Raw genomic sequence first — 72,089 nt, forward strand, 5'->3', positions numbered from 1 at the left:
CAGCATGTTATCATCACCTGATAGAGGGAGAGACAGCATGTTATCATCACCTGATAGAGGGAGAGACAGCATGTTATCATCACCTGATAGAGGGAGAGACAGCATGTTGTTATCACCTGATAGAGGGAGAGACAGCATGTTGTTGTCATCACCTGATAGAGGGAGAGACAGCATGTTGTTATCATCACCTGATAGAGGGAGAGACAGCATGTTATCATCACCTGATAGAGGGAGAGACAGCATGTTATCATCACCTGATAGAGGGAGAGACAGCATGTTGTTATCATCACCTGATAGAGGGAGAGACAGCATGTTGTCATCACCTGATAGAGGGAGAGACAGCATGTTGTTATCATCACCTGATAGAGGAGAGACAGCATGTTGTCATCACCTGATAGAGGAGAGACAGCATGTTGTTATCACCACCTGATAGAGGAGAGACAGCATGTTGTCATCACCTGATAGAGGGAGAGACAGCATGTTGTTATCATCACCTGATAGAGGGAGAGACAGCATGTTATCATCACCTGATAGAGGGAGAGACAGCATGTTATCATCACCTGATAGAGGGAGTGACAGCATGTTATCATCACCTGATAGAGGGAGAGACAGCATGTTGTTATCACCACCTGATAGAGGAGAGACAGCATGTTATCATCACCTGATAGAGGGAGAGACAGCATGTTATCATCACCTGATAGAGGGAGAGACAGCATGTTATCATCACCTGATAGAGGAGAGACAGCATGTTGTTATCACCTGATAGAGGGAGAGACAGCATGTTGTTGTCATCACCTGATAGAGGGAGAGACAGCATGTTGTTATCATCACCTGATAGAGGAGAGACAGCATGTTATCATCACCTGATAGAGGAGAGACAGCATGTTATCATCACCTGATAGAGGGAGAGACAGCATGTTATCATCACCTGATAGAGGAGAGACAGCATGTTGTTATCATCACCTGATAGAGGGAGAGACAGCATGTTATCATCACCTGATAGAGGGAGAGACAGCATGTTATCATCACCTGATAGAGGAGAGACAGCATGTTGTTATCATCACCTGATAGAGGAGAGACAGCATGTTGTCATCACCTGATAGAGGAGAGACAGCATGTTATCATCACCTGATAGAGGAGAGACAGCATGTTGTTATCACCTGATAGAGGAGAGACAGCATGTTGTTATCATCACCTGATAGAGGGAGAGACAGCATGTTATCATCACCTGATAGAGGAGAGACAGCATGTTGTTATCACCTGATAGAGGAGAGACAGCATGTTGTTATCATCACCTGATAGAGGGAGAGACAGCATGTTGTTATCACCTGATAGAGGAGAGACAGCATGTTGTTATCATCACCTGATAGAGGGAGAGACAGCATGTTGTTATCATCACCTGATAGAGGAGAGACAGCATGTTGTTATCATCACCTGATAGAGGAGAGACAGCATGTTGTTATCATCACCTGATAGAGGAGAGACAGCATGTTGTTATCATCACCTGATAGAGGGAGAGACAGCATGTTGTTATCACCTGATAGAGGGAGAGACAGCATGTTGTTATCATCACCTGATAGAGGGAGAGACAGCATGTTATTATCATCACCTGATAGAGGAGAGACAGCATGTTATCATCACCTGATAGAGGAGAGACAGCATGTTGTCATCACCTGATAGAGGAGAGACAGCATGTTGTTATCACCTGATAGAGGAGAGACAGCATGTTGTCATCACCTGATAGAGGGAGAGACAGCATGTTATCATCACCTGATAGAGGAGAGACAGCATGTTATCATCACCTGATAGAGGGAGAGACAGCATGTTATCATCACCTGATAGAGGAGAGACAGCATGTTGTTATCATCACCTGATAGAGGGAGAGACAGCATGTTGTTATCATCACCTGATAGAGGGAGAGACAGCATGTTATCATCACCTGATAGAGGAGAGACAGCATGTTATCATCACCTGATAGAGAGAGAGACAGCATGTTGTCATCACCTGATAGAGAGAGAGACAGCATGTTATCATCACCTGATAGAGAGACAGCATGTTGTCATCACCTGATAGAGGGAGAGACAGCATGTTATCATCACCTGATAGAGGGAGAGACAGCATGTTATCATCACCTGATAGAGGGAGAGACAGCATGTTGTCATCACCTGATAGAGGAGAGACAGCATGTTGTTATCACCTGATAGAGGAGAGACAGCATGTTGTTATCATCACCTGATAGAGGAGAGACAGCATGTTGTCATCACCTGATAGAGGGAGAGACAGCATGTTGTTATCATCACCTGATAGAGACAGGGAGAGACAGCATGTTGTTATCATCACCTGATAGAGGGAGAGACAGCATGTTGTTATCATCACCTGATAGAGGGAGAGACAGCATGTTGTTTATCACCACCTGATAGAGGAGAGACAGCATGTTGTTATCACCACCTGATAGAGGAGAGACAGCATGTTGTTATCACCACCTGATAGAGAGAGACAGCATGTTGTTATCACCACCTGATAGAGGAGAGACAGCATGTTGTTATCACCACCTGATAGAGGAGAGACAGCATGTTGTTATCATCACCTGATAGAGGAGAGACAGCATGTTGTTATCACCACCTGATAGAGGAGAGACAGCATGTTGTTATCATCACCTGATAGAGGGAGAGACAGCATGTTGTCATCACCTGATAGAGGAGAGACAGCATGTTGTTATCATCACCTGATAGAGGAGAGACAGCATGTTGTTATCATCACCTGATAGAGGAGAGACAGCATGTTGTTATCATCACCTGATAGAGGAGAGACAGCATGTTGTTATCATCACCTGATAGAGGAGAGACAGCATGTTGTTATCACCACCTGATAGAGGGAGAGACAGCATGTTGTTATCATCACCTGATAGAGAGAGAGACAGCATGTTGTCATCACCTGATAGAGGAGAGACAGCATGTTGTTATCATCACCTGATAGAGGAGAGACAGCATGTTGTTATCATCACCTGATAGAGGAGAGACAGCATGTTGTTATCATCACCTGATAGAGGAGAGACAGCATGTTATCATCACCTGATAGAGGAGAGACAGCATGTTATCATCACCTGATAGAGGGAGAGACAGCATGTTGTTATCATCACCTGATAGAGGAGAGACAGCATGTTGTTATCATCACCTGATAGAGGAGAGACAGCATGTTATCATCACCTGATAGAGGGAGAGACAGCATGTTGTCATCACCTGATAGAGGAGAGACAGCATGTTGTTATCATCACCTGATAGAGAGAGAGACAGCATGTTGTTATCATCACCTGATAGAGGGAGAGACAGCATGTTATCATCACCTGATAGAGGAGAGACAGCATGTTGTTATCACCTGATAGAGGGAGAGACAGCATGTTGTTATCATCACCTGATAGAGGGAGAGACAGCATGGTATCATCACCTGATAGAGGAGAGACAGCATGTTGTTATCATCACCTGATAGAGGAGAGACAGCATGTTGTTATCATCACCTGATAGAGGGAGAGACAGCATGTTGTTATCACCACCTGATAGAGGGAGAGACAGCATGTTGTTATCATCACCTGATAGAGGAGAGACAGCATGTTGTCATCACCTGATAGAGGGAGAGACAGCATGTTGTTATCATCACCTGATAGAGGGAGAGACAGCATGTTATTATCACCTGATAGAGGAGAGACAGCATGTTATCATCATCACCTGATAGAGGGAGAGACAGCATGTTGTCATCACCTGATAGAGGAGAGACAGCATGTTGTCATCACCTGATAGAGGAGAGACAGCATGTTGTCATCACCTGATAGAGGGAGAGACAGCATGTTGTCATCACCTGATAGAGGAGAGACAGCATGTTGTTATCATCACCTGATAGAGGAGAGACAGCATGTTGTTATCATCACCTGATAGAGGAGAGACAGCATGTTATCATCACCTGATAGAGGAGTGACAGCATGTTGTTATCATCACCTGATAGAGGAGAGACAGCATGTTGTTATCATCACCTGATAGAGGGAGAGACAGCATGTTGTTATCACCACCTGATAGAGGAGAGACAGCATGTTATCATCACCTGATAGAGGGAGAGACAGCATGTTATCATCACCTGATAGAGGGAGTGACAGCATGTTGTCATCACCTGATAGAGAGAGTGACAGCATGTTATCATCACCTGATAGAGGGAGAGACAGCATGTTGTTATCACCTGATAGAGGGAGAGACAGCATGTTGTTATCATCACACCTGATAGAGGAGAGACAGCATGTTATTATCATCACCTGATAGAGGGAGAGACAGCATGTTATCATCACCTGATAGAGGGAGAGACAGCATGTTGTCATCACCTGATAGAGGGAGAGACAGCATGTTGTTATCACCTGATAGAGGAGAGACAGCATGTTGTTATCATCACCTGATAGAGGGAGAGACAGCATGTTGTCATCACCTGATAGAGGAGAGACAGCATGTTATCATCACCTGATAGAGGAGAGACAGCATGTTATCATCACCTGATAGAGGAGAGACAGCATGTTATCATCACCTGATAGAGGGAGAGACAGCATGTTGTCATCACCTGATAGAGGAGAGACAGCATGTTGTTATCACCTGATAGAGGAGAGACAGCATGTTATTATCATCACCTGATAGAGGGAGAGACAGCATGTTATCATCACCTGATAGAGGGAGAGACAGCATGTTGTCATCACCTGATAGAGGGAGAGACAGCATGTTGTTATCACCTGATAGAGGAGAGACAGCATGTTGTTATCATCACCTGATAGAGAGAGAGACAGCATGTTGTCATCACCTGATAGAGGGAGAGACAGCATGTTATCATCACCTGATAGAGGAGAGACAGCATGTTATCATCACCTGATAGAGGAGAGACAGCATGTTATCATCACCTGATAGAGGGAGAGACAGCATGTTGTTATCATCACCTGATAGAGGAGAGACAGCATGTTGTTATCACCTGATAGAGGGAGAGACAGCATGTTATCATCACCTGATAGAGGGAGAGACAGCATGTTGTCATCACCTGATAGAGGAGAGACAGCATGTTATCATCACCTGATAGAGGAGAGACAGCATGTTGTCATCACCTGATAGAGGGAGAGACAGCATGTTATCATCACCTGATAGAGAGAGAGACAGCATGTTGTTATCATCACCTGATAGAGGAGAGACAGCATGTTATCATCACCTGATAGAGGGAGAGACAGCATGTTGTTATCACCTGATAGAGGGAGAGACAGCATGTTGTTATCATCACCTGATAGAGGGAGAGACAGCATGGTATCATCACCTGATAGAGGGAGAGACAGCATGTTGTTATCATCACCTGATAGAGGAGAGACAGCATGTTGTTATCATCACCTGATAGAGGGAGAGACAGCATGTTGTTATCACCACCTGATAGAGGAGAGACAGCATGTTGTTATCATCACCTGATAGAGGAGAGACAGCATGTTGTCATCACCTGATAGAGGGAGAGACAGCATGTTGTTATCATCACCTGATAGAGGAGAGACAGCATGTTATTATCACCTGATAGAGGGAGAGACAGCATGTTATCATCATCACCTGATAGAGGGAGAGACAGCATGTTGTCATCACCTGATAGAGGGAGAGACAGCATGTTGTCATCACCTGATAGAGGGAGAGACAGCATGTTGTCATCACCTGATAGAGGAGAGACAGCATGTTGTCATCACCTGATAGAGGAGAGACAGCATGTTGTTATCATCACCTGATAGAGGAGAGACAGCATGTTGTTATCACCACCTGATAGAGGGAGAGACAGCATGTTATCATCACCTGATAGAGGGAGTGACAGCATGTTGTTATCATCACCTGATAGAGGAGAGACAGCATGTTGTTATCATCACCTGATAGAGGAGAGACAGCATGTTGTTATCACCACCTGATAGAGGAGAGACAGCATGTTATCATCACCTGATAGAGGAGAGACAGCATGTTATCATCACCTGATAGAGGGAGTGACAGCATGTTGTCATCACCTGATAGAGAGAGTGACAGCATGTTATCATCACCTGATAGAGGGAGAGACAGCATGTTGTTATCACCTGATAGAGGAGAGACAGCATGTTGTTATCATCACCTGATAGAGGGAGAGACAGCATGTTATTATCATCACCTGATAGAGGGAGAGACAGCATGTTATCATCACCTGATAGAGGAGAGACAGCATGTTGTCATCACCTGATAGAGGAGAGACAGCATGTTGTTGATAGAGGAGAGACAGCATCACCTGATAGAGGGAGAGACAGCATGTTGTTATCATCACCTGATAGAGGAGAGACAGCATGTTGTCATCACCTGATAGAGGGAGAGACAGCATGTTATCATCACCTGATAGAGGAGAGACAGCATGTTATCATCACCTGATAGAGGAGAGACAGCATGTTATCATCACCTGATAGAGGAGAGACAGCATGTTGTCATCACCTGATAGAGGGAGAGACAGCATGTTGTTATCACCTGATAGAGGAGAGACAGCATGTTATTATCATCACCTGATAGAGGAGAGACAGCATGTTATCATCACCTGATAGAGGAGAGACAGCATGTTGTCATCACCTGATAGAGGGAGAGACAGCATGTTGTTATCACCTGATAGAGGAGAGACAGCATGTTGTTATCATCACCTGATAGAGAGAGAGACAGCATGTTGTCATCACCTGATAGAGGAGAGACAGCATGTTATCATCACCTGATAGAGGGAGAGACAGCATGTTATCATCACCTGATAGAGGGAGAGACAGCATGTTATCATATGTTATCATCACCTGATAGAGGGAGAGACAGCATGTTGTTATCATCACCTGATAGAGGAGAGACAGCATGTTGTTATCACCTGATAGAGGAGAGACAGCATGTTATCATCACCTGATAGAGGGAGAGACAGCATGTTGTCATCACCTGATAGAGGAGAGACAGCATGTTATCATCACCTGATAGAGGAGAGACAGCATGTTGTCATCACCTGATAGAGGAGAGACAGCATGTTATCATCACCTGATAGAGAGAGAGACAGCATGTTATCATCACCTGATAGAGGGAGAGACAGCATGTTGTCATCACCTGATAGAGGAGAGACAGCATGTTGTTATCACCTGATAGAGGAGAGACAGCATGTTGTTATCATCACCTGATAGAGGGAGAGACAGCATGTTGTCATCACCTGATAGAGGAGAGACAGCATGTTGTTATCATCACCTGATAGAGGAGAGACAGCATGTTGTTATCACCACCTGATAGAGGAGAGACAGCATGTTGTTATCATCACCTGATAGAGGAGAGACAGCATGTTGTTATCACCACCTGATAGAGGGAGAGACAGCATGTTGTTATCACCACCTGATAGAGGAGAGACAGCATGTTGTTATCACCACCTGATAGAGAGAGAGACAGCATGTTGTTATCACCACCTGATAGAGAGAGAGACAGCATGTTGTTATCACCACCTGATAGAGGGAGAGACAGCATGTTGTTATCACCACCTGATAGAGGAGAGACAGCATGTTGTTATCACCACCTGATAGAGAGAGAGACAGCATGTTGTTATCACCACCTGATAGAGGGAGAGACAGCATGTTGTTATCACCACCTGATAGAGGGAGAGACAGCATGTTGTTATCATCACCTGATAGAGGAGAGACAGCATGTTGTTATCACCACCTGATAGAGGAGAGACAGCATGTTGTTATCATCACCTGATAGAGGAGAGACAGCATGTTGTTATCATCATCCCTGATAGAGGGAGAGACAGCATGTTGTTATCACCACCTGATAGAGGGAGAGACAGCATGTTGTTATCATCACCTGATAGAGGAGAGACAGCATGTTGTCATCACCTGATAGAGGAGAGACAGCATGTTGTTATCATCACCTGATAGAGGAGAGACAGCATGTTGTTATCATCACCTGATAGAGGGAGAGACAGCATGTTGTTATCACCACCTGATAGAGGAGAGACAGCATGTTATCATCACCTGATAGAGGAGAGACAGCATGTTATCATCACCTGATAGAGGGAGAGACAGCATGTTGTTATCATCACCTGATAGAGGGAGAGACAGCATGTTGTTATCATCACCTGATAGAGGAGAGACAGCATGTTATCATCACCTGATAGAGGGAGAGACAGCATGTTATCATCACCTGATAGAGGAGAGACAGCATGTTGTTATCACCTGATAGAGGAGAGACAGCATGTTGTCATCACCTGATAGAGGAGAGACAGCATGTTGTTATCATCACCTGATAGAGGAGAGACAGCATGTTATCATCACCTGATAGAGGGAGAGACAGCATGTTGTCATCACCTGATAGAGGAGAGACAGCATGTTGTTATCATCACCTGATAGAGGAGAGACAGCATGTTGTCATCACCTGATAGAGGAGAGACAGCATGTTGTCATCACCTGATAGAGGAGAGACAGCATGTTGTTATCATCACCTGATAGAGGGAGAGACAGCATGTTGTTATCACCACCTGATAGAGGAGAGACAGCATGTTATCATCACCTGATAGAGGAGTGACAGCATGTTGTTATCATCACCTGATAGAGGAGAGACAGCATGTTGTTATCATCACCTGATAGAGGAGAGACAGCATGTTGTTATCACCACCTGATAGAGGGAGAGACAGCATGTTATCATCACCTGATAGAGGGAGAGACAGCATGTTATCATCACCTGATAGAGGGAGTGACAGCATGTTGTCATCACCTGATAGAGAGAGTGACAGCATGTTGTCATCACCTGATAGAGGAGAGTGACAGCATGTTATCATCACCTGATAGAGGAGAGACAGCATGTTGTCATCACCTGATAGAGAGAGTGACAGCATGTTATCATCACCTGATAGAGGAGAGACAGCATGTTGTTATCACCACCTGATAGAGGAGAGACAGCATGTTATCATCACCTGATAGAGGGAGTGACAGCATGTTGTTATCATCACCTGATAGAGGAGAGACAGCATGTTGTCATCACCTGATAGAGGAGAGACAGCATGTTGTTATTATCACCTGATAGAGGAGAGACAGCATGTTATCATCACCTGATAGAGGGAGAGACAGCATGTTGTTATCATCACCTGATAGAGGAGAGACAGCATGTTGTTATCACCTGATAGAGGAGAGACAGCATGTTGTTATCATCACCTGATAGAGGGAGAGACAGCATGTTGTTATTATCACCTGATAGAGGAGAGACAGCATGTTATCATCACCTGATAGAGGAGAGACAGCATGTTGTTATCACCTGATAGAGGAGAGACAGCATGTTATCATCACCTGATAGAGGAGAGACAGCATGTTGTTATTATCACCTGATAGAGGGAGAGACAGCATGTTATCATCACCTGATAGAGAGAGAGACAGCATGTTGTTATCATCACCTGATAGAGGGAGAGACAGCATGTTGTTATCATCACCTGATAGAGGGAGAGACAGCATGTTGTCATCACCTGATAGAGGAGAGACAGCATGTTATCATCACCTGATAGAGGGAGAGACAGCATGTTGTTATCATCACCTGATAGAGGAGTGACAGCATGTTGTTATCATCACCTGATAGAGGAGAGACAGCATGTTGTTATCATCACCTGATAGAGGGAGAGACAGCATGTTGTTATCATCACCTGATAGGGAGAGACAGCATGTTGTTATCATCACCTGATAGAGGGAGAGACAGCATGTTATCATCACCTGATAGAGGGAGAGACAGCATGTTGTTATCATCACCTGATAGAGGAGAGACAGCATGTTGTTATCATCACCTGATAGAGGAGAGACAGCATGTTATCATCACCTGATAGAGGGAGAGACAGCATGTTGTCATCACCTGATAGAGGAGAGACAGCATGTTGTTATCACCACCTGATAGAGGAGAGACAGCATGTTGTTATCATCACCTGATAGAGGAGAGACAGCATGTTGTCATCACCTGATAGAGGAGAGACAGCATGTTGTTATCACCACCTGATAGAGGGAGAGACAGCATGTTGTCATCACCTGATAGAGGGAGAGACAGCATGTTGTCATCACCTGATAGAGGGAGAGACAGCATGTTGTTATCATCACCTGATAGAGAGAGAGACAGCATGTTATCATCACCTGATAGAGGGAGAGACAGCATGTTGTTATCACCTGATAGAGGGAGAGACAGCATGTTGTCATCACCTGATAGAGGGAGAGACAGCATGTTGTTATCACCTGATAGAGGGAGAGACAGCATGTTATCATCACCTGATAGAGGGAGAGACAGCATGTTGTTATCATCACCTGATAGAGGGAGAGACAGCATGTTATCATCACCTGATAGAGGGAGAGACAGCATGTTGTTATCATCACCTGATAGAGGGAGAGACAGCATGTTGTTATCATCACCTGATAGAGGGAGAGACAGCATGTTGTTATCATCACCTGATAGAGGGAGAGACAGCATGTTATCATCACCTGATAGAGGGAGAGACAGCATGTTATCATCACCTGATAGAGGGAGAGACAGCATGTTGTTATCATCACCTGATAGAGGGAGAGACAGCATGTTGTTATCATCACCTGATAGAGGGAGAGACAGCATGTTGTCATCACCTGATAGAGGGAGAGACAGCATGTTGTCATCACCTGATAGAGGGAGAGACAGCATGTTGTTATCACCTGATAGAGGGAGAGACAGCATGTTGTCATCATCACCTGATAGAGGGAGAGACAGCATGTTGTTATCATCACCTGATAGAGGAGAGACAGCATGTTATCACCACCTGATAGAGGGAGAGACAGCATGTTGTTATCATCACCTGATAGAGGGAGAGACAGCATGTTGTTATCACCTGATAGAGGAGAGACAGCATGTTGTTATCATCACCTGATAGAGGGAGAGACAGCATGTTATCATCACCTGATAGAGGAGAGACAGCATGTTATCATCACCTGATAGAGGAGAGACAGCATGTTGTTATCATCACCTGATAGAGGGAGAGACAGCATGTTATCATCACCTGATAGAGGGAGAGACAGCATGTTGTTATCATCACCTGATAGAGGGAGAGACAGCATGTTGTCATCACCTGATAGAGGGAGAGACAGCATGTTGTTATCATCACCTGATAGAGGGAGAGACAGCATGTTGTTATCATCACCTGATAGAGGGAGAGACAGCATGTTATCATCACCTGATAGAGGGAGAGACAGCATGTTATCATCACCTGATAGAGAGAGAGACAGCATGTTGTTAACAGATTAGTCCTAGTCTATTCTGGTGTTTGACACAGATCCTGTTGTTCACAGATTAGTCCTAGTCTATTCTGGTGTTTGACACAGATCCTGTTGTTAACAGATTAGTCCTAGTCTATTCTGGTGTTTGACACAGATCCTGTTGTTCACAGATTAGTCCTAGTCTATTCTGGTGTTTGACACAGATCCTGTTGTTAACAGATTAGTCCTAGTCTATTCTGGTGTTTGACACAGATCCTGTTGTTAACAGATTAGTCCTAGTCTATTCTGGTGTTTGACACAGATCCTGTTGTTAACAGATTAGTCCTAGTCTATTCTGGTGTTTGACACAGATCCTGTTGTTAACAGATTAGTCCTAGTCTATTCTGCTGTTTGACACAGATCCTGTTGTTAACAGATTAGTCCTAGTCTATTCTGGTGTTTGACACAGATCCTGTTGTTAACAGATTAGTCCTAGTCTATTCTGCTGTTTGACACAGATCCTGTTGTTAACAGATTAGTCCTAGTCTATTCTGGTGTTTGACACAGATCCTGTTGTTAACAGATTAGTCCTAGTCTATTCTGGTGTTTGACACAGATCCTGTTGTTAACAGATTAGTCCTAGTCTATTCTGCTGTTTGACACAGATCCTGTTGTTAACAGATTAGTCCTAGTCTATTCTGGTGTTTGACACAGATCCTGTTGTTAACAGATTAGTCCTAGTCTATTCTGCTGTTTGACACAGATCCTGTTGTTAACAGATTAGTCCTAGTCTATTCTGCTGTTTGACACAGATCCTGTTGTTAACAGATTAGTCCTAGTCTATTCTGGTGTTTGACACAGATCCTGTTGTTAACAGATTAGTCCTAGTCTATTCTGCTGTTTGACACAGATCCTGTTGTTAACAGATTAGTCCTAGTCTATTCTGCTGTTTGACACAGATCCTGTTGTTAACAGATTAGTCCTAGTCTATTCTGGTGTTTGACACAGATCCTGTTGTTAACAGATTAGTCCTAGTCTATTCTGGTGTTTGACACAGATCCTGTTGTTAACAGATTAGTCCTAGTCTATTCTGCTGTTTGACACAGATCCTGTTGTTAACAGATTAGTCCTAGTCTATTCTGGTGTTTGACACAGATCCTGTTGTTAACAGATTAGTCCTAGTCTATTCTGGTGTTTGACACAGATCCTGTTGTTAACAGATTAGTCCTAGTCTATTCTGCTGTTTGACACAGATCCTGTTGTTAACAGATTAGTCCTAGTCTATTCTGGTGTTTGACACAGATCCTGTTGTTAACAGATTAGTCCTAGTCTATTCTGGTGTTTGACACAGATCCTGTTGTTAACAGATTAGTCCTAGTCTATTCTGGTGTTTGACACAGATCCTGTTGTTAACAGATTAGTCCTAGTCTATTCTGGTGTTTGACACAGATCCTGTTGTTAACAGATTAGTCCTAGTCTATTCTGGTGTTTGACACAGATCCTGTTGTTAACAGATTAGTCCTAGTCTATTCTGGTGTTTGACACAGATCCTGTTGTTAACAGATTAGTCCTAGTCTATTCTGGTGTTTGACACAGATCCTGTTGTTAACAGATTAGTCCTAGTCTATTCTGGTGTTTGACACAGATCCTGTTGTTAACAGATTAGTCCTAGTCTATTCTGCTGTTTGACACAGATCCTGTTGTTAACAGATTAGTCCTAGTCTATTCTGGTGTTTGACACAGATCCTGTTGTTCACAGATTAGTCCTAGTCTATTCTGCTGTTTCTAACCTTCTATCTATATTATCCTAGAGGGCACGTGATCATCACACCATGTGACCGTCTCCATTGAAAGAAAAGGTATTGATTTAATTGTATTGCCCCCTCCTCTCCTCTCCTCTTCCGCGACATTTTGTCTCGTTCCTAAGCAGTTTCCACTTTCCAGGAATGCCGCAGTTGTCACGAAGAGGAAGAGGCTGTTATTGTTAACGGTTGGAACCGAACCGAACAGAACGGACGTGATTCAGATGAAGAACCGGGGCGATCCTCCGCAGCACAATATCCGTTCGATTGACGGAATAATAAGGAGTTAGATACAGAATGTAAAATGCGACCGTTATTACCGTGAGACAGGTACGTGACTGATGATTATTTTAACAGTTACCCGGGTAGACCTGGCAGAACGTTTCGACATCATGAGCATTTCAGACCAAGCTGATAATAATTAGGCCGAGTTCAATTAGGAAGATTCAGAATGGGTTTATAATTTTGCCTAAACGTTGTCCTTGATTACACGAATGTGTCCATCACCTAATTTTTTTATTTTATTTTTCACCTTTATTTAACCAGGTAGGCCAGTTTGAGAACAAGTTCTCATTTACAACTGCGACCTGGCCAAGATAAAGCAGTTCGACACAAACAACAACACAGAGTTACACATGGAATAAACAAACACAGTCAATAACACAGGAGAAAGAGACTATATGCAAATGAGGTAGGATAAGGGAGTTAAAGGCAAAAAAAGGCCATGGTGGCGAAGTAACTACAATATAGCAAGTAAAACACTGGAATGGTAGGAAGTGCAGAAGATGAACGTTTAAGTAATGGGATGTGTTGAATCAGTGTGCGCCCGTCTGTGCCACAGACCGAGTGAGATGGAATATCTCAATGCCATAGATGTTATTCAAATTCAACGGGCATCAATAATATAAATCTGTGAAATATATGAGCTGTAGCTTTTGTCTCCGGTCACAGAACATTCGCACAACGTTTGCGCGACACAACAAACCGGTGTCTATCTGGTTGTTTGGAAAGGCCTTGGTCGTTTTTCTTTTGTCGTGTATCGTTCTGGAAGAGTCTATGGTTTTGTCAGGTTGTGTGTTGATAGGCTATTATTCTGAAACGGAATGTCACGAGACATGTTATCCTGTCCCCCCCGCCTGCTGTGTGGAGGCTGCTGCGCGCGCTGCCAGGGAACAGCAGAACTCATGTAGGCCAGATGGTGCTGTTGGTGGTATGGAGTAGATCAGTCATGATGCTCTGTCCATCTACCTGCTGCTAATAGTGCTGTTGGTGGTATGGAGTAGATCAGTCATGATCCTCTGTCCATCTACCTGCTGTTGGTGGTATGGAGTAGATCAGTCATGATGCTCTGTCCATCTACCTGCTGTTGGTGGTATGGAGTAGATCAGTCATGATCCTCTGTCCATCTACCTGCTGTTGGTGGTATGGAGTAGATCAGTCATGATCCTCTGTCCATCTACCTGCTGCTGTTGGTGGTATGGAGTAGATCAGTCATGATGCTCTGTCCATCTACCTGCTGCTAATAGTGCTGTTGGTGGTATGGAGTAGATCAGTCATGATGCTCTGTCCATCTACCTGCTGTTGGTGGTATGGAGTAGGTCAGTCATGATCCTCTGTCCATCTACCTGCTGCTAATAGTGGTATGGAGTAGATCAGTCATGATCCTCTGTCCATCTACCTGCTGCTAATAGTGGTATGGAGTAGATCAGTCATGATCCTCTGTCCATCTACCTGCTGTTGGTGGTATGGAGTAGATCAGTCATGATCCTCTGTCCATCTACCTGCTGCTAATAGTGGTATGGAGTAGATCAGTCATGATGCTCTGTCCATCTACCTGCTGTTGGTGGTATGGAGTAGATCAGTCATGATGCTCTGCCCATCTACCTGCTGCTAATAGTGGTATGGAGTAGATCAGTCATGGTACTTTGTCCATCTACCTGCTGTTGGTGGTATGGAGTAGATCAGTCATGATCCTCTGTCCATCTACCTGCTGTTGGTGGTATGGAGTATATCAGTCATGATCCTCTGTCCATCTACCTGCTGCTAATAGTGGTATGGAGTAGATCAGTCATGATCCTCTGTCCATCTACCTGCTGCTGTTGGTGGTATGGAGTAGACATATCTTGACACTGGTCTGTCACAGTGTTGTGGTGTTGACACTGGTCTGTTGTGGTGTTGACACTGGTCTGTTGTGGTGTTGACACTGGTCTGTTGTTGTGTTGACACTGGTCTGTTGTGGTGTTGTGGTGTTGACACTGGTCTGTTGTGGTGTTGTGGTGTTGACACTGGTCTGTTGTGGTGTTGACACTGGTCTGTCATGGTGTTGTGGTGTTGTGGTGTTGACACTGCTCTGTTGTGGTGTTGTGGTGTTGACACTGGTCTGTCATGGTGTTGTGGTGTTGACACTGGTCTGTTGTGGTGTTGACACTGGTCTGTCATGGTGTTGTGGTGTTGTGGTGTTGACACTGCTCTGTTGTGGTGTTGTGGTGTTGACACTGGTCTGTCATGGTGTTGTGGTGTTGACACTGGTCTGTTGTGGTGTTGACACTGGTCTGTCGTGGTGTTGACACTGGTCTGTCGTGGTGTTGACACTGGTCTGTTGTGGTGTTGACACTGGTCTGTTGTGGTGTTGACACTGGTCTGTCATGGTGTTGTGGTGTTGACACTGGTCTGTCATGGTGTTGTGGTGTTGACACTGGTCTGTCATGGTGTTGTGGTGTTGACACTGGTCTGTTGTGGTGTTGACACTGGTCTGTCATGGTGTTGACACTGGTCTGTCGTGGTGTTGACACTGGTCTGTTGTGGTGTTGACACTGGTCTGTCATGGTGTTGTGGTGTTGACACTGGTCTGTTGTGGTGTTGACACTGGTCTGTCGTGGTGTTGACACTGGTCTGTCATGGTGTTGTGGTGTTGACACTGGTCTGTTGTGGTGTTGTGGTGTTGACACTGGTCTGTCATGGTGGTGTTGTGGTGTTGACACTGGTCTGTTGTTGTTGACACTGGTCTGTTGTGGTGTTGTGGTGTTGACACTGGTCTGTTGTGGTGTTGACACTGGTCTGTTGTTGTGTTGACACTGGTCTGTTGTGGTGTTGTGGTGTTGACACTGGTCTGTTGTGGTGTTGACACTGGTCTGTTGTTGTGTTGACACTAGTCTGTCATGGTGTTGTGGTGTTGACACTGGTCTGTTGTTGTGTTGACACTGGTCTGTTGTGGTGTTGTGGTGTTGACACTGGTCTGTCATGGTGTTGTGGTGTTGACACTGGTCTGTTGTGGTGTTGTGGTGTTGACACTGGTCTGTCGTGGTGTTGACACTGGTCTGTTGTGGTGTTGACACTGGTCTGTTGTGGTGTTGACACTGGTCTGTCATGGTGTTGTGGTGTTGACACTGGTCTATCATGGTGTTGAAACTGGTCTGTCATGGTGTTGTGGTGTTGTGGTGTTGACACTGGTCTGTTGTGGTGTTGACACTGGTCTGTCATGGTGTTGTGGTGTTGACACTGGTCTGTTGTGGTGTTGACACTGGTCTGTCATGGTGTTGTGGTGTTGACACTGGTCTGTTGTGGTGTTGACACTGGTCTGTCATGGTGTTGTGGTGTTGACACTGGTCTGTTGTGGTGTTGACACTGGTCTGTCATGGTGTTGACACTGGTCTGTCATGGTGTTGTGGTGTTGACACTGGTCTGTTGTGGTGTTGACACTGGTCTGTCATGGTGTTGTGGTGTTGACACTGGTCTGTTGTGGTGTTGACACTGGTCTGTCATGGTGTTGTGGTGTTGACACTGGTCTGTCGTGGTGTTGTGGTGTTGACACTGGTCTATCATGGTGTTGAAACTGGTCTGTCATGGTGTTGTGGTGTTGTGGTGTTGACACTGGTCTGTTGTGGTGTTGACACTGGTCTGTCATGGTGTTGTGGTGTTGACACTGGTCTGTTGTGGTGTTGACACTGGTCTGTTGTGGTGTTGACACTGGTCTGTTGTGGTGTTGACACTGGTCTGTTGTGGTGTTGTGGTGTCGACACTGGTCTGTTGTGGTGTTGACACTGGTCTGTTGTGGTGTCATGGTGTTGACACTGGTCTGTTGTGGTGTTGACACTGGTCTGTTGTGGTGTTGTGGTGTTGACACTGGTCTGTTGTGGTGTTGTGGTGTTGACACTGGTCTGTTGTGGTGTTGTGGTGTTGACACTGGTCTGTCATGGTGTTGTGGTGTTGACACTGGTCTGTTGTGGTGTTGACACTGGTCTGTTGTGGTGTTGACACTGGTCTGTTGTGGTGTTGACACTGGTCTGTTGTGGTGTTGACACTGGTCTGTTGTGGTGTTGACACTGGTCTGTTGTGGTGTTGACACTGGTCTGTTGTGGTGTTGACACTGGTCTGTTGTGGTGTTGACACTGGTCTGTTGTGGTGTTGACACTGGTCTGTTGTGGTGTTGACACTGGTCTGTTGTGGTGTTGACACTGGTCTGTTGTGGTGTTGACACTGCTCTGTTGTGGTGTTGACACTGGTCTGTTGTGGTGTTGTGGTGTTGACACTAGTCTGTCATGGTGTTGTGGTGTTGACACTGGTCTGTTGTTGTGTTGACACTGGTCTGTTGTGGTGTTGACACTGGTCTGTTGTGGTGTTGTGGTGTTGACACTGGTCTGTTGTGGTGTTGACACTAGTCTGTCATGGTGTTGTGGTGTTGACACTGGTCTATTGTGGTGTTGACACTGGTATGTTGTGGTGTTGACACTGGTCTGTTGTTGTGTTGACACTGGTCTGTTGTGGTGTTGACACTGCTCTGTTGTGGTGCTGTGTTGATACGGTGTCGTGTTGTCCTCTCTCCAGCCCAGAAACACTGTAAACTGTATATCTTTCAGCAGCAGCAGCTGGCTGGTTGAGGTTCAGGCATCTCCCTCATCAGGCTGTGTGTGTGTGGATGTCAGGGCTGACTCAGGCGATGGTTGCCAAGGGAATAGAGGGTATGAAGGAAGAGAGAGGAGAGCCACTACAGTAAACATGAGATGTGTGATAAGCACAAAGCTGCTGCTGTCCTCTGGGTCTGGGCTGGCTATAACCTACCTCAACCTCAACAATAAAACTGTCCTCTGGGTCTGGGCTGGCTATAACCTACCTCAACACATAAACCTGTCCCCTGGGTCTGGGCTGGCTATAACCTACCTCAACCTCAACACATAAACCTGTCCTCTGGGTCTGGGCTGGCTATAACCTACCTCAACACATAAACCTGTCCTCTGGGTCTGGGCTGGCTATAACCTACCTCAACCTCAACACATAAACCTGTCCCCTGGGTCTGGGCTGGCTATAACCTACCTCAACACATAAACCTGTCCCCTGGGTCTGGGCTGGCTATAACCTACCTCAACACATAAACCTGTCCCCTGGGTCTGGTCTGGCTATAACCTACCTCAACCTCAACACATAAACCTGTCCCCTGGGTCTGGGCTGGCTATAACCTACCTCAACCTCAACACATAAACCTGTCCCCTGGGTCTGGGCTGGCTATAACCTACCTAAACCTCAACACATAAACCTGTCCCCTGGGTCTGGGCTGGCTATAACCTACCTCAACCTCAACACATAAACCTGTCCTCTGGGTCTGGGCTGGCCATAACCTACCTCAACCTCAAAACATAAACCTGTCCTCTGGGTCTGGGCTGGCCATAACCTACCTCAACCTCAACACATAAACCTGTCCTCTGGGTCTGGGCTGGCTATAACCTACCTCAACCTCAACACATAAACCTGTCCCCTGGGTCTGGGCTGGCTATAACCTACCTCAACACATAAACCTGTCCCCTGGGTCTGGGCTGGCTATAACCTACCTCAACACATAAACCTGTCCCCTGGGTCTGGGCTGGCTATAACCTACCTCAACACATAAACCTGTCCTCTGGGTCTGGGCTGGCTATAACCTACCTCAACCTCAACACATAAACCTGTCCTCTGGGTCTGGGCTGGCTATAACCTACCTCAACCTCAACACATAAACCTGTCCTCTGGGTCTGGGCTGGCTGTAACCTACCTCAACCTCAACACATAAACCCGTCCTCTGGGTCTGGGCTGGCTATAACCTACCTCAACCTCAACTCATAAACCTGTCCTCTGGGTCTGGGCTGGCTATAACCTACCTCAACACATAAACCTGTCCCCTGGGTCTGGGCTGGCTATAACCTACCTCAACACATAAACCTGTCCCCTGGGTCTGGGCTGGCTATAACCTACCTCAACCTCAACACATAAACCTGTCCCCTGGGTCTGGGCTGGCTATAACCTACCTCAACCTCAACACATAAACCTGTCCCCTGGGTCTGGGCTGGCTATAACCTACCTCAACACATAAACCTGTCCTCTGGGTCTGGGCTGGCTATAACCTACCTCAACCTCAACACATAAACCTGTCCCCTGGGTCTGGGCTGGCCATAACCTACCTCAACCTCAACACATAAACCTGTCCCCTGGGTCTGGGCTGGCTATAACCTACCTCAACACATAAACCTGTCCTCTGGGTCTGGGCTGGCTATAACCTACCTCAACACATAAACCTGTCCCCTGGGTCTGGGCTGGCTATAACCTACCTCAACCTCAACACATAAACCTGTCCCCTGGGTCTGGGCTGGCTATAACCTACCTCAACACATAAACCTGTCCCCTGGGTCTGGGCTGGCTATAACCTACCTCAACCTCAACACATAAACCTGTCCTCTGGGTCTGGGCTGGCTATAACCTACCTCAACCTCAACACATAAACCTGTCCCCTGGGTCTGGGCTGGCTATAACCTACCTCAACCTCAACACATAAACCTGTCCTCTGGGTCTGGGCTGGCTATAACCTACCTCAACCTCAACACATAAACCTGTCCCCTGGGTCTGGGCTGGCTATAACCTACCTCAACCTCAACACATAAACCTGTCCCCTGGGTCTGGGCTGGCTATAACCTACCTCAACCTCAACACATAAACCTGTCCTCTGGGTCTGGGCTGGCTATAACCTACCTCAACCTCAACACATAAACCTGTCCCCTGGGTCTGGGCTGGCTATAACCTACCTCAACCTCAACACATAAACCTGTCCCCTGGGTCTGGGCTGGCTATAACCTACCTCAACACATAAACCTGTCCCCTGGGTCTGGGCTGGCTATAACCTACCTCAACCTCAACACATAAACCTGTCCCCTGGGTCTGGGCTGGCTATAACCTACCTCAACCTCAACACATAAACCTGTCCTCTGGGTCTGGGCTGGCTATAACCTACCTCAACCTCAACACATAAACCTGTCCTCTGGGTCTGGGCTGGCTATAACCTACCTCAACACATAAACCTGTCCCCTGGGTCTGGGCTGGCTATAACCTACCTCAACCTCAACACATAAACCTGTCCCCTGGGTCTGGGCTGGCTATAACCTACCTCAACCTCAACACATAAACCTGTCCCCTGGGTCTGGGCTGGCTATAACCTACCTCAACACATAAACCTGTCCTCTGGGTCTGGGCTGGCTATAACCTACCTCAACCTCAACACATAAACCTGTCCCCTGGGTCTGGGCTGGCTATAACCTACCTCAACCTCAACACATAAACCTGTCCCCTGGGTCTGGGCTGGCTATAACCTACCTCAACACATAAACCTGTCCCCTGGGTCTGGGCTGGCTATAACCTACCTCAACACATAAACCTGTCCCCTGGGTCTGGGCTGGCTATAACCTACCTCAACCTCAACACATAAACCTGTCCCCTGGGTCTGGGCTGGCTATAACCTACCTCAACACATAAACCTGTCCCCTGGGTCTGGGCTGGCTATAACCTACCTCAACCTCAACACATAAACCTGTCCTCTGGGTCTGGGCTGGCTATAACCTACCTCAACCTCAACACATAAACCTGTCCCCTGGGTCTGGGCTGGCTATAACCTACCTCAACCTCAACACATAAACCTGTCCTCTGGGTCTGGGCTGGCTATAACCTACCTCAACCTCAACACATAAACCTGTCCCCTGGGTCTGGGCTGGCTATAACCTACCTCAACCTCAACACATAAACCTGTCCCCTGGGTCTGGGCTGGCTATAACCTACCTCAACCTCAACACATAAACCTGTCCTCTGGGTCTGGGCTGGCTATAACCTACCTCAACCTCAACACATAAACCTGTCCCCTGGGTCTGGGCTGGCTATAACCTACCTCAACCTCAACACATAAACCCGTCCCCTGGGTCTGGGCTGGCTATAACCTACCTCAACACATAAACCTGTCCCCTGGGTCTGGGCTGGCTATAACCTACCTCAACCTCAACACATAAACCTGTCCCCTGGGTCTGGGCTGGCTATAACCTACCTCAACCTCAACACATAAACCTGTCCTCTGGGTCTGGGCTGGCTATAACCTACCTCAACCTCAACACATAAACCTGTCCTCTGGGTCTGGGCTGGCTATAACCTACCTCAACACATAAACCTGTCCCCTGGGTCTGGGCTGGCTATAACCTACCTCAACCTCAACACATAAACCTGTCCCCTGGGTCTGGGCTGGCTATAACCTACCTCAACACATAAACCTGTCCCCTGGGTCTGGGCTGGCTATAACCTACCTCAACACATAAACCTGTCCCCTGGGTCTGGGCTGGCTATAACCTACCTCAACCTCAACACATAAACCTGTCCCCTGGGTCTGGGCTGGCTATAACCTACCTCAACACATAAACCTGTCCCCTGGGTCTGGGCTGGCTATAACCTACCTCAACCTCAACACATAAACCTGTCCCCTGGGTCTGGGCTGGCTGGGCTGGCTATAACCTACCTCAACACATAATCCCCTCCACTAGAGTACCCCAGCCTCCACACATAATCCCCTCCCCTAGAGTACCTCAGCCTCCACACATAATCCCCTCCCCTAGAGTACCTCAGCCTCCACACATAATCCCCTCCCCTAGAGTACCTCAGCCTCCACACATAATCCCCTCCACTAGAGTACCTCAGCCTCCACACATAATCCCCTCCCCTAGAGTACCCCAGCCTCCACACATAATCCCCTCCCCTAGAGTACCTCAGCCTCTACACATAACCCCCTCCCCTAGAGTACCCCAGCCTCCACACATAATCCCCTCCCCTAGAGTACCTCAGCCTCCACACATAATCCCCTCCCCTAGAGTACCTCAGCCTCCACACATAACCCCCTCCCCTAGAGTACCTCAGCCTCCACACATAATCCCCTCCCCTAGAGTACCTCAGCCTCCACACATAATCCCCTCCCCTAGAGTACCTCAGCCTCCACACATAATCCCCTCCACTAGAGTACCTCAGCCTCCACACATAATCCCCTCCACTAGAGTACCTCAGCCTCCACACATAATCCCCTCCCCTAGAGTACCTCAGCCTCCACACATAATCACCTCCCCTAGAGTACCTCAGCCTCCACACATAATCCCCTCCACTAGAGTACCTCAGCCTCCACACATAATCCCCTCCACTAGAGTACCTCAGCCTCCACACATAATCCCCTCCCCTAGAGTACCTCAGCCTCCACACATAATCCCCTCCCTAGAGTACCTCAGCCTCCACACATAATCCCCTCCCCTAGAGTACCTCAGCCTCCACACATAATCCCCTCCACACATAATCCCCTCCCCTAGAGTACCTCAGCCTCCACACATAATCCCCTCCCCTAGAGTACCCTCCACACATAATCCCCTCCCCTAGAGTACCTCAGCCTCCACACATAATCCCCTCCCCTAGAGTACCTCAGCCTCCACACATAATCCCCTCCCCTAGAGTACCTCAGCCTCCACACATAATCCCCTCCACTAGAGTACCTCAGCCTCCACACATCATCCCCTCCCCTAGAGTACCTCAGCCTCCACAGAACCTTAATGATTATCCCTAGAGAGACTCAGGACACCACAGACTCCTGCTTATTGCCTCTGTGTAACCTGCTGTCCCCTGTGGTGGTTTGGCTCAGCTTTGTCTCTTGGAGTGACTAATGAATAGGTTTGTCTCTTCAGCAGTTACTGCTCCTCGGGGCAGGTTGTTGATATTCTACTGAGACTATATAAACCATTAACAAGAGGCTGTGGTTGTTTAAGCCACCCCCTCAACACAGTGCCTCTATCACCCATTAAGTCACCCCCTCAACACAGTGCCTCTATCACCCATTAAGCCACCCCCTCAACACAGGTCCTCTATCACCCATTAAGCCACCCCCTCAACACAGGCCCTCTATCACCCATTAAGTCACCCCCTCAACACAGGCCCTCTATCACCCATTAAGCCACCCCCTCAACACAGTGCCTCTATCACCCATTAAGCCACCCCCTCAACACAGGTCCTCTATCACCCATTAAGCCACCCCTCAACACAGGTCCTCTATCACCCATTAAGCCACCCCTCAACACAGTGTATCTATCACCCATTAAGCCACCCCCTCAACACAGTGCCTCTATCACCCATTAAGCCACCCCCTCAACTCAGGTCCTCTATCACCCATTAAGCCATCCCCTCAACACAGTGCCTCTATCACCCATTAAGCCACCCCCTCAACACAGGTCCTCTATCACCCATTAAGCCACCCCCTCAACACAGTGCCTCTATCACCCATTAAGCCACCCCCTCAACACAGTGCCTCTATCACCCATTAAGCCACCCCCTCAACACAGTGCCTCTATCACCCATTAAGCCACCCCCTCAACACAGTGCCTCTATCACCCATTAAGCCACTCCCTAACCTCAGGTTAGAATAGGACTGATCCCTCCTCAGGTTGGGATAGGACTGATCTCTCCTCAGGACTGATCTCTCCTCAGGTTAGAATAGGACTGATCTCTCCTCAGGACTGATCTCTCCTCGGGTTAGATAAGGACTGATCTCTCCTCAGGTTAGAATAGGACTGATCCCTCCTCAGGTTAGAATAGGACTGATCCCTCCTCAGGTTAGAATAGGACTGATCCCTCCTCAGGTTAGAATAGGACTGATCCCTCCTCAGGTTAGAATAGGACTGATCCCTCCTCAGGTTAGAATAGGACTGATCCCTCCTCAGGTTAGAATCGGACTGATCCCTCCTCAGGTTAGAATCGGACTGATCTCTCCTCAGGACTGATCTCTCCTCAGGTTGGGATAGGACTGATCTCTCCTCAGGTTAGAATAGGACGGATCTCTCCTCAGGACTGATCTCTCCTCAGGTTAGAATAGGACTGATCTCTCCTCAGGACTGATCTCTCCTCAGGTTAGAATAGGACTGATCTCTCCTCAGGTTAGAATAGGACTGATCTCTCCTCAGGACTGATCTCTCCTCAGGTTAGAATAGGACTGATCTCTCCTCAGGACTGATCTCTCCTCAGGTTAGAATAGGACTGATCTCTCCTCAGGACTGATCTCTCCTCAGGTTAGAATAGGACGGATCTCTCCTCAGGACTGATCTCTCCTCAGGTTAGAATAGGACTGATCTCTCCTCAGGACTGATCTCTCCTCAGGTTAGAATAGGACTGATCTCTCCCCAGGACTGATCTCTCCTCAGGTTAGAATAGGACTGATCTCTCCTCAGGTTAGAATAGGACTGATCTCTCCTCAGGACTGATCTCTCCTCAGGTTAGAATAGGACTGATCTCTCCCCAGGACTGATCTCTCCTCAGGTTAGAATAGGACTGATCTCTCCTCAGGACTGATCTCTCCTCAGGTTGGAATAGGACTGATCTCTCCTCAGGTTGGAATAGGACTGATCTCTCCTCAGGACTGATCTCTCCTCAGGTTAGAATAGGACTGATCTCTCCTCAGGACTGATCTCTCCTCAGGTTGGAATAGGACTGATCTCTCCTCAGGACTGATCTCTCCTCAGGTTGGAATAGGACTGATCTCTCCTCAGGACTGATCTCTCCTCAGGTTAGAATAGGACTGATCTCTCCTCAGGACTGATCTCTCCTCAGGTTAAAATAGGACTGATCTCTCCTCAGGACTGATCTCTCCTCAGGTTGGAATAGGACTGATCTCTCCTCAGGACTGATCTCTCCTCAGGTTGGAATAGGACTGATCTCTCCTCAGGACTGATCTCTCCTCAGGTTAGAATAGGACTGATCTCTCCTCAGGACTGATCTCTCCTCAGGTTGGAATAGGACTGATCTCTCCTCAGGACTGATCTCTCCTCAGGTTGGAATAGGACTGATCTCTCCTCAGGACTGATCTCTCCTCAGGTTAGAATAGGACTGATCTCTCCTCAGGACTGATCTCTCCTCAGGTTGGAATAGGACTGATCTCTCCTCAGGGTAGAATAGGACTGATCTCTCCTCAGGACTGATCTCTCCTCAGGTTGGAATAGGACTGATCTCTCCTCAGGACTGATCTCTCCTCAGGTTGGAATAGGACTGATCTCTCCTCAGGTTGGAATAGGACTGATCTCTCCTCAGGTTAGAATAGGACTGATCTCTCCTCAGGTTAGAATAGGACTGATCTCTCCTCAGGACTGATCTCTCCTCAGGTTGGAATATCCTCTGAGAAGATGAGTTACATAAATCATGGGGAGGCAGGTAGCCTAGTGGTTAGAGCGTTGGACTAGTAACCAGCAGGTAGCCTAGTGGTTAGAGTGTTGGACTAGTAACCAGCAGGTAGCCTAGTGGTTAGAGCGTTGGACTAGTAACCAGCAGGTAGCCTAGTGGTTAGAGTGTTGGACGAGTAACCAGCAGGTAGCCTAGTGGTTAGAGCGTTGGACTAGTAATCAGCAGGTAGCCTAGTGGTTAGAGCGTTGGACTAGTAACCAGCAGGTAGCCTAGTGGTTAGAGTGTTGGACTAGTAACCAGCAGGTAGCCTACTGGTTAGAGCGTTGGACTAGTAACCAGCAGGTAGCCTAGTGGTTAGAGCTTTGGACTAGTAACCAGCAGGTAGCCTAGTGGTTAGAGTGTTGGACTAGTAACCAGCAGGTAGCCTAATGGTTAGAGCAGGTAGCCTAGTGGTTAGAGCGTTGGACTAGTAACCAGCAGGTAGCCTAGTGGTTAGAGCGTTGGACTAGTAACCAGCAGGTAGCCTAGTGCTTAGAGCGTTGGACTAGTAACCAGCAGGTAGCCTAGTGGTTAGAGCGTTGGACTAGTAACCAGCAGGTAGCCTAGTGGTTAGAGCGTTGGACTAGTAATCAGCAGGTAGCCTAGTGGTTAGAGCGTTGGACTAGTAACCAGCAGGTAGCCTAGTGGTTAGAGCGTTGGACTAGTAACCAGCAGGTAGCCTACTGGTTAGAGCGTTGGACTAGTAACCAGCAGGTAGCCTAGTGGTTAGAGCTTTGGACTAGTAACCAGCAGGTAGCCTAGTGGTTAGAGTGTTGGACTAGTAACCAGCAGGTAGCCTAATGGTTAGAGCAGGTAGCCTAGTGGTTAGAGCGTTGGACTAGTAACCAGCAGGTAGCCTAGTGGTTAGAGCGTTGGACTAGTAACCAGCAGGTAGCCTAGTGCTTAGAGCGTTGGACTAGTAACCAGCAGGTAGCCTAGTGGTTAGAGCGTTGGACTAGTAACCAGCAGGTAGCCTAGTGGTTAGAGCGTTGGACTAGTAACCAGCAGGTAGCCTACTGGTTAGAGTGTTGGACTAGTAACCAGCAGGTAGTCTAGTGGTTAGAGCGTTGGACTAGTAACCAGCAGGTAGCCTACTGGTTAGAGCGTTGGACAAGTAACCAGCAGGTAGCCTAGTGGTTAGAGCGTTGGACTAGTAACCAGCAGGTAGCCTACTGGTTAGAGCGTTGGACTAGTAACCAGCAGGTAGCCTACTGGTTAGAGCGTTGGACAAGTAACCAGCAGGTAGCCTAGTGGCTAGAGCGTTGGACTAGTAACCAGCAGGTAGCCTACTGGTTAGAGCGTTGGACAAGTAACCAGCAGGTAGCCTAGTGGCAAGAGCGTTGGACTAGTAATCAGCAGGTAGCCTAGTGGTTAGAGCGTTGGACTAGTAACCAGCAGGTAGCCTAGTGGTAAGAGCGTTGGACTAGTAACCAGCAGGTAGCCTAGTGGTTAGATCGTTGGACTAGTAACCAGCAGGTAGCCTAGTGGTTAGAGCGTTGGACCAGTAACCAGCAGGTAGCCTAGTGGTTAGAGCGTTGGACAAGTAACCAGCAGGTAGCCTAGTGGCAAGAGCGTTGGACTAGTAATCAGCAGGTAGCCTAGTGGTTAGAGCGTTGGACTAGTAACCAGCAGGTAGCCTAGTGGTAAGAGCGTTGGACTAGTAACCAGCAGGTAGCCTAGTGGTTAGAGCGTTGGACTAGTAACCAGCAGGTAGCCTAGTGGTTAGAGCGTTGGACCAGTAACCAGCAGGTAGCCTAGTGGTTAGAGCGTTGGACAAGTAACCAGCAGGTAGCCTAGTGGTTAGATCGTTGGACTAGTAACCAGCAGGTAGCCTAGTGGTTAGAGCGTTGGACCTGTAACCAGCAGGTAGCCTAGTGGTTAGAGCGTTGGACTAGTAACCAGCAGGTACCCTAGTGGTTAGAGCGTTGGACTAGTAACCAGCAGGTAGCCTAGTGGTTAGAGCGTTGGACGAGTAACCAGCAGGCAGCCTAATGGTTAGAACAGGTAGCCTAGTGGTTAGAGCGTTGGACTAGTAACCAGCAGGTAGCCTAGTGGTTAGAGCGTTGGACCAGTAACCAGCAGGTAGCCTAGTGGTTAGAGCGTTGGACTAGTAACCAGCAGGTAGCCTAGTGGTTAGAGCGTTGGACTAGTAACCAGCAGGTAGCCTAGTGCTTAGAGCGTTGGACTAGTAACCAGCAGGTAGCCTAGTGGTTAGAGTGTTGGACTAGTAACCAGCAGGTAGCCTAATGGTTAGAGCAGGTAGCCTAGTGGTTAGAGCGTTGGACTAGTAACCAGCAGGTAGCCTAGTGGTTAGAGCGTTGGACTAGTAACCAGCAGGTAGCCTACTGGTTAGAGCGTTGGACAAGTAACCAGCAGGTAGCCTAGTGGCTAGAGCGTTGGACTAGTAACCAGCAGGTAGCCTACTGGTTAGAGCGTTGGACAAGTAACCAGCAGGTAGCCTAGTGGCTAGAGCGTTGGACTAGTAATCAGCAGGTAGCCTAGTGGTTAGAGCGTTGGACTAGTAACCAGCAGGTAGCCTAGTGGTAAGAGCGTTGGACTAGTAACCAGCAGGTAGCCTAGTGGTTAGAGCGTTGGACTAGTAACCAGCAGGTAGCCTAGTGGTTAGAGCGTTGGACCAGTAACCAGCAGGTAGCCTAGTGGTTAGAGCGTTGGACAAGTAACCAGCAGGTAGCCTAGTGGTTAGATCGTTGGACTAGTAACCAGCAGGTAGCCTAGTGGTTAGAGCGTTGGACCAGTAACCATCAGGTAGCCTAGTGGTTAGAGCATTGGACTAGTAACCAGCAGGTAGCCTAGAGGTTAGAGCGTTGGACCAGTAACCAGCAGGTAGCCTAGTGGTTAGAGCGTTGGACCAGTAACCAGCAGGTAGCCTAGTGGTTAGAGCATTGGACCAGTAACCAGCAGGTAGCCTTGTGGTTAGAGCGTTGGACTAGTAACCAGCAGGCAGCGTAGTGTTTAGAGTGTTGGACTAGTAACCAGCAGGTAGCCTAATGGTTAGAGCAGGTAGCCTAGTGGTTAGAGCGTTGGACTAGTAACCAGCAGGTAGCCTAGTGGTTAGAGCGTTGGACTAGTAACCAGCAGGTAGCCTAGTGGTTAGAGCGTTGAACCAGTAACCAGCAGGTAGCCTAGTGGTTAGAGCGTTGGACTAGTAACCAGCAGGTAGCCTAGTGGTTAGAGCGTTGGACTAGTAACCAGCAGGTAGACTAGTGGTTAGAGCGTTGGACTAGTAACCAGCAGGTAGCCTAGTGGTAAGAGTGTTGGACTAGTAACCAGCAGGCAGACTAATGGTTAGAGCAGGTAGCCTAGTGGTTAGAGCGTTGGACCAGTCACCAGCAGGTAGCCTAGTGGTTAGAGCGTTGGACTAGTAACCAGCAGGTAGCCTAGTGGTTAGAGCGTTGGACTAGTAACCAGCAGGCAGACTATTGGTTAGAGCAGGTAGCCTAGTGGTTAGAGCGTTGGACTAGTAACCAGCAGGTAGCCTACTGGTTAGAGGGTTGGACTAGTAACCAGCAGGTAGCCTAGTGGTTAGAACGTTGGACTAGTAACCAGCAGGTAGCCTAGTGGTTAGAGTGTTGGACTAGTAACCAGCAGGTAGCCTAATGGTTAGAGCAGGTAGCCTATTGGTTAGAGCGTTGGACTAGTAACCAGCAGGTAGCCTAGTGGATAGAGTGTTGGACGAGTAACCAGCAGGTAGCCTAGTGGTTAGAGCGTTGGACTAGTAATCAGCAGGTAGCCTAGTGGTTAGAGCGTTGGACTAGTAACCAGCAGGTAGCCTAGTGGTAAGAGCGTTGGACTAGTAACCAGCAGGTAGCCTAGTGGTTAGAGCGTTGGACTAGTAACCAGCAGGTAGCCTAGTGGTTAGAGCGTTGGACTAGTAATCAGCAGGTAGCCTAGTGCTTAGAGCGTTGGACTAGTAACCAGCAGGTAGCCTAGTGGTTAGAGCGTTGGACTAGTAACCAGCAGGTAGCCTAGTGGTTAGAGTGTTGGACTAGTAACCAGCAGGTAGCCTAATGGTTAGAGCAGGTAGCCTAGTGGTTAGAGCGTTGGACTAGTAACCAGCAGGTAGCCTAGTGGTTAGAGCGTTGGACTAGTAACCAGCAGGTAGCCTAGTGGTTAGAGCGTTGGACCAGTAACCAGCAGGTAGACTAGTGGTTAGAGCGTTGGACTAGTAACCAGCAGGCAACCTAGTGGTTAGAGCGTCGGGCCAGTAACCAGCAGGTAGCCTAGTGGTTAGAGCGTTGGACTTGTAACCAGCAGGTAACCTAGTGGTTAGAGCGTTGGACCAGTAACCAGCAGGTAGCCTAGTGGTTAGAGCGTTGGACCAGTAACCAGCAGGTAGCCTAGTGGTTAGAGCGTTGGACCAGTAACCAGCAGGTAGCCTAGTGGTTAGAGCGTTGGACTAGTAACCAGCAGGTAGCCTAGTGGTTAGAGCGTTGGACCAGTAACCAGCAGGTAGCCTAGTGGTTAGAGCGTTGGACCAGTAACCAGCAGGTAGACTAGTGGTTAGAGCGTTGGACTAGTAACCAGCAGGTAGCCTAGTGGTTAGAGCGTTGGACTAGTAACCAGCAGGTAGCCTAGTGGTTAGAGCGTCAGTAACCAGCAGGTAGCCTAGTGGTTAGAGCGTTGGACTAGTAACTGAAAGGTTGCTAGAGCTGACAAGGTACAAATCTGTCGTTCTGCTACCTGCAGTTAACCCACTGTGCTGTCTCCTCAGCTCTCCTGTGGTGCTGTCTCCTCAGCTCTCCTGTGGTGCTGTCTCCTCAGCTCTCCTGTGGTGCTGTCTCTGCAGCTCTCCTGTGGTGCTGTCTCCTCAGCTCTCCTGTGGTGCTGTCTCCTCAGCTCTCCTGTGGTGCTGTCTCCTCAGCTCTCCTGTGGTGCTGTATCTGGTAGCAGCATGGTCTACGCCCAATCAACAGACAGCATCAAGCCCTCCCTCCTGCCCCTCCTCTTCCCCTCCTTTACCCTCCCCATGACCTTTAACCTCTCAGACAGGGGCAACACCAGTTCAGCGACACCCTCCATCTGGAACCACGACGCCCTCTCCTCTTCCTCCTCCTCCTCCTCTTCCTCCTCCGGCCTCCAGAACACCACCCAGGTGTGGTATGAACTCACCCCAGCGGAGGTGGCTGTTCTGGGGCTGGTGTTCAGCCTCCTGTGGTTGGTGTCCATCCTGGGTAATGTTCTAGTGTGTGTAGTGATCCACCGTAGCAGAAGGAGTCAGTCCACTACCAACTACTTTGTGGTGTCCATGGCCTGTGCCGACCTGTTGCTGTCCCTGGGCTGTGCTCCCTTCATCCTCCTCCAGGTGACCTGCGGGGGCTGGCCTCTCAGCGCTGCCGCCTGTAAGACTGTTCGTTACCTGCAGCACCTGTGTCCTGGTGTCCAGGTGTATGTTCTGCTGTCCGTCTGTGTGGACCGGTTCTACACCATTGTGTACCCACTGAGCTTCAAGGTGTCCAGGGAGAAAGCGAAGAGGATGATCCTGGCCTCCTGGATGTTGGACGCCGCTTTCGTCTCTCCCTGTCTTTTCTTCTACGGCTCGGAGACGGCGGCGGCGGAGGACGGGGGAGGGCACTGTGACTTCTTCCTGCCGGCGGGAAGCTGGGAAGGTGTTCTGTACGGTTCCGTCCACCTGCTCCTGGGGTTCCTGGTCCCAGCTGTCCTCATCGTGTGGTTCTACCAGCGCGTGGTCCACTACATCTGGAGGATCGGCGCTGACGGACACACGGTCAGGAGAACCATGAACATCGTCCCCAGGACTAAAGTGAAGACCATCAAGATGTTTCTCATGCTGAACGTGGTGTTCCTCCTCACCTGGACCCCCTTCTACGTGGTCCAGGTGTGGCACCCTAGTGAGGCCCCGGGCCCCAGCAGACAGGGGGCTCTGGTGTTCTGCTGTGTGGTCTGGGTGTCCTTCAGCTCCGCCGCCTCGAAACCCTCGCTCTATTCCGTCTACAACGCTAACTTCAGACGCGGCATGAGGGAGACCTTCTGCACGTCCTCTATGAAGTGTTACCGTAGCAACGCCTACACCATCACCGCCAGCTCCCGCATGGCCAAGAGTAACTACGTGGGCGTGGTGGATATCCCCGTGGCGACCAAGACGACGCTCACCAAAGACTCCGTCTACGACACGTTTGACCGCGAGGCCAAGGAGAAGAAGTTGGCCTGGCCAATCAGAGCCAACCCTCCCAACACCTTCGTCTGACGAGAGGGGAGGGAGACAAGGTTTAACTATCAATCAGAGCCGACCCTCCCAACAACCTTCGTCTGACGGGAGGGGAGGGAGACGGGGTTTAACTATCAATCAGAGCCAACCCTCCCAACACCTTCGTCTGACGGGAGGGGAGGGAGACAAGGTTTAACTATCAATCAGAGCCAACCCTCCCAACACCTTCGTCTGACGGGAGGGGAGGGAGACAAGGTTTAACTATCAATCAGAGCCGACCCTCCCAACAACCTTCGTCTGACGAGAGGGGAGGGAGACGGGGTTTAACTATCAATCAGAGCCAACCCTCCCAACAACCTTCGTCTGACGAGAGGGGAGGGAGACAAGGTTTAACTATCAATCAGAGCCAACCCTCCCAACAACCTTCGTCTGACGAGAGGGGAGGGAGACAAGGTTTAACTATCAATCAGAGCCGACCCTCCCAACAACCTTCGTCTGACGAGAGGGGAGGGAGACAGGGTTTAACTATCGATGCTTCATTTCTGAGGATGATGTGTATTGTTGTAGAGGACAGTATCTGGGTGCAGAAACACCGTCTGTTAACATGTCTATAGTTCTGAATCCCATGTCTGTCTGTTAACATGTCTATAGTTCTGAATCCCATGTCTGTCTGTTAACATGTCTATGGTTCTGAATCCCCTGTCTGTCTGTTAACATGTCTATGGTTCTGAATCCCCTGTCTGTCTGTTAACATGTCTATGGTTCTGAATCCCCTGTCTGTCTGTTAACATGTCTATGGTTCTGAATCCCCTGTCTGTCTGTTAACATGTCTATGGTTCTGAATCCCCTGTCTGTCTGTTAACATGTCTATAGTTCTGAATCCCCTGTCTGTCTGTTAACATGTCTATGGTTCTGAATCCCCTGTCTGTCTGTTAACATGTCTATGGTTCTGAATCCCCTGTCTGTCTGTTAACATGTCTATGGTTCTGAATCCCCTGTCTGTCTGCTACAGTCTGTTAACATGTCTATAGTTCTGAACCCCCTGTCTGTCTGTTAACATGTCTATGGTTCTGAATCCCCTGTCTGTCTGTTAACATGTCTATGGTTCTGAATCCCCTGTCTGTCTGTTAACATGTCTATGGTTCTGAGTCCCCTGTCTGTCTGCTACAGTCTGTTAACATGTCTATAGTTCTGAATCCCCTGTCTGTCTGTTAACATGTCTATAGTTCTGAATCCCCTGTCTGTCTGTTAACGTGTCTATGGTTCTGAATCCCCTGTCTGTCTGTTAACATGTCTATAGTTCTGAACCCCCTGTCTGTCTGCTACAGTCTGTTAACATGTCTATGGTTCTGAATCCCCTGTCTGTCTGTTAACATGTCTATGGTTCTGAATCCCCTGTCTGTCTGTTAACATGTCTATGGTTCTGAATCCCCTGTCTGTCTGTTAACATGTCTATGGTTCTGAATCCCCTGTCTGTCTGTTAACATGTCTATAGTTCTGAATCCCCTGTCTGTCTGTTAACATGTCTATGGTTCTGAATCCCCTGTCTGTCTGTTAACATGTCTATGGTTCTGAATCCCCTGTCTGTCTGCTACAGTCTGTTAACATGTCTATGGTTCTGAATCCCCTGTCTGTCTGTTAACATGTCTATGGTTCTGAATCCCCTGTCTGTCTGTTAACATGTCTATGGTTCTGAATCCCCTGTCTGTCTGTTATCATGTCTATGGTTCTGAATCCCCTGTCTGTCTGCTACAGTCTGTTAACATGTCTATAGTTCTGAATCCCCTGTCTGTCTGTTAACATGTCTATAGTTCTGAATCCCCTGTCTGTCTGTTAACATGTCTATGGTTCTGAATCCCCTGTCTGTCTGTTAACATGTCTATAGTTCTGAACCCCCTGTCTGTCTGCTACAGTCTGTTAACATGTCTATAGTTCTGAATCCCCTGTCTGTCTGTTAACATGTCTATGGTTCTGAATCCCCTGTCTGTCTGTTAACATGTCTATGGTTCTGAATCCCCTGTCTGTCTGTTAACATGTCTATGGTTCTGAATCCCCTGTCTGTCTGTTAACATGTCTATGGTTCTGAATCCCCTGTCTGTCTGTTAACATGTCTATAGTTCTGAACCCCCTGTCTGTCTGCTACAGTCTGTTAACATGTCTATGGTTCTGAATCCCTGTCTGTCTGCTACAGTCTGTTAACATGTCTATGGTTCTGAATCCCCTGTCTGTCTGTTAACATGTCTATGGTTCTGAATCCCCTGTCTGTCTGTTAACATGTCTATGGTTCTGAATCCCCTGTCTGTCTGCTACAGTCTGTTAACATGTCTATGGTTCTGAATCCCCTGTCTGTCTGTTAACATGTCTATGGTTCTGAATCCCCTGTCTGTCTGTTAACATGTCTATGGTTCTGAATCCCCTGTCTGTCTGCTACAGTCTGTTAACATGTCTATAGTTCTGAACCCCCTGTCTGTCTGTTAACATGTCTATAGTTCTGAACCCCTGTCTGTCTGCTACAGTCTGTTAACATGTCTATGGTTCTGAATCCCTGTCTGTCTGTTAACATGTCTATGGTTCTGAATCCCCTGTCTGTCTGTTAACATGTCTATAGTTCTGAATCCCTGTCTGTCTGCTACAGTATGTTAACATGTCTATGGTTCTGAATCCCCTGTCTGTCTGTTAACATGTCTATGGTTCTGAATCCCTGTCTGTCTGTTATCATGTCTATAGTTCTGAATCCCCCCTGTCTGTCTGTTAACATGTCTATGGTTCTGAATCCCCTGTCTGTCTGTTATCATGTCTATGGTTCTGAATCCCCTGTCTGTCTGCTATAGTCTGTTAACATGTCTATAGTTCTGAATCCCCTGTCTGTCTGTTAACATGTCTATGGTTCTGAATCCCCTGTCTGTCTGTTAACATGTCTATAGTTCTGAATCCCTGTCTGTCTGCTACAGTCTGTTAACATGTCTATGGTTCTGAATCCCCTGTCTGTCTGTTATCATGTCTATAGTTCTGAATCCCCTGTCTGTCTGTTAACATGTCTATGGTTCTGAATCCCCTGTCAGTCTGTTATCATGTCTATAGTTCTGAATCCCCTGTCTGTCTGTTAACATGTCTATGGTTCTGAATCCCTGTCTGTCTGTCTGTTAACATGTCTATGGTTCTGAATCCCTGTCTGTCTGTTAACATGTCTATGGTTCTGAATCCCTGTCTGTCTGTTAACATGTCTATGGTTCTGAATCCCCTGTCTGTCTGTTAACATGTCTATGGTTCTGAATCCCCTGTCTGTCTGTTAACATGTCTATGGTTCTGAATCCCCTGTCTGTCTGTTAACATGTCTATGGTTCTGAATCCCCTGTCTGTCTGTTAACATGTCTATGGTTCTGAATCCCCTGTCTGTCTGTTAACATGTCTATGGTTCTGAATCCCCTGTCTGTCTGTTAACATGTCTATGGTTCTGAATCCCCTGTCTGTCTGTTAACATGTCTATGGTTCTGAATCCCCTGTCTGTCTGTTAACATGTCTATGGTTCTGAATCCCCTGTCTGTCTGTTAACATGTCTATGGTTCTGAATCCCCTGTCTGTCTGTTAACATGTCTATGGTTCTGAATCCCCTGTCTGTCTGTTATCATGTCTATGGTTCTGAATCCCCTGTCTGTCTGCTACAGTCTGTTAACATGTCTATGGTTCTGAATCCCCTGTATGTCTGTTAACATGTCTATGGTTCTGAATCCCCTGTCTGTCTGTTAACATGTCTATAGTTCTGAATCCCCTGTCTGTCTGTTAACATGTCTATGGTTCTGAATCCCCTGTCTGTCTGTTAACATGTCTGTGGTTCTGAATCTCCTGTCTGTCTGCTACAGTCTGTTAACATGTCTATAGTTCTGAATCCCCTGTCTGTCTGTTAACATGTCTATGGTTCTGAGTCCCCTGTCTGTCTGCTACAGTCTGTTAACATGTCTATGGTTCTGAATCCCCTGTCTGTCTGTTAACATGTCTATGGTTCTGAGTCCCCTGTCTGTCTGCTACAGTCTGTTAACATGTCTATAGTTCTGAATCCCCTGTCTGTCTGTTAACATGTCTATGGTTCTGAATCCCCTGTCTGTCTGTTAACATGTCTATGGTTCTGAGTCCCCTGTCTGTCTGCTACAGTCTGTTAACATGTCTATGGTTCTGAATCCCCTGTCTGTCTGCTACAGTCTGTTAACATGTCTATGGTTCTGAATCCCCTGTCTGTCTGTTAACATGTCTATGGTTCTGAATCCCCTGTCTGTCTGCTACAGTATGTTAACATGTCTATGGTTCTGAATCCCCTGTCTGTCTGCTACAGTCTGTTAACATGTCTATGGTTCTGAATCCCCTGTCTGTCTGCTACAGTCTGTTAACATGTCTATGGTTCTGAATCCCCTGTCTGTCTGTTAACATGTCTATGGTTCTGAATCCCCTGTCTGTCTGTTAACATGTCTATAGTTCTGAATCCCCTGTCTGTCTGTTAACATGTCTATGGTTCTGAATCCCCTGTCTGTCTGCTACAGTCTGTTAACATGTCTATGGTTCTGAATCCCCTGTCTGTCTGTTAACATGTCTATGGTTCTGAATCCCCTGTCTGTCTGTTAACATGTCTATGGTTCTGAATCCCCTGTCTGTCTGCTACAGTATGTTAACATGTCTATGGTTCTGAATCCCCTGTCTGTCTGTTAACATGTCTATGGTTCTGAATCCCATGTCTGTCTGCTAACATGTCTATAGTTCTGAATCCCCTGTCTGTCTGTTATCATGTCTATGGTTCTGAATCCCCTGTCTGTCTGCTACAGTCTGTTAACATGTCTATGGTTCTGAATCCCCTGTCTGTCTGTTAACATGTCTATGGTTCTGAATCCCCTGTCTGTTAACATGTCTATGGTTCTGAATCCCCTGTCTGTCTGTTAACATGTCTATAGTTCTGAATCCCCTGTCTGTCTGTTAACATGTCTATAGTTCTGAATCCCCTGTCTGTCTGTTATCATGTCTATGGTTCTGAATCCCCTGTCTGTCTGCTACAGTATGTTAACATGTCTATGGTTCTGAATCCCCTGTCTGTCTGTTAACATGTCTATGGTTCTGAATCCCCTGTCTGTCTGTTAACATGTCTATAGTTCTGAATCCCCTGTCTGTCTGCTACAGTCTGTTAACATGTCTATGGTTCTGAATCCCCTGTCTGTCTGTTAACATGTCTATGGTTCTGAATCCCCTGTCTGTCTGTTAACATGTCTATGGTTCTGAATCCCCTGTCTGTCTGTTAACATGTCTATGGTTCTGAATCCCCTGTCTGTCTGTTAACATGTCTATAGTTCTGAATCCCCTGTCTGTCTGTTATCATGTCTATGGTTCTGAATCCCCTGTCTGTCTGTTAACATGTCTATGGTTCTGAATCCCCTGTCTGTCTGTTAACATGTCTATAGTTCTGAATCCCCTGTCTGTCTGTTAACATGTCTATGGTTCTGAATCCCCTGTCTGTCTGCTACAGTCTGTTAACATGTCTATGTTTCTGAATCCCCTGTCTGTCTGCTACAGTCTGTTAACATGTCTATGGTTCTGAATCCCCTGTCTGTCTGTTAACATGTCTATGGTTCTGAATCCCGTCTGTCTGTTCACATGCGTGTGGTAGGATGTCCATGATATGACCATGACATGGGGACAGTTAAGATTGTATGAATGGAAGAGGTTTTCTCAGGTAGAGCAGTCTGTTAACATAATCCTATAATTATATACAGGGTCCTCATATGTACCATCTGTTATAACACATTGTACCATCTGTTATAACACATTGTACCATCTGTTATAACACATTGTACCATCTGTTATAACACATTGTACCATCTGTTATAACACATTGTACCATCTGTTATAACACATTGTACCATCTGTTATAACACATTGTACCATCTGTTATAACACATTGTACCATCTGTTATAACACGTTGTACCATCTGTTATAACACATTGTACCATCTGTTATAACACATTGTACCATCTGTTATAACACATTGTACCATCTGTTATAACACATTGTACCATCTGTTATAACACATTGTACCATCTGTTATAACACATTGTACCATCTGTTATAACACCTTTAAACCATCTGTTATAACACATTGTACCATCTGTTATAACACATTGTACCATCTGTTATAACACATTGTACCATCTGTTATAACACCTTTAAACCATCTGTTATAACACATTGTACCATCTGTTATAACACGTACCATCTGTTATAACACATTGTACCATCTGTTATAACACATTGTACCATCTGTTATAACACATTGTACCATCTGTTATAACACCTTTAAACCATCTGTTATAACACATTGTACCATCTGTTATAACACATTTACCATCTGTTATAACACATTGTACCATCTGTTATAACACATTGTACCATCTGTTATAACACATTGTACCATCTGTTATAACACATTGTACCATCTGTTATAACACATTGTACCATCTGTTATAACACCTTTAAACCATCTGTTATAACACATTGTACCATCTGTTATAACACATTGTACCATCTGTTATAACACATTGTACCATCTGTTATAACACATTGTACCATCTGTTATAACACATTGTACCATCTGTTATAACACATTGTACCATCTGTTATAACACATTGTACCATCTGTTATAACACATTGTACCATCTGTTATAACACATTGTACCATCTGTTATAACACATTGTACCATCTGTTATAACACATTGTACCATCTGTTATAACACATTGTACCATCTGTTATAACACATTGTACCATCTGTTATAACACATTGTACCATCTGTTATAACACATTGTACCATCTGTTATAACACATTGTACCATCTGTTATAACACATTGTACCATCTGTTATAACACATTGTACCATCTGTTATAACACATTGTACCATCTGTTATAACACATTGTACCATCTGTTATAACACATTGTACCATCACATTGTACCATCTGTTATAAACGTTGTACCATCTGTTATAACACGTTGTACCATCTGTTATAACACGTTGTACCATCTGTTATAACATTGTACCATCTGTTATAACACATTGTACCATCTGTTATAACCATCATTGTACCATCTGTTATAACACATTGTACATCATCTGTTATAACACATTGTACCATCTGTTATAACACATTGTACCATCTGTTATAACACATTGTACCATCTGTTATAACACATACCATCTGTTATAACACATTGTAACCATCTGTTATAAACATTGTACCATCTGTTATACCATCTGTTATAACACATTGTACCATCTGTTATAACACATTGTACCATCTGTTATAACACATTGTACCATCTGTTATAACACATTGTACCATCTGTTATAACACATTGTACCATCTGTTATAACACGTTGTACCATCTGTTATAACACATTGTACCATCTGTTATAACACATTGTACCATCTGTTATAACACATTGTACCATCTGTTATAACACATTGTACCATCTGTTATAAACATTGTACCATCTGTTATAACACATTGTACCATCTGTTATACCATCTGTTATAACACATTGTACCATCTGTTATAACACATTGTACCATCTGTTATAACACATTGTACCATCTGTTATAACACGTTGTACCATCTGTTATAACACATTGTACCATCTGTTATAACACATTGTACCATCTGTTATAACACATTGTACCATCTGTTATAACACATTGTACCATCTGTTATAACACATTGTACCATCTGTTATAACACATTGTACCATCTGTTATAACACGTTGTACCATCTGTTATAACACGTTGTACCATCTGTTATAGCACATTGTACCATCTGTTATAACACATTGTACCATCTGTTATAACACATTGTACCATCTGTTATAACACATTGTACCATCTGTTATAACACATTGTACCATCTGTTATAACACGTTGTACCATCTGTTATAACATATTGTACCATCTGTTATAACACATTGTACCATCTGAAGCCTTGAGGTGTTTGGTCTGACAGACGGCCTTTAACGGGACAGTCTTTGGTGGCTCCCCTGAGCCACACGCAGATGGACGCAACAGACCGAGGACCTGATTGGTTGGCGATGGAGGAGTCTCACCCCCTAACCTCTGACCCCTAACCTCTGGCGATGAAGAAGTCTCATTGAAACGTTCTGCACCATCACTGGCCTTGACTGCTCTCACCTGTTACTGCCAGACCCTGACCCCTAACCTCTGACCCCTAACCTCTGACCTCTAACCCCTGACACTAAACCCAGCCTCTAACCTGCCAGATACTCTGTTAGTCTCTGTTAGTGTGTGAAACGACTGTCTGTACTGTGATTTAAATACTCATTGCTTTCGACTGATGAATACCTAATGAATAAAGCATCGGCTGTGTATCCACAATGCAGCATTACTAGTGACAATGTGGACCTATTGTAAGATTTACCCAGATGTATAGCGACATGTGACTCATACAAAAGGGCCAAATGAATCAGAATGTTATTGCCTGTATTTGAAGGATTGAAAAGGAATCAGTCTGAGGGAGAGATACACAGCTCAGTCTGTCTAGAGAGATATACAGCTCAGTCTGTCTAGAGAGATATACAGCTCAGTCTGTCTAGAGAGATATACAGCTCAGTCTGTCTAGAGAGAGATATACAGCTCAGTCTGTCCAGAGAGAGATATACAGCTCAGTCTGTCTAGAGAGATATACAGCTCAGTCTGTCTAGAGAGATATACAGCTCAGTCTGTCTAGAGAGATATACAGCTCAGTCTGTCTAGAGAGATATACAGCTCAGTCTGTCTAGAGAGAGCTCAGTCTGTCTAGAGAGATATACAGCTCAGTCTGTCTAGAGAGATATGTACAGCTCAGTCTGTCTAGAGAGATATGTACAGCTCAGTCTGTCTAGAGAGAGAGATATACAGCTCAGTCTGTCCAGAGAGATATACAGCTCAGTCTGTCTAGAGAGAGATATACAGCTCAGTCTGTCCAGAGAGAGAGATATACAGCTCAGTCTGTCCAGAGAGAGAGAGATACAGCTCAGTCTGTCTAGAGAGATATACAGCTCAGTCTGTCCAGAGAGACATACAGCTCAGTCTGTCCAGAGAGAGAGATATACAGCTCAGTCTGTCTAGAGAGAGAGATACAGCTCAGTCTGTCCAGAGAGATATACAGCTCAGTCTGTCTAGAGAGAGAGATATACAGCTCAGTCTGTCTAGAGAGAGATATACAGCTCAGTCTGTCTAGAGAGATATGTACAGCTCAGTCTGTCTAGAGAGAGAGATATACAGCTCAGTCTGTCCAGAGAGATATACAGCTCAGTCTGTCTAGAGAGATATACAGCTCAGTCTGTACAGAGAGATATACAGCCCAGTCTGTCCAGAGAGATATACAGCTCAGTCTGTCTAGAGAGAGATATACAGCTCAGTCTGTCTAGAGAGAGATATACAGCTCAGTCTGTCCAGAGAGAGAGATATACAGCTCAGTCTGTCTAGAGAGATATACAGCTCAGTCTGTCTAGAGAGATATACAGCTCAGTCTGTCCAGAGAGATATACAGCTCAGTCTGTCCAGAGAGAGAGATATACAGCTCAGTCTGTCTAGAGAGAGAGATACAGCTCAGTCTGTCCAGAGAGATATACAGCTCAGTCTATCCAGAGAGAGATATACAGCTCAGTCTGTACAGAGAGATATACAGCTCAGTCTGTCCAGAGAGAGATATACAGCTCAGTCTGTCTAGAGAGAGATATACAGCTCAGTCTGTACAGAGAGATATACAGCTCAGTCTGTCTAGAGAGATATACAGCTCAGTCTGTCTAGAGAGATATAGAGCTCAGTCTGTCCAGAGAGAGATATACAGCTCAGTCTGTCTAGAGAGAGATATACAGCTCAGTCTGTCCAGAGAGAGAGATATACAGCTCAGTCTGTCCAGAGAGATATACAGCTCAATCTGTCTAGAGAGATATAGAGCTCAGTCTGTCTAGAGAGATATACAGCTCAGTCTGTCTAGAGACATATACAGCTCAGTCTGTCTAGAGAGAGATATACAGCTCAGTCTGTCTAGAGAGATATATACAGCTCAGTCTGTCTAGAGAGAGATATACAGCTCAGTCTGTCCAGAGAGAGAGATATACAGCTCAGTCTGTCCAGAGAGATATACAGCTCAGTCTGTCTAGAGAGATATACAGCTCAGTCTGTCTAGAGAGATATACAGCTCAGTCTGTCTAGAGAGATATACAGCTCAGTCTGTCTAGAGAGAGATATACAGCTCAGTCTGTCTAGAGAGATATACAGCTCAGTCTGTCTAGAGAGAGAGATATACAGCTCAGTCTGTCCAGAGAGAGATATACAGCTCAGTCTGTCTAGAGAGAGATATACAGCTCAGTCTGTCTAGAGAGAGATATACAGCTCAGTCTGTCTAGAGAGATATACAGCTCAGTCTGTCCAGAGAGAGATATACAGCTCAGTCTGTCAGAGAGAGAGATATACAGCTCAGTCTGTCTAGAGAGATATACAGCTCAGTCTGTCTAGAGAGAGATATACAGCTCAGTCTGTCTAGAGAGAGATATACAGCTCAGTCTGTCTAGAGAGAGATATACAGCTCAGTCTGTCTAGAGAGAGATATACAGCTCAGTCTGTCCAGAGAGAGAGATATACAGCTCAGTCTGTCCAGAGAGATATACAGCTCAGTCTGTCCAGAGAGAGAGATATACAGCTCAGTCTGTCCAGAGAGATATACAGCTCAGTCTGTCTAGAGAGATATACAGCTCAGTCTGTCTAGAGAGAGATATACAGCTCAGTCTGTCTAGAGAGATATATACAGCTCAGTCTGTCTAGAGAGAGAGATATACAGCTCAGTCTGTCCAGAGAGATATACAGCTCAGTCTGTCTAGAGAGAGATATACAGCTCAGTCTGTCCAGAGAAAGAGATATACAGCTCAGTCTGTCTAGAGAGATATACAGCTCAGTCTGTCTAGAGAGATATACAGCTCAGTCTGTCTAGAGAGAGATATACAGCTCAGTCTGTCTAGAGAGAGATATACAGCTCAGTCTGTCTAGAGAGATATACAGCTCAGTCTGTCCAGAGAGATATACAGCTCAGTCTGTCTAGAGAGATATACAGCTCAGTCTGTCCAGAGAGAGAGATATACAGCTCAGTCTGTCCAGAGAGATATACAGCTCAGTCTGTCCAGAGAGATATACAGCTCAGTCTGTCTAGAGAGAGATATACAGCTCAGTCTGTCTAGAGAGAGATATACAGCTCAGTCTGTCTAGAGAGATATACTCTAGAGAGAGAGATATACAGCTCAGTCTGTCCAGAGAGATATACAGCTCAGTCTGTCTAGAGAGAGATATACAGCTCAGTCTGTCCAGAGAGAGAGAGATATACAGCTCAGTCTGTCTAGAGAGATATACAGCTCAGTCTGTCTAGAGAGATATACAGCTCAGTCTGTCCAGAGAGATATACAGCTCAGTCTGTCTAGAGAGAGATATACAGCTCAGTCTGTCTAGAGAGAGATATACAGCTCAGTCTGTCTAGAGAGAGATATACAGCTCAGTCTGTCCAGAGAGATATACAGCTCAGTCTGTCTAGAGAGAGATATACAGCTCAGTCTGTCTAGAGAGATATACAGCTCAGTCTGTCCAGAGAGAGAGATATACAGCTCAGTCTGTCTAGAGAGATATACAGCTCAGTCTGTCTAGAGAGATATACAGCTCAGTCTGTCTAGAGAGAGATATACAGCTCAGTCTGTCTAGAGAGAGAGATATACAGCTCAGTCTGTCTAGAGAGATATACAGCTCAGTCTGTCCAGAGAGATATACAGCTCAGTCTGTCCAGAGAGATATACAGCTCAGTCTGTCCAGAGAGATATACAGCTCAGTCTGTCTAGAGAGATATACAGCTCAGTCTGTCAAGAGAGAGATATACAGCTCAGTCTGTCTAGAGAGATATACATCTGTCTGTCTAGAGAGATATACAGCTCAGTCTGTCCAGAGAGACATACAGCTCAGTCTGTCCAGAGAGATATACAGCTCAGTCTGTCTAGAGAGATATACAGCTCAGTCTGTCAAGAGAGAGATATACAGCTCAGTCTGTCAAGAGAGAGATATACAGCTCAGTCTGTCTAGAGAGATATACAGCTCAGTCTGTCTAGAGAGATATACATCTGTCTGTCTAGAGAGATATACAGCTCAGTCTGTCCAGAGAGACATACAGCTCAGTCTGTCCAGAGAGATATACAGCTCAGTCTGTCTAGAGAGATATACAGCTCAGTCTGTCAAGAGAGAGATATACAGCTCAGTCTGTCAAGAGAGAGATATACAGCTCAGTCTGTGTCAGAATAAAATGTTGTCCTTTACACATGGAGAGAACAGAACAGAGAGGATGTTGGGATAGTTGTACACAGCATCATGTACACACACACAGCATCATGTACACACACACACAGCATCATGTACACACACAGCATCATGTACACACACACAGCATCATGTACACATACACACAGCATCATGTACACACACACAGCATCATGTACACACACACACAGCATCATGTACACACACAGCATCGTGTACACACACACACAGCGTCATGTACACACACACACAGCATCATGTACACACACACAGCATCATGTACACACACACACAGCATCATGTACACACACAGCATCATGTACACACACACATAGCATCATGTACACACACACAGCATCATGTACACACACATAGCATCATGTACACACACACACAGCATCATGTACACACACACACACACAGCATCATGTACACACACACACACACAGCATCATGTACACACACACACACACAGCATCATGTACACACACACACAGCATCATGTACACACACACACAGCATCATGTACACACACACACAGCATCATGTACACACACACACAGCATCATGTACACACACACACAGCATCATGTACACACACACAGCATCATGTACACACACACAGCATCATGTACACACACACAGCATCATGTACACACACATCAGCATCATGTACACACACACAGCATCATGTACACACACACAGCATCATGTACACACACACACAGCATCATGTACACACACATAGCATCATGTACACACACACACAGCATCATGTACACACACACACAGCATCATGTACACACACACACACAGCATCATGTACACACACACAGCATCATGTACACACACACACAGCATCATGTACACACACACACACACAGCATCATGTACACACACACACAGCATCATGTACACACACACATCATCATGTACACACACACATCACACACACACACAGCATCATGTACACACACACACAGCATCATGTACACACACACACAGCATCATGTACACACACACAGCATCATGTACACACACACACAGCATCATGTACACACACACAGCATCATGTACACACACACAGCATCATGTACACACACACAGCATCATGTACACACACACAGCATCATGTACACACACACACAGCATCATGTACACACACACAGCATCATGTACACACACACACAGCATCATGTACACACACACACACAGCATCATGTACACACACACACAGCATCATGTACACACACATAGCATCATGTACACACACACACAGCATCATGTACACACACACAGCATCATGTACACACACACACACAGCATCATGTACACACACACAGCATCATGTACACACACACACAGCATCATGTACACACACACACACACAGCATCATGTACACACACACACAGCATCATGTACACACACACAGCATCATGTACACACACACACACACACACACACAGCATCATGTACACACACACACAGCATCATGTACACACACACACAGCATCATGTACACACACACACAGCATCATGTACACACACACAGCATCATGTACACACACACAGCATCATGTACACACACACAGCATCATGTACACACACACAGCATCATGTACACACACACAGCATCATGTACACACACACACACAGCATCATGTACACACACACAGCATCATGTACACACACACAGCATCATGTACACACACACACAGCATCATGTACACACACACACAGCATCATGTACACACACACACAGCATCATGTACACACACACAGCATCATGTACACACACACACACACACACACAGCATCATGTACACACACATACAGCATCATGTACACACACACAGCATCGTGTACACACACACACACACACAGCATCATGTACACACACACAGCATCATGTACACACACACAGCATCATGTACACACACACAGCATCATGTACACACACATGACAACGACAATACCCCGGCACAGGGGCCAAACAGGCAGGATATAACCACACCCACTTTGCCAAAGCACAGCCCCCACACCACGAGATTGATATCCGTAAACCACCAACCTACTACCCTGAGACGAGGCTGAGTATAGCCCACGAAGATCTCCCCCACAGCACGAACCCGATCACGTCAGTGACTCAACCCACTCAAGTGACTCACCCCTCCTAGGGACGGTAATGGAAGAGCACCAGTAAGCCAGTGACTCACCCCTCCTAGGGACAACATGGAAGAGCACCAATAAGCCAGTGACTCAGCCCTCCTAGTTACGGCATGGTAGAGCACCAGTAAGCTATTGACTCAGCCCTCCTAGGGACGGCATGGTAGAGCACCAGTAAGCTAGTGACTCAGCCCTCCTAGGGACGGCATGGTAGAGCACCAGTAAGCTAGTAACTCAGCCCTCCTAGTTACGGCATGGTAGAGCACCAGTAAGCTAGTGACTCAGGCCTCCTAGGGACGGCATGGTAGAGCACCAGTAAACCTGTGACTCACCCCTCCTAGTTACGGCATGGAAGAGCACCAGTAAGCCAGTGACTCACCCCTCCTAGGCACGGCATGGTAGAGCACCAGTAAGCTAGTGACTCACCCCTCCTAGTTACGGTAATGGAAGAGCACCAGTAAACCAGTGACTCACCCCTCCTAGTTACGGTAATGGAAGAGCACCAGTAAACCAGTGACTCACCCCTCCTAGTTACGGTAATGGAAGAGCACCAGTAAACCAGTGACTCACCCCTCCTAGTTACAGTAATGATAGAGCACCAGTAAACCAGTGACTCACCCCTCCTAGGGACGGCATGGTAGAGCACCAGTAAACCAGTGACTCACCCCTCCTAGTTACGGCATGGTAGAGCACCAGTAAGCCAGTGACTCACCCCTCCTAGGGATGGCATGGTAGAGCACCAGTAAGCCAGTGACTCAGCCCTCCTAGTTACGGCATGGTAGAGCACCAGTAAGCTAGTGACTCAGCCCTCCTAGGGACGGCATGGTAGAGCACCAGTAAGCTAGTGACTCAGCCCTCCTAGTTACGGCATGGTAGAGCACCAGTAAGCTAGTGACTCAGCCCTCCTAGGGACGGCATGGTAGAGCACCAGTAAGCTAGTGACTCAGCCCTCCTAGGGACGGCATGGTAGAGCACCAGTAAGCTAGTAACTCAGCCCTCCTAGTTACGGCATGGTAGAGCACCAGTAAGCTAGTGACTCAGCCCTCCTAGGGACGGCATGGTAGAGCACCAGTAAACCTGTGACTCACCCCTCCTAGTTACGGCATGGAAGAGCACCAGTAAGCCAGTGACTCACCCCTCCTAGGCACGGCATGGTAGAGCACCAGTAAGCTAGTGACTCACCCCTCCTAAGGATGGCATGGTAGAGCACCAGTAAGCCAGTGACTCACCCCTCCTAGTTACAGTAATGGTAGAGCACCAGTAGACCAGTGACTCACCCCTCCTAGGGATGGCATGGTAGAGCACCAGTAAGCCAGTGACTCACCCCTCCTAGTTACGGCATGGAAGAGCACCAGTAAGCCAGTGACTCAGCCCTCCTAGTTACGGCATGGTAGAGCACCAGTAAGCCAGCGACTCACCCCTCCTAGGGACGGCATGGAAGAGCACCAGTAAGCCAGTGACTCAGCCCTCCTAGGGACGGCATGGAAGAGCACCAGTAAGCCAGTGACTCAGCCCTCCTAGTTACGGCATGGTAGAGCACCAGTAAGCCAGTGACTCAGCCCTCCTAGTTACGGCATGGTAGAGCACCAGTAAGCCAGTGACTCACCCCTCCTAGGGACGGCATGGAAGAGCACCAGTAAGCCAGTGACTCAGCCCTCCTAGGGACGGCATGGAAGAGCACCAGTAAGCCAGTGACTCAGCCCTCCTAGAGGCAGAGAATCCCAGTTACATGGAGAACAGTCAGGGAGGGAACCTTTTTAATAATCAGGGTTACATGGAGAACAGTCAGGGAGGGAACCTTTTTAATAATCAGGGTTACATGGAGAACAGTCAGGGAGGGAACCTTTTTAATAATCAGGGTTACATGGAGAACAGTCAGGGAGGGAACCTTTTTAATAATCAGGGTTACATGGAGAACAGTCAGGGAGGGAACCTTTTTAATAATCAGGGTTACATGGAGAACAGTCAGGGAGGGAACCTTTTTAATAATCAGGGTTACATGGAGAACAGTTAGTCAGGGAGGGAACCTTTTTAATAATCAGGGTTACATGGAGAACAGTCAGGGAGGGAACCTTTTTAATAATCAGGGTTACATGGAGAACAGTTAGTCAGGGAGGGAACCTTTTTAATAATCAGGGTTACATGGAGAACAGTCAGGGAGGGAACCTTTTTAATAATCAGGGTTACATGGAGAACAGTCAGGGAGGGAACCTTTTTAATAATCAGGGTTACATGGAGAACAGTCAGGGGGAGGGAACCTTTTTAATAATCTGGGTTATATGGAGAACAGTCAGGGAGGGAACCTTTTTAATAATCAGGGTTACATGGAGAACAGTCAGGGAGGGAACCTTTTTAATAATCAGGGTTACATGGAGAACAGTCAGGGAGGGAACCTTTTTAATAATCAGGGTTACATGGAGAACAGTCAGGGAGGGAACCTTTTTAATAATCAGGGTTACATGGAGAACAGTCAGGGAGGGAACCTTTTTAATAATCAGGGTTACATGGAGAACAGTCAGGGAGGGAACCTTTTTAATAATCAGGGTTACATGGAGAACAGTCAGGGAGGGAACCTTTTTAATAATCAGGGTTACATGGAGAACAGTCAGGGAGGGAACCTTTTGAATAATCAGGGTTACATGGAGAACAGTTAGTCAGGGAGGGAACCTTTTTAATAATCAGGGTTACATGGAGAACAGTTAGTCAGGGAGGGAACCTTTTTAATAATCAGGGTTACATGGAGAACAGTCAGGGAGGGAACCTTTTTAATAATCAGGGTTACATGGAGAACAGTCAGGGAGGGAACATTTTTAATAATTAGGGTTACATGGAGAACAGTCAGGGAGGGAACCTTTTTAATAATCAGGGTTACATGGAGAACAGTCAGGGAGGAAACCTTTTTAATAATCAGGGTTACATGGAGAACAGTCAGGGAGGGAACCTTTTTAATAATCAGGGTTACACGGAGAACAGTCAGGGAGGGAACCTTTTTAATAATCAGGGTTACATGGAGAACAGTCAGGGAGGGAACCTTTTTAATAATCAGGGTTACATGGAGAACAGTTAGTCAGGGAGGGAACCTTTTTAATAATCAGGGTTACATGGAGAACAGTCAGGGAGGGAACCTTTTTAATAATCAGGGTTACATGGAGAACAGTCAGGGAGGGAACCTTTTTAATAATCAGGGTTACATGGAGAACAGTCAGGGAGGGAACCTTTTTAATAATCAGGGTTACATGGAGAACAGTCAGGGAGGGAACCTTTTTAATAATCAGGGTTACATGGAGAACAGTCAGGGAGGGAACCTTTTTAATAATCAGGGTTACATGGAGAACAGTCAGGGAGGGAACCTTTTTAATAATCAGGGTTACATGGAGAACAGTCAGGGAGGGAACCTTTTTAATAATCAGGGTTACATGGAGAACAGTCAGGGAGGGAACCTTTTTAATAATCGGGGTTACATGGAGAACAGTCAGGGAGGGAACCTTTTTAATAATCAGGGTTACATGGAGAACAGTTAGTCAGGGAGGGAACCTTTTTAATAATCAGGGTTACATGGAGAACAGTCAGGGAGGGAACCTTTTTAATAATCAGGGTTACATGGAGAACAGTCAGGGAGGGAACCTTTTTAATAATCAGGGTTACATGGAGAACAGTCAGGGGGAGGGAACCTTTTTAATAATCTGGGTTATATGGAGAACAGTCAGGGAGGGAACCTTTTTAATAATCAGGGTTACATGGAGAACAGTCAGGGAGGGAACCTTTTTAATAATCAGGGTTACATGGAGAACAGTCAGGGAGGGAACCTTTTTAATAATCAGGGTTACATGGAGAACAGTCAGGGAGGGAACCTTTTTAATAATCAGGGTTACATGGAGAACAGTCAGGGAGGGAACCTTTTTAATAATCAGGGTTACATGGAGAACAGTCAGGGAGGGAACCTTTTTAATAATCAGGGTTACATGGAGAACAGTCAGGGAGGGAACCTTTTTAATAATCAGGGTTACATGGAGAACAGTCAGGGAGGGAACCTTTTTAATAATCAGGGTTACATGGAGAACAGTCAGGGAGGGAACCTTTTTAATAATCAGGGTTACATGGAGAACAGTCAGGGAGGGAACCTTTTTAATAATCAGGGTTACATGGAGAACAGTTAGTCAGGGAGGGAACCTTTTTAATAATCAGGGTTACATGGAGAACAGGGAGGGAACCTTTTTAATAATCAGGGTTACATGGAGAACAGTCAGGGAGGGAACCTTTTTAATAATCAGGGTTACATGGAGAACAGTCAGGGAGGGAACCTTTTGAATAATCAGGGTTACATGGAGAACAGTTAGTCAGGGAGGGAACCTTTTTAATAATCAGGGTTACATGGAGAACAGTTAGTCAGGGAGGGAACCTTTTTAATAATCAGGGTTACATGGAGAACAGTTAGTCAGGGAGGGAACCTTTTTAATAATCAGGGTTACATGGAGAACAGTTAGTCAGGGAGGGAACCTTTTTAATAATCAGGGTTACATGGAGAACAGTCAGGGAGGGAACCTTTTTAATAATCAGGGTTACATGGAGAACAGTCAGGGAGGGAACCTTTTTAATAATCAGGGTTACATGGAGAACAGTCAGGGAGGGAACCTTTTTAATAATCAGGGTTACATGGAGAACAGTCAGGGAGGGAACCTTTTTAATAATCAGGGTTACATGGAGAACAGTCAGGGAGGGAACCTTTTTAATATCCATCCTGCCCTGCCTATCTAAGGTCTTCGAAAGCCAAGTCAACAAACAGGTCACTGACCATCTCGAATCCCACCGTACCTTCTCCGCTGTGCAATCTGGTTTCCGAGCCGGTCACGGGTGCACCTCAGCCACACTCAAGGTACTAAATGATATCATAACCGCCATCGATAAAAGACAGTACTGTGCAGCCGTCTTCATCGACCTCGCCAAGGCTTTCGACTCTGTCAATCACCAAATTCTTATCGGCAGACTCAACAGCCTCGGTTTTTCGGATGACTGCCTTGCCTGGTTCACCAATTACTTTGCAGACAGAGTTCAGTGTGTCAAATCGGAGGGCATGCTGTCCGGTCCTCTGGCAGTCTCTATGGGGGTGCCACAGGGTTCAATTCTCGGGCCGACTCTTTTCTCTGTATATATCAATGATGTTGCTCTTGCTGCGGGTGATTCCCTGATCCACCTCTACGCAGACGACACCATTCTATATACTTTCGGCCCGTCATTGGACACTGTGCTATCCAACCTCCAAACGAGCTTCAATGCCATACAGCACTCCTTCCGTGGCCTCCAACTGCTCCTAAACGCGAGTAAAACCAAATGCATGCTTTTCAACCGATCGCTGCCTGCACCCGCATGCCCGACTAGCATCACCACCCTGGATGGTTCCAACCTTGAATATGTGGACATCTATAAGTACCTAGGTGTCTGGCTAGACTGCAAACTCTCCTTCCAGACTCACATCAAACATCTCCAATCAAAAATCAAATCCAGAGTCGGCTTTCTATTCCGCAACAAAGCCTCCTTCACTCACGCTGCCAAGCTTACCCTAGTAAAACTGACTATCCTACCGATCCTCGACTTCGGCGATGTCATCTACAAAATGGCTTCCAACACTCTACTCAGCAAACTGGATGCAGTCTATCACAGTGCCATCCGTTTTGTCACTAAAGCACCTTATACCACCCACCACTGCGACTTGTATGCTCTAGTCGGCTGGCCCTCACTACATATTCGTCGCCAGACCCACTGGCTCCAGGTCATCTACAAGTCCATGCTAGGTAAAGCTCCGCCTTATCTCAGTTCACTGGTCACGATGGCAACACCCATCCGTAGCACGCGCTCCAGCAGGTGTATCTCACTGATCATCCCTAAAGCCAACACCTCATTTGGCCGCCTTTCGTTCCAGTACTCTGCTGCCTGTGACTGGAACGAATTGCAAAAATCGCTGAAGTTGGAGACTTTTATCTCCCTCACCAACTTCAAACATCAGCTATCCGAGCAGCTAACCGATCGCTGCAGCTGTACATAGTCTATTGGTAAATAGCTCACCCTTTTCACCTACCTCATTCCCATACTGTTTTTATACTGTTTTTATTTATTTACTTTTCTGCTCTTTTGCACACCAATATCTCTACCTGTACATGCCCATCTGATCATTTATCACCAGTGTTAATCTGCAAAATTGTATTATTCGCCTACCTCCTCATGCCTTTTGCACACATTGTATATAGACTGCCCATTTTTTTCTACTGTGTTATTGACTTGCTAAATTGTTTACTCCATGTGTAACTCTGTGTTGTCTGTTCACACTGCTATGCTTTATCTTGGCCAGGTCGCAGTTGCAAATGAGAACTTGTTCTCAACTAGCCTACCTGGTTAAATAAAGGTGAAATAAAAAAATAAAAAAATAATCAGGGTTACATGGAGAACAGTCAGGGAGGGAACCTTTTTAATAATCAGGGTTACATGGAGAACAGTCAGGGAGGGAACCTTTTTAATAATCAGGGTTACATGGAGAACAGTTAGGGAGGGAACCTTTTTAATAATCAGGGTTACTGACCTCTCTGAAATTAAACTGGATGGTCCCTTCAGTAAAATATATTTCACCTAAACCCTCCCTAAACAAGTGGCCCTCCCATAAACCCTCCCTGAACAAGTGGCCCTCCCCTAAACCCTCCCTGAACAAGTGGCCCTCCCCTAAACCCTCCCTAAACAAGTGGCCCTCCCATAAACCCTCCCTGAACAAGTGGCCCTCCCTAAACCCTCCCTGAACAAGTGGCCCCCCACCTAAACCCTCCCTGAACAAGTGGCCCTCCCCTAAACCCCCCCTGAACAAGTGGCCCCCACCTAAAACCCCCCCTGAACAAGTGGCCCTCCCCTAATCCCTCCCTGAACAAGTGGCCCTCCCCTAATCCCTCCCTAAACAAGTGGCCCTCCCCTAAACCCTCCCTAAACAAGTGGCCCTCCCCTAAACCCTCCCTGAACAAGTGGCCCTCCCCTAAACCCTCCCCCGAACAAGTGGCCCTCCCCTAAACCCTCCCCTAAACCCTCCCATGAACAAGTGGCCCTCCCCTAAACCCTCCCTGAACAAGTGGCCCTCCCCTAAACCCTCCCCTAAACAAGTGGCCCTCCCCTAAACCCTCCCTGAACAAGTGGCCCTCCACTAAACCCTCCCTGAACAAGTGGCCCCCACCTAAACCCTCCCCTGAACAAGTGGCCCTCCCCTAAACAAGTGGCCCTCCCCTAAACCCTCCCTGAACAAGTGGCCCTCCACTAAACCCTCCCTGAACAAGTGGCCCCCACCTAAACCCTCCCCTGAACAAGTGGCCCTCCCCTAAACAAGTGGCCCTCCCCTAAACCCTCCCTGAACAAGAGGCCCTCCCCTAAACCCTCCCTGAACAAGTGGCCCTCCCCTAAACCCTCCCTGAACAAGTGGCCCTCCCCTAAACCCTCCCTGAACAAGTGGCCCTCCCCTAAACCCTCCCTGAACAAGTAGCCCTCCCCTAAACCCTCCCTGAACAAGTGGCCCTCACCTAAACCCTCCCTGAACAAGTGGCCCTCCCCTAAACCCTCCCTGAACAAGTGGCCCTCCCCTAAACCCTCCCTAAACAAGTGGCCCTCCCCTAAACCCTCCCTGAACAAGTGGCCCTCCCCTAAACCCTCCCTGAACAAGTGGCCCTCCCTAAACCCTCCCCTGAACAAGTGGCCCTCCCTAAACCCTCCCTGAACAAGTGGCCCCCCCTAAACCCTCCCTAAACAAGTGGCCCTCCCTAAACCCTCCCTGAACAAGTGGCCCTCCCCTAAACCCTCACTGAACAAGTGGCCCTCCCTAAACCCTCCCCTGAACAAGTGGCCCTCCCCTGAACAAGTGGCCCTCCCTAAACCCTCCCCTGAACAAGTGGCCCTCCCATAAACCCTCCCTGAACAAGTGGCCCTCCCATAAACCCTCCCTGAACAAGTGGCCCTCCCCTAAACCCTCCCTGAACAAGTGTCCCTCCCCTAAACCCTCCCTGAACAAGTGGCCCTCCACTAAACCCTCCCTGAACAAGTGGCCCCCACCTAAACCCTCCCCTGAACAAGTGGCCCTCCCTAAACAAGTGGCCCTCCCCTAAACCCTCCCTGAACAAGTGGCCCTCCACTAAACCCTCCCTGAACAAGTGGCCCCCACCTAAACCCTCCCCTGAACAAGTGGCCCTCCCCTAAACCCTCCCTGAACAAGAGGCCCTCCCCTAAACCCTCCCTGAACAAGAGGCCCTCCCCTAAACCCTCCCTGAACAAGTGGCCCTCCCCTAAACCCTCCCTGAACAAGTGGCCCTCCCTAAACCCTCCCTGAACAAGTGGCCCTCCCCTAAACCTCCCCCTGAACAAGTGGCCCTCACCTAAACCCTCCCTGAACAAGTGGCCCTCCCCTAAACCCTCCCTGAACAAGTGGCCCTCCCTAAACCCTCCCTAAACAAGTGGCCCTCCCCTAAACCCTCCCTGAATCAAATCAAATCAAATCAAATTTATTTATATAGCCCTTCGTACATCAGCTGATATCTCAAAGTGCTGTACAGAAACCCAGCCTAAAACCCCAAACAGCAAACAATGCAGGTGTAAAAGCACGGTGGCTAGGAAAAACTCCCTAGAAAGGCCAAAACCTAGGAAGAAACCTAGAGAGGAACCGGGCTATGTGGGGTGGCCAGTCCTCTTCTGGCTGTGCCGGGTAGAGATTATAACAGAACATGACCAAGATGTTCAAATGTTCATAAATGACCAGCATGGTCGAATAATAATAAGGCAGAACAGTTGAAACTGGAGCAGCAGCAGTCAGGTGGAATGGGGACAGCAAGGAGCCATCATGTCAGGTAGTCCTGGGGCACTGTCCTAGGGCTCAGGTCCTCCGAGAGAGAGAGAAAGAAAGAGAGAATTAGAGAGAGCATATGTGGGGTGGCCAGTCCTCTTTTGGCTGTGCCGGGTGGAGATTATAACAGAACGTGGCCAAGATGTTCAAATGTTCATAAATGACCCAGCATGGTTGAATAATAGTAAGGCAGAACAGTTGAAACTGGAGCAGGAGCATGGCCAGGTGGACTGGGGACAGCAAGGAGTCCTCATGTCAGGTAGTCCTGGGACATGGTCCTAGGGCCCAGGCCAGTTGAAACTGGAGCAGCAGCATGGCCAGGTGGACTGGGGACAGCAAGGAGTCATCATGTCAGGTAGTCCTGGGGCATGGTCCTAGGGCTCAGGTCCTCCGAGAGAGAGAAAGAAAGAGAGAAGGAGAGAATTAGAGAACGCACACTTAGATTCACACAGGACACCGAATAGGACAGGAGAAGTACTCCAGATATAACAAACTGACCCTAGCCCCCGACACATAAACTACTGCAGCATAAATACTGGAGGCTGAGACAGGAGGGGTCAGGAGACACTGTGGCCCCATCCGAGGACACCCCCGGACAGGGCCAAACAGGAAGGATATAACCCCACCCACTTTGCCAAAGCACAGCCCCCACACCACTAGAGGGATATCTTCAACCACCAACTCACCATCCTGAGACAAGGCCGAGTATAGCCCACAAAGATCTCCGCCACGGTACAACCCAAGGGGGGCAACCCAGACAGGCCGACCACAACAGTGAATCAACCCACCCAGGTGACGCACCCCCAGGGACGGCACGAGAGAGCCCCAGCAAGCCAGTGACTCAGCCCCGTAACAGGGTTAGAGGCAGAGAATCCCAGTGGAAAGAGGGGAACCGGCCAGGCAGAGACAGCAAGGGCGGTTCGTTGCTCCAGAGCCTTTCCGTTCACCTTCCCACTCCTGGGCCAGACTACACTCAATCATATGACCCACTGAAGAGATGAGTCTTCAGTAAAAACTTAAAGGTTGAGACCGAGTTTGCGTCTCTGACATGGGTAGGCAGACCGTTCCATAAAAATGGAGCTCTATAGGAGAAAGCCCTGCCTCCAGCTGTTTGCTTAGAAATTCTAGGGACAATTAGGAGGCCTGCGTCTTGTGACCGTAGCGTACGTGTAGGTATGTACGGCAGGACCAAATCAGAGAGGTAGGTAGGAGCAAGCCCATGTAATGCTTTGTAGGTTAGCAGTAAAACCTTGAAATCAGCCCTTGCTTTGACAGGAAGCCAGTGTAGAGAGGCTAGCACTGGAGTAATATGATCAAATTTTTTGGTTCTAGTCAGGATTCTAGCAGCCGTATTTAGCACTAACTGAAGTTTATTTAGTGCTTTATCCGGGTAGCCGGAAAATAGAGCATTGCAGTAGTCTAACCTAGAAGTGACAAAAGCATGGATTAATTTTTCTGCATCATTTTTGGACAGAAAGTTTCTGATTTTTGCAATGTTACGTAGATGGAAAAAGCTGTCCTCGAAATGGTCTTGATATGTTCTTCAAAAGAGAGATCAGGGTCCAGAGTAACGCCGAGGTCCTTCACAGTTTTATTTGAGACGACTGTACAACCATTAAGATTAATTGTCAGATTCAACAGAAGATCTCTTTGTTTCTTGGGACCTAGAACAAGCATCTCTGTTTTGTCCGAGTTTAATAGTAGAAAGTTTGCAGCCATCCACTTCCTTATGTCTGAAACACATGCTTCTAGCGAGGGCAATTTTGGGGCTTCACCATGTTTCATTGAAATGTACAGCTGTGTGTCATCCGCATAGCAGTGAAAGTTTACATTATGTTTTCGAATAACATCCCCAAGAGGTAAAATATATAGTGAAAACAATAGTGGTCCTAAAACAGAACCTTGAGGAACACCGAAATGTACAGTTGATTTGTCAGAGGACAAGCCATTCACAGAGACAAACTGATATCTTTCCGACAGATAAGACCTAAACCAGGCCAGAACATGTCCGTGTAGACCAATTTGGGTTTCCAATCTCTCCAAAAGGATGTGGTGATCGATGGTATCAAAAGCAGCAAGTGGCCCTCCCCTAAACCCTCCCTGAACAAGTGGCCCTCCCATAAACCCTCCCTGAACAAGTGGCCCTCCCCTAAACCCTCCCCTGAACAAGTGGCCCTCCCATAAACCCTCCCTGAACAAGTGGCCCTCCCATAAACCCTCCCTGAACAAGTGGCCCTCCCCTAAACCCTCCCTGAACAAGTGGCCCTCCCCTAAACCCTCCCCTGAACAAGTGGCCCTCCCCTAAACCCTCCCCTGAACAAGTGGCCCTCCCCTAAACCCTCCCTGAACAAGTGGCCCTCCCCTAAACCCTCCCTGAACAAGTGGCCCCCACCTAAACCCTCCCTGAACAAGTGGCCCTCCCCTAAACCCTCCCTGAACAAGTGGCCCTCCCCTAAACCCTCCCCTGAACAAGTGGCCCTCCCCTAAACCCTCCCTGAACAAGTGGCCCTCCCCTAAACCCTCCCTGAACAAGTGGCCCTCCCCTAAACCCTCCCCTGAACAAGTGGCCCTCCCTAAACCCTCCCCTGAACAAGTGGCCCTCCCTAAACCCTCCCTGAACAAGTGGCCCTCACCTAAACCCTCCCTGAACAAGTGGCCCTCCCCTAAACCCTCCCTGAACAAGTGGCCCCCACCTAAACCCTCCCCTGAACAAGTGGCCCTCCCTAAACAAGTGGCCCTCCACTAAACCCTCCCTGAACAAGTGGCCCCCACCTAAACCCTCCCCTGAACAAGTGGCCCTCCCCTAAACAAGTGGCCCTCCCATAAACCCTCCCTGAACAAGTGGCCCCCACCTAAACCCTCCCTGAACAAGTGGCCCTCCCCCAAACCCTCCCCTAAACCCTCCCCTAAACCAGTGGCCCTCCCCTAAACCCTCCCTGAACAAGTGGCCCTCCCCTAAACCCTCCCTGAACAAGTGGCCCCCAGCTAAACCCTCCCCTAAACCCTCCCCTGAACAAGTGGCCCTCCCCTAAACCCTCCCTGAACAAGTGGCCCTCCCATAAACCCTCCCTGAACAAGTGGCCCTCCCCTAAACCCTCCCTGAACAAGTGGCCCTCCCCTAAACCCTCCCCTGAACAAGTGGCCCCCACCTAAACCCTCCCTTAACAAGTGGCCCTCCCCTAAACCCTCCCTGAACAAGTGGCCCTCCCATAAACCCTCCCTGAACAAGTGGCCCTCCCCTAAACCCTCCCCTGAACAAGTGGCCCTCCCCTGAACAAATGGCCCTCCCCTAAACCCTCCCTGATCAAGTGGCCCTCCCCTAAACCCTCCCCTGAACAAGTGGCCCCCACCTAAACCCTCCCTGAACAAGTGGCCCTCCCCTAAACCCTCCCTGAACAAGTGGCCCTCCCATAAACCCTCCCTGAACAAGTGGCCCTCCCATAAACCCTCCCTGAACAATTGGCCTCCCCTAAACCCTCCCTGAACAAGTGGCCCTCCCCTAAACCCTCCCCTGAACAAGTGGCCCTCCCCTAAACCCTCCCTGAACAAGTGGCCCTCCCCTAAACCCTCCCTTAACAAGTGGCCCTCCCATAAACCCTCCCTGAACAAGTGGCCCTCCCCTAAACCCTCCCTGAACAAGTGGCCCTCCCCTAAACCCTCCCTGAACAAGTGGCCCTCCCATAAACCCTCCCTGAACAAGAGGCCCTCCCCTAAACCCTCCCTGAACAAGTGGCCCTCCACTAAACCCTCCCCTAAACCTTCCCTGAACAAGTGGCCCTCCCCTGAACAAGTGGGCCTCCCCCGATAAACCCCCTGAACAAGTGGCCCTCCCCTAAACCCTCCCTGAACAAGTGGCCCTCCCTAAACCCTCCCTGAACAAGTGGCCCTCCCCTAAACCCTCCCCTAAACCCTCCCTGAACAAGTGGCCCTCCCCTAAACCCTCCCCTAAACCCTCCCTGAACAAGTGCCCTCCCCTAAACCCTCCCTGAACAAGTGGCCCTCCCCTAAACCCTCCCTGAACAAGTGGCCCTCCCCTAAACCCTCCCTGAACAAGTGGCCCTCCCCTAAACCCTCCCTGAACAAGTGGCCCTCCACTAAACCGTTCCCTAAACCCTCCCTGAACAAGTGGCCCTCCCCTAAACCTTCCACTGAACAAGTGGCCCTCCCCTAAACCCTCCCTGAACAAGTGGCCCTCCCCTAAACCCTCCCTGATCAAGTGGCCCTCCCCTAAACCCTCCACTGAACAAGTGGCCCTCCCCTAAACCCTCCCTGAACAAGTGGCCCTCCCCTAAACCCTCCCTGATCAAGTGGCCCTCCCCTAAACCCTCCCTGAACAAGTGGCTCTCCACTAAACCCTCCCTGAACAAGTGGCCCTCCCTAAACCCTTCCTGAACAAGTGGCCCCCACCTAAACCCTCCCTCAACAAGTGGCCCTCCCTAAACCCTCCCTGAACAAGTGGCCCTCCCCTAAACCCACCCTGAACAAGTGGCCCTCCCCTAAACCCTCCCCTGAACAAGTGGCCCTCCCTAAACCCTCCCTGAACAAGTGGCCCTCCCTAAACCCTCCCTAAACAAGTGGCCCTCCCCTAAACCCTCCCTGAACAAGTGGCCCTCCCCTAAACCCTTCCCTGAACAAGTGGCCCTCCCCTAAACCCTCCCTGAACAAGTGGCCCTCCCCTAAACCCTCCCCTAAACCCTCCCTGAACAAGTGGCCCTCCCCTAAACCCTCCCTGAACAAGTGGCCCTCCCCTAAACCCTCCCTGAACAAGAGGCCCTCCCCTAAACCCTCCCTGAACAAGTGGCCCTCCCCTAAACCCTCCCCTGAACAAGTGGCCCTCCCCTAAACCCTCCCTGAACAAGTGGCCCTCCCCTAAACCCTCCCTAAACAAGTGGCCCTCCCTAAACCCTCCCTGAACAAGTGGCCCTCCCCTAAACCCTCCCTGAACAAGTGGCCCTCCCCTAAACCCTCCCCTGAACAAGTGGTCCTCCCATAAACCCTCCCTGAACAAGTGGCCCTCCCCTAAACCCTCCCTGAACAAGTGGCCCTCCCCTAAACCCTCCCTGAACAAGTGGCCCTCCCCTAAACCCTCCCTGAACAAGTGGCCCTCCCCTAAACCCTCCCTGAACAAGTGGCCCCCCTAAACCCTCCCTGAACAAGTGGCCCTCCCCTGAACAAGTGGCCCTCCCTAATCCCTCCCCTGAACAAGTGGCCCTCCCCTAAACCCTCCCTGAACAAGTGGCCCTCCCCTAAACCCTCCCTGAACAAGTGGCCCTCCCCTAAACCCTCCCTGAACAAGTGGCCCTCCCCTAAACCCTCCCTGAACAAGTGGCCCTCCCCTAATCCCTCCCTGAACAAGTGGCCCTCCCCTAAACCCTCCCTGAACAAGTGGCCCTCCCCTAAACCCTCCCTGAACAAGTGGCCCTCCCCTAAACCCTCCCTGAACAAGTGGCCCTCCCATAAACCCTCCCTGAACAAGTGGCCCTCCCCTAAACCCTCCCTGAACAAGTGGCCCTCCCCTAAACCCTCCCTGAACAAGTGGCCCTCCCCTAAACCCTCCCTGAACAAGTGGCCCTCCCCTAAACCCTCCCTGAACAAGTGGCCCTCCCCTAAACCCTCCCTGAACAAGTGGCCCTCCCCTAAACCCTCCCCTGAACAAGTGGCCCTCCCATAAACCCTCCCTGAACAAGTGGCCCTCCCCTAAACCCTCCCTGAACAAGTGGCCCTCCCCTAAACCCTCCCCTGAACAAGTGGCCCTCCCCTGAACAAGTGGCCCTCCCCTAATCCCTCCCCTGAACAAGTGGCCCTCCCTAAACCCTCCCTGAACAAGTGGCCCTCCCCTAAACCCTCCCTGAACAAGTGGCCCTCCCCTAAACCCTCCCTGAACAAGTGGCCCTCCCCTAAACCCTCCCTGAACAAGTGGCCCTCCCTAAACCCTCCCTGAACAAGTGGCCCTCCCCTGAACAAGTGGCCCTCCCCTAATCCCTCCCCTGAACAAGTGGCCCTCCCCTAAACCCTCCCTGAACAAGTGGCCCTCCCCTAAACCCTCCCTGAACAAGTGGCCCTCCCTAAACCCTCCTGAACAAGTGGCCCTCCCTAAACCCTCCCTGAACAAGTGGCCCTCCCCTAATCCCTCCCTGAACAAGTGGCCCTCCCCTAAACCCTCCCTGAACAAGTGGCCCTCCCTAAACCCTCCCTGAACAAGTGGCCCTCCCCTAAACCCTCCCCTGAACAAGTGGCCCTCCCCTAAACCCTCCCTGAACAAGTGGCCCTCCCCTAAACCCTCCCTGAACAAGTGGCCCTCCCCTAAACCCTCCCTGAACAAGTGGCCCTCCCTAAACCCTCCCTGAACAAGTGGCCCTCCCCTAAACCCTCCCTGAACAAGTGGCCCTCCCCTAAACCCTCCCTGAACAAGTGGCCCTCCCCTAAACCCTCCCCTGAACAAGTGGCCCTCCCCTAAACCCTCCCTGAACAAGTGGCCCTCCCCTAAACCCTCCCTGAACAAGTGGCCCTCCCTAAACCCTCCCCTGAACAAGTGGCCCTCCCCTGAACAAGTGGCCCTCCCTAATCCCTCCCCTGAACAAGTGGCCCTCCCCTAAACCCTCCCTGAACAAGTGGCCCTCCCCTAAACCCTCCCTGAACAAGTGGCCCTCCCTAAACCCTCCCTGAACAAGTGGCCCTCCCCTAAACCCTCCCTGAACAAGTGGCCCTCCCCTAATCCCTCCCTGAACAAGTGGCCCTCCCCTAAACCCTCCCTGAACAAGTGGCCCTCCCCTAAACCCTCCCTGAACAAGTGGCCCTCCCTAAACCCTCCCCTGAACAAGTGGCCCTCCCTAAACCCTCCCTGAACAAGTGGCCCTCCCCTAAACCCTCCCCTTAACAAGTGGCCCTCCCCTAAACCCTCCCTGAACAAGTGGCCCTCCCCTAAACCCTCCCTTAACAAGTGGCCCTCCCCTAACCCCTCCCTGAACAAGTGGCCCTCCCATAAACCCTCCCTGAACAAGAGGCCCTCCCCTAAACCCTCCCTGAACAAGTGGCCCTCCACTAAACCCTCCCCTAAACCTTCCCTGAACAAGTGGCCCTCCCCTGAACAAGTGGGCCTCCCCTAAACCCCCCCTGAACAAGTGGCCCTCCCCTAAACCCTCCCTGAACAAGTGGCCCTCCCTAAACCCTCCCTGAACAAGTGGCCCTCCCCTAAACCCTCCCCTAAACCCTCCCTGAACAAGTGGCCCTCCCCTAAACCCTCCCCTAAACCCTCCCTGAACAAGTGCCCTCCCCTAAACCCTCCCTGAACAAGTGGCCCTCCCTAAACCCTCCCTGAACAAGTGGCCCTCCCCTAAACCCTCCCTGAACAAGTGGCCCTCCCCTAAACCCTCCCTGAACAAGTGGCCCTCCACTAAACCGTTCCCTAAACCCTCCCTGAACAAGTGGCCCTCCCTAAACCTTCCACTGAACAAGTGGCCCTCCCCTAAACCCTCCCTGAACAAGTGGCCCCCCTAAACCCTCCCTGATCAAGTGGCCCTCCCTAAACCCTCCACTGAACAAGTGGCCCTCCCCTAAACCCTCCTGAACAAGTGGCCCTCCCCTAAACCCTCCCTGATCAAGTGGCCCTCCCTAAACCCTCCCTGAACAAGTGGCTCTCCACTAAACCCTCCCTGAACAAGTGGCCCTCCCCTAAACCCTTCCTGAACAAGTGGCCCCCACCTAAACCCTCCCTCAACAAGTGGCCCTCCCCTAAACCCTCCCTGAACAAGTGGCCCTCCCCTAAACCCTCCCTGAACAAGTGGCCCTCCCTAAACCCTCCCCTGAACAAGTGGCCCTCCCCTAAACCCTCCCTGAACAAGTGGCCCTCCCCTAAACCCTCCCTAAACAAGTGGCCCTCCCCTAAACCCTCCCTGAACAAGTGGCCCTCCCCTAAACCCTTCCCTGAACAAGTGGCCCTTCCCTAAACCCTCCCTGAACAAGTGGCCCTCCCCTAAACCCTCCCTAAACCCTCCCTGAACAAGTGGCCCTCCCCTAAACCCTCCCTGAACAAGTGGCCCTCCCCTAAACCCTCCCTGAACAAGAGGCCCTCCCCTAAACCCTCCCTGAACAAGTGGCCCTCCCTAAACCCTCCCCTGAACAAGTGGCCCTCCCTAAACCCTCCCTGAACAAGTGGCCCTCCCTAAACCCTCCCTAAACAAGTGGCCCTCCCCTAAACCCTCCCTGAACAAGAGGCCCTCCCCTAAACCCTCCCTGAACAAGTGGCCCTCCCCTAAACCCTCCCCTGAACAAGTGGTCCTCCCATAAACCCTCCCTGAACAAGTGGCCCTCCCTAAACCCTCCCTGAACAAGTGGCCTCCCTAAACCCTCCCTGAACAAGTGGCCCTCCCCTAAACCCTCCCTGAACAAGTGGCCCTCCCTAAACCCTCCCTGAACAAGTGGCCCTCCCCTAAACCCTCCCTGAACAAGTGGCCCTCCCCTGAACAAGTGGCCCTCCCCTAATCCCTCCCCTGAACAAGTGGCCCTCCCCTAAACCCTCCCTGAACAAGTGGCCCTCCCTAAACCCTCCCTGAACAAGTGGCCCTCCCTAAACCCTCCCTGAACAAGTGGCCCTCCCCTAAACCCTCCCTGAACAAGTGGCCCTCCCCTCCCTGAACAAGTGGCCCTCCCCTAAACCCTCCCTGAACAAGTGGCCCTCCCTAAACCCTCCCTGAACAAGTGGCCCTCCCTAAACCCTCCCCTGAACAAGTGGCCCTCCCATAAACCCTCCCTGAACAAGTGGCCCTCCCCTAAACCCTCCCTGAACAAGTGGCCCTCCCTAAACCCTCCCTGAACAAGTGGCCCTCCCCTAAACCCTCCCTGAACAAGTGGCCCTCCCCTAAACCCTCCCTGAACAAGTGGCCCTCCCTAAACCCTCCCTGAACAAGTGGCCCTCCCCTAAACCCTCCCCTGAACAAGTGGCCCTCCCATAAACCCTCCCTGAACAAGTGGCCCCCCCTAAACCCTCCCTGAACAAGTGGCCCTCCCTAAACCCTCCCTGAACAAGTGGCCCTCCCCTGAACAAGTGGCCCTCCCCTAATCCCTCCCCTGAACAAGTGGCCCTCCCCTAAACCCTCCCTGAACAAGTGGCCCTCCCCTAAACCCTCCCTGAACAAGTGGCCCTCCCTAAACCCTCCCTGAACAAGTGGCCCTCCCCTAAACCCTCCCTGAACAAGTGGCCCTCCCCTAATCCCTCCCTGAACAAGTGGCCCTCCCCTAAACCCTCCCTGAACAAGTGGCCCTCCCCTAAACCCTCCCTGAACAAGTGGCCCTCCCCTAAACCCTCCCCTGAACAAGTGGCCCTCCCATAAACCCTCCCTGAACAAGTGGCCCTCCCCTAAACCCTCCCTGAACAAGTGGCCCTCCCCTAAACCCTCCCTGAACAAGTGGCCCTCCCATAAACCCTCCCCTAAACCCTCCCCTAAACCCTCCCCTGAACAAGTGGCCCTCCCATAAACCCTCCCCTAAACCCTCCCCTAAACCCTCCCCTGAACAAGTGGCCCTCCCATAAACCCTCCCCTAAACCCTCCCTAAACCCTCCCCTGAACAAGTGGCCCTCCCATAAACCCTCCCCTAAACCCTCCCTGAACAAGTGGCCCTCCCTAAACCCTCCCTGAACAAGTGGCCCTCCCCTAAACCCTCCCCTGAACAAGTGGCCCTCCCCTAAACCCTCCCTGAACAAGTGGCCCTCCCCTAAACCCTCCCTGAACAAGTGGCCCTCCCATAAACCCTCCCTGAACAAGTGGCCCTCCCTAAACCCTCCCTGAACAAGTGGCCCTCCCTAAACCCTCCCTGAACAAGTGGCCCTCCACTAAACCCTCCCTGAACAAGTGGCCCTCCCATAAACCCTCCCTGAACAAGTGGCCCCCACCTAAACCCTCCCTGAACAAGTGGCCCTCCCCTAAACCCTCCCTGAACAAGTGGCCCCCACCTAAACCCTCCCATAAACAAGTGGCCCTCCCCTAAACCCTCCCTGAACAAGTGGCCCTCCCATAAACCCTCCCTGAACAAGTGGCCCTCCCCTAAACCCTCCCTGAACAAGTGGCCCTCCCATAAACCCTCCCTGAACAAGTGGCCCTCACCTAAACCCTCCCTGAACAAGTGGCCCTCCCATAAACCCTCCCTGAACAAGTGGCCCTCCCCTAAACCCTCCCTGAACAAGTGGCCCTCCCCTAAACCCTCCCCTGAACAAGTGGCCCTCCCTAAACCCCCCCTAAACAAGTGGCCCTCCCATAAACCCTCCCTGAACAAGTGGCCCTCACCTAAACCCTCCCTGAACAAGTGGCCCTCCCATAAACCCTCCCTGAACAAGTGGCCCTCCCCTAAACCCTCCCTGAACAAGTGGCCCTCCCCTAAACCCTCCCCTGAACAAGTGGCCCTCCCCTAAACCCCCCCCTAAACAAGTGGCCCTCCCTGAACCCTCCCTGAACAAGTGGCCCTCCCATAAACCCTCCCTTAACAAGTGGCCCTCCCCTAAACCCTCCCTGAACAAGTGGCCCTCCCCTAAACCCTCTCTGAACAAGTGGCCCTCCCTAAACCCTCCCTGAACAAGTGGCCCTCCCTAAACCCTCCCCTGAACAAGTGGCCCTCCCCTAAACCCTCCCCTAAACCCTCCTGAACAAGTGGCCCTCCCTAAACCCTCCCTGAACAAGTGGCCCTCCCTAAACCCTCCCCTGAACAAGTGGCCCTCCACTAAACCCTCCCCTGAACAAGTGGCCCTCCCCTAAACCCTCCCTAAACAACTGGCCCTCCCCTAAACCCTCCCTGAACAAGTGGCCCTCCCTAAACCCTCCCTGAACAAGTGGCCCTCCCCTAAACCCTCCACTAAACCCTCCCTGAACAAGTGGCCCTCCACTAAACTCTCCCCTAAACCCTCCCTGAACAAGTGGCCCTCCCCTAAACCCTCCCCTGAACAAGTGGCCCCCACCTAAACCCTCCCTGAACAAGTGGCCCTCCCTAAACCCTCCCCTGAACAAGTGGCCCTCCCCTAAACCCTCCCTAAACAAGTGGCCCTCCCCTAAACCCTCCCCTGAACAAGTGGCCCTCCCCTAAACCCTCCCTAAACAAGTGGCCCTCCCTAAACCCTCCCTGAACAAGTGGCCCTCCCTAAACCCTCCCTGAACAAGTGGCCCTCCCTAAACCCTCCCTGAACATGTGGCCCTCCCCTAAACCCTCCCTGAAACAGTGGCCCTCCACTAAACCCTCCCCTAAACAAGTGGCCCTCCCATAAACCCTCCCCTAAACAAGTGGCCCTCCCCTAAACCCTTCCTGAACAAGTGGCCCTCCCCTAAACCCTTCCTGAACAAGTGGCCCTCCCCTAAACCCTCCCTGATCAAGTGGCCCTCCCCTAAACCCTCCCCTGAACAAGTGGCCCTCCCCTAAACCCCAAAATTATAATTAAAACATAGTGGATAGCGGTCTGCGTTGCCAAGCGCTGTAGAAGTCAGTATACCAACATGCCATCTCCTCATTGGTTATACCCACGTGGGTGATTGAAAGATGAAGTCGGTCGGTCGGTCGGTCAGTATTAGTAGTAGTAGTAGTAGTATTAGTAGTAGTAGTAGTAGTATTAGTAGTAGTAGTAGTAGTAGTAGTAGTAGTAGTAGTAGTAGTAGTAGTAGTAATACCTCTTGTCGCCATATGAAGTCCAAAGAAGAAAACGCCTGGGAGGAGGAGAGATGACTAGAAACGATTCGGGTGACCGTTTTATGTGGGGATTGATTGGAGTAAAGGACCTTGTGCATTTCAGGTAAAATAGCAACCCAAAGTTTATATAGCTCTGATACAGTTCCCCCTCAGACACCACCAAAACAACCACTATGTGGATTTGACAGCTCTGACACAGTTCCCCCTCAGACACCACCAAAACAACCACTATGTGGATTTGACAGTTCTGACACAGTTCCCCCTCAGACACCACCAAAACAACCACTATGTGGATTTGACAGCTCTGATACAGTTCCCCCTCAGACACCACCAAAACAACAACTATGTGGATTTGACAGCTGTAACAGTTCCCCATCAGACACCACCAAAACAACCACTATGTGGATTTGACAGCTCTAACACAGTTCCCCCTCAGACACCACCAAAACAACCACTATGTGGATTTGACAGCTCTGACACAGTTCCCCCTCAGACACCACCAAAACAACCACTATGTGGATTTGACAGCTCTGACACAGTTCCCCCTCAGACACCACCAAAACAACCACTATGTGGATTTGACAGTTCTGACACAGTTCCCCCTCAGACACCACCAAAACAACCACTATGTGGATTTGACAGCTCTGACACAGTTCCCCCTCAGACACCACCAAAACAACCACTATGTGGATTTGACAGCTCTGACACAGTTCCCCCTCAGACACCACCAAAACAACCACTATGTGGATTTGACAGTTCTGATACAGTTCCCCCTCAGACACCACCAAAACAACCACTATGTGGATTTGACAGTTCTGATACAGTTCCCCCTCAGACACCACCAAAACAACCACTATGTGGATTTGACAGTTCTGACACAGTTCCCCCTCAGACACCACCAAAACAACCACTATGTGGATTTGACAGCTCTGACACAGTTCCCCCTCAGACACCACCAAAACAACCACTATGTGGATTTGACAGCTCTGATACAGGTCCCCCTCAGACACCACCAAAACAACCACTATGTGGATATGACAGTTCTGATACAGTTCCCCCTCAGACACCACCAAAACACCAGCTCTCACGGAAGTGGACGGACCTACAACCCTCTGGGAGTGTCTGGTTGATATGTCTCTGATTTAAAGGAAGTGGACGGACCTACAACCCTCTGGGAGTGTCTGGTTGATATGTCTCTGATTTAAAGGCAGTCAACGGACCTACAACCCTCTGGGAGTGTCTGGTTGATATGTCTCTGATTTAAAGGAAGTGGACGGACCTACAACCCTCTGGGAGTGTCTGGTTGATATGTCTCTGATTTAAAGGAAGTGGACGGACCTACAACCCTCTGGGAGTGTCTGGTTGATATGTCTCTGATTTAAAGGCAGTCAACAGACCTACAACCCTCTGGGAGTGTCTGGTTGATATGTCTCTGATTTAAAGGCAGTCAACGGACCTACAACCCTCTGGGAGTGTCTGGTTGATATGTCTCTGATTTAAAGGAAGTGGACGGACCTACAACCCTCTGGGAGTGTCTGGTTGATATGTCTCTGATTTAAAGGAAGTGGACGGACCTACAACCCTCTGGGAGTGTCTGGTTGATATGTCTCTGATTTAAAGGAAGTGGACGGACCTACAACCCTCTGGGAGTGTCTGGTTGATATGTCTCTGATTTAAAGGAAGTGGACGGACCTACAACCCTCTGGGAGTGTCTGGTTGATATGTCTCTGATTTAAAGGAAGTGGACGGACCTACAACCCTCTGGGAGTGTCTGGTTGATATGTCTCTGATTTAAAGGAAGTGGACGGACCTACAACCCTCTGGGAGTGTCTGGTTGATATGTCTCTGATTTAAAGGCAGTCAACAGACCTACAACCCTCTGGGAGTGTCTGGTTGATATGTCTCTGATTTAAAGGAAGAGGACAGACCTACAACCCTCTGGGAGTGTCTGGTTGATATGTCTCTGATTTAAAGGAAGTGGACGGACCTACAACCCTCTGGGAGTGTCTGGTTGATATGTCTCTGATTTAAAGGAAGTGGACGGACCTACAACCCTCTGGGAGTGTCTGGTTGATATGTCTCTGATTTAAAGGAAGTGGACGGACCTACAACCCTCTGGGAGTGTCTGGTTGATATGTCTCTGATTTAAAGGAAGTGGACGGACCTACAACCCTCTGGGAGTGTCTGGTTGATATGTCTCTGATTTAAAGGAAGTGGACAGACCTACAACCCTCTGGGTTGGTGCCCCCACCACCATGCTTCACCGTAGGGATGATGCTGCCACCACCATGCTTCACCATAGGGATGGTGCCAGGTTTCCTCCAGACATAACGCTTGGCATTCAGGTCAAATAGTTCAATCTTGGTTTCATCAGACCAGAGAATCGTGTTTCTCATGGTCTGAGTGTCCTTTAAGTGCATTTTGGCAAACTCCAAGCAGGCTGTCGTGCCTTTTACTGAGGAGTGGCTTCCGTCTGGCCACTGGTGGAGTGGAGTGCTGCAGTGATGGTTGTCCTTCTGGAAGGTTCTCCCATCTCCACAGAGGAACTCTGGAGCGATCATCGGGTTCTTGGTCAACTCCCGAACCAAGGCCCTTCTCCCCCAATTGCTCAGTTTGGCCGGGCGGGCAGCTCCAGGAAGAGACTTGGTGGCTCCAAACTTCTTCCATTTAAGAATGACGGAGGTCACTGTGTTCTTGAGAACCTTCAATGCTTCAGAAGTGTTTTGGTACCCTTCCCCAGATCTGTGCCTCGTCACAATCCTGTCTCGGAGCTCTATGGACAGTTCCTTTGACCTCATGGCTTGGTTTTTGCTCTGACATGCACTGTCAACTGTGGAACCGTATATAGACAGGTGTGTGCCTTTCCACAGACATGTCCAAAACATGTCATTTACCACAGGTGGACTCCAAGTTGGAGAAACATCTCCAATATGATCCATTGAAACAGGATGCACCTGAGCTCAATGTCAAGTCTCACAGCAAAGCGTCTGAAATTTGAAAAATTAACAAACATTTCTAAAAACCTGTTGTCACGTTGTCATTATGGGGTATTGTGATGTCATTATGGGGTATTGTGTGTAGATTGAAGAGACAAATATATAATTTAATCAATTTTAGAATAAGGCTGTAATGTAACAAAATGTCAAGCAGAATGAATGTCTATTAATGAGTGTCAGGCTGAATGAATGTCTATTAATGAGTGTCAGACAGAATGAATGTCTATTAATGAGTGTCAGACAGAATGAATGTCTATTAATGAGTGTCAGGCAGAATGATGGAAATATTAATGAATGTCAGACAGAATGAGTGTCTATTAATGAGTGTCAGACAGAATGAATGTCTATTAATGAGTGTCAGGCAGAATGAATGTCTATTAATGAGTGTCAAGCAGAATGAATGTCTATTAATGAGTGTCAGACAGAATGAATGTCTATTAATGAGTGTCAGACAGAATGAATGTCCGGAGACACCTGAAACCCCACCTCTTCAAGGAATACCTAGGATAGGGTAAGTAATCCTTCTCACCCCCCTAAAAAGATTTAGATGCACTATTGTAAGTGGCTGTTCCACTGGATGTCATAAGGTGTATGCACCAATTTGTAAGTCGCTCTGGATAAGAGCGTCTGCTAAATGACTTAAATGTAAATGTAAATGTATTAATGAGTGTCAAGAAGAAATGAATGTCTATTAATGAGTGTCAGACAGAATGAGTGTCTATTAATGAGTGTCAAGCAGAATGAATGTCTTAATGAGCGTCAGACAGAATGAATGTCTATTAATGAGTGTCAAGCAGAATGAATGTCTATTAATGAGTGTCAGACAGAATGAATGTCTATTAATGAGTGTCAAACAGAATGAATGTCTATTAATGAGTGTCAGACAGAATGAATGTCTATTAATGAGTGTCAGACAGAATGAATGTCTATTAATGAGTGTCAAGCAGAATGAATGTCTATTAATGAGTGTCAGACAGAATGAATGTCTATTAATGAGTGTCAGACAGAATGAATGTCTATTAATGAGTGTCAGGCAGAATGAATGTCTATTAATGAGTGTCAGACAGAATGAGTGTCTATTAATGAGTGTCAGACAGAATGAATGTCTATTAATGAGTGTCAGACAGAATGAATGTCTATTAATGAGTGTCAAGCAGAATGAATGTCTATTAATGAGTGTCAGACAGAATGAATGTCTATTAATGAGTGTCAAGCAGAATGAATGTCTATTAATGAGTGTCAGACAGAATGAGTGTCTATTAATGAGTGTCAGACAGAATGAATGTCTATTAATGAGTGTCAGACAGAATGAATGTCTATTAATGAGTGTCAGACAGAATGAATGTCTATTAATGAGTGTCAAGCAGAATGAATGTCTATTAATGAGTGTCAGACAGAATGAATGTCTATTAATGAATGTCAGACAGAATGAATGTCTATTAATGAGTGTCAGACAGAATGAATGTCTATTAATGAGTGTCAGACAGAATGTCTATTAATGAGTGTCAGAATGAATGTCTATTAATGAGTGTCAGACAGAATGAATGTCTATTAATGAGTGTCAAGCAGAATGAATGAATGTCTATTAATGAGTGTCAGACAGAATGAATGTCTATTAATGAGTGTCAGACAGAATGAATGTCTATTAATGAGTGTCAGACAGAATGAATGTCTATTAATGAGTGCCAGACAGAATGAATGTCTATTAATGAGTGTCAGAATGAATGTCTATTAATGAGTGTCAGACAGAATGAATGTCTATTAATGAGTGTCAAGCAGAATGAATGTCTATTAATGAGTGTCAGACAGAATGAATGTCTATTAATGAGTGTCAAGCAGAATGAATGTCTATTAATGAGTGTCAGACAGAATGAATGTCTATTGATGAGTGTCAGACAGAATGAATGTCTATTGATGAGTGTCAGACAGAATGAATGTCTATGAGTGTCAGACAGAATGAATGTCTATTAATGAATGTCAGACAGAATGAATGTCTATTAATGAGTGTCAGACAGAATGAATGTCTATTAATGAGTGTCAGGCAGAATGAATGTCTATTGATTAGTGTCAGAATGAATGTCTATTAATGAGTGTCAGACAGAATGAATGTCTATTAATGAGTGTCAAGCAGAATAAATGTCTATTAATGAGTGTCAGACAGAATGAATGTCTATTAATGAGTGTCAGGCAGAATGAATGTCTATTAATGAGTGTCAGACAGAATGAATGTCTATTAATGAGTGTCAGACAGAATGAATGTCTATTAATGAGTGTCAGGCAGAAT

At 48.1% G+C, this 72,089-nt stretch overlaps 1 protein-coding gene across 6 annotated transcripts; it reads left to right on the plus strand.

Moving 5' to 3' along the window:
* Nucleotides 1-13,117: 13,117 nt before the first annotated feature.
* Nucleotides 13,118-31,989, plus strand: gpr19 (G protein-coupled receptor 19). Of its 6 annotated transcripts, none has more exons than XM_052509203.1 (2): nucleotides 13,118-13,380; nucleotides 30,293-31,989. In XM_052509203.1, exon 2 carries the CDS (start codon nucleotides 30,473-30,475, stop codon nucleotides 31,784-31,786), a length of 1,314 nt encoding a protein of 437 aa, XP_052365163.1. In that variant the 5' UTR covers nucleotides 13,118-13,380; nucleotides 30,293-30,472; the 3' UTR covers nucleotides 31,787-31,989. The 6 variants fall into 6 exon arrangements, with proteins under 6 accessions (XP_052365163.1, XP_052365164.1, XP_052365167.1 ...); XM_052509204.1 differs by having other exon boundaries at nucleotides 30,318-31,989; XM_052509207.1 differs by having other exon boundaries at nucleotides 30,343-31,989.
* Nucleotides 31,990-72,089: the final 40,100 nt, after the last annotated feature.

The sequence above is a fragment of the Oncorhynchus keta genome, unplaced genomic scaffold, assembly GCF_023373465.1.
Source record: "Oncorhynchus keta strain PuntledgeMale-10-30-2019 unplaced genomic scaffold, Oket_V2 Un_contig_4111_pilon_pilon, whole genome shotgun sequence".
Lineage (NCBI taxonomy): Eukaryota > Metazoa > Chordata > Actinopteri > Salmoniformes > Salmonidae > Oncorhynchus > Oncorhynchus keta.

Bases quoted from the DNA above. Each gene is read 5' to 3' on its own strand.
- gpr19 (XM_052509203.1), top strand. From the start codon at position 30,473: ATGGTCTACGCCCAATCAACAGACAGCATCAAGCCCTCCCTCCTGCCC.